The 72,089-nt window shown below is 35.9% G+C and overlaps 3 protein-coding genes across 3 annotated transcripts; all 3 read right to left on the bottom strand.

Annotated features, from left to right (window-relative positions):
• Positions 1-703: 703 nt before the first annotated feature.
• Positions 704-2,999, bottom strand: LOC133335047 (endonuclease G, mitochondrial-like). Its single transcript, XM_061543348.1, has 2 exons — positions 2,846-2,999; positions 704-1,516 (listed from the first exon to the last, which is right to left on the bottom strand). The coding sequence occupies exons 1-2, from the start codon at positions 2,978-2,980 to the stop codon at positions 704-706; spliced, it is 948 nt and encodes a 315-aa protein (XP_061399332.1). The 5' UTR covers positions 2,981-2,999.
• A 2,397-nt stretch (positions 3,000-5,396) lies between these two features.
• On the bottom strand, positions 5,397-6,083 carry LOC133335048 (protein twisted gastrulation-like). Its single transcript, XM_061543350.1, has one exon. It carries the CDS (start codon positions 6,081-6,083, stop codon positions 5,397-5,399), a length of 687 nt encoding a protein of 228 aa, XP_061399334.1.
• An 8,979-nt stretch (positions 6,084-15,062) lies between these two features.
• Positions 15,063-57,878, bottom strand: LOC133335046 (uncharacterized). Its single transcript, XM_061543347.1, has 11 exons — positions 57,712-57,878; positions 56,239-57,641; positions 56,110-56,169; positions 18,158-19,111; positions 17,819-18,127; positions 17,406-17,753; positions 17,007-17,324; positions 16,351-16,501; positions 16,061-16,266; positions 15,800-15,983; positions 15,063-15,378 (listed from the first exon to the last, which is right to left on the bottom strand). Exons 1-11 carry the CDS (start codon positions 57,876-57,878, stop codon positions 15,063-15,065), a joined length of 4,416 nt encoding a protein of 1,471 aa, XP_061399331.1.
• Positions 57,879-72,089: the final 14,211 nt, after the last annotated feature.

Below are 72,089 nucleotides of genomic sequence, written 5' to 3'. Positions count from 1 at the left end.
CATCTCATTCTCCCACTCCCTGTAATCCAGAATAACTAACTGGAATAACTTTATAACTAAAATAACTTTTTCCCCAAAGCGGATTTTTCATCATTCAGAATAATGCGAAAGCGAGCATGCGAAAGAAATTCACTCTGAAATGTTGTTCAGAATAAGTCGAAGGGAAACAGCCAGTAAATTCACCTGAATAAGGCTGTGTATATTTTATTGTTAGACGTCGTCAATAGAATCTTGCATGACAAATTTGGCGTATTCAAGATCTATTAACAAGGTCACCCTTTGTGGGGGAGGTACCACTAAGGGTTAGTAAAGATAATACGTTGTGCAAACTTTGGAACAAATCGAACATTCCATCTGCCTGATATTGGATTTATAAATATTTACAGTTTATACCATTAGTGGGGGAGATAACAGAAGGATTAAATGGCTTTCTTTGTATTGAATGTAAATAAATTGAAATTGAAAATTGATTGGACCAATGGGTCCCATCTTCGGACTTGATCTAGGCTTGGTATTCCATGATACCCCCTTTTTTTTATTTTTAAAGAAAAAAATTTACTCTATAGTTTTCTAAAATATCTTTGTTTTTATTCTTAATATAAATATACAAGGGGATTTAAAATAACAACAAAAAATAAAATCCAATAACACTATCATATACATAATAATTCTAACAAAATTGGCCTTTCTCAATTCCCACATTTCATACTTTTTTACCATTAATCTTTGTCAATTGTTTCTTATTAATTTTATCGAAAAACAATAGTCCTGCAGCCCGTTCAATTGACTCTGGCGGTACTTGGAACACAGATAAGGGTGTATCATCACTAATCACTTGATTGGGCATAACATAGGCTTCCATTTCCAAATGATTATCGGCCGTTTCGCCGACAATAATCTTATAGAAATGTGTTGGAACGGCGACATTGTTATTACCAATTACTTGATATTTAACATATTTCTTGCCATCATCTTCCATTTTGGGTAAATACAGGGGGCCCGTGCAAATATAAACATTGGGATAGATTTTTGTCAGCGATCGTGTATGACTTTCGAGACGTTCCCATGAATCCCGATTAAATCCCTGACCAACTTGTGGTGCCATATTGGTAAGATGAAATGTGTCATCGCAATGTTTTTGATGACGTCTGTGATTGGCGGCCGCGGCCATATGTCCACGATCGAAACCCGAACGACGGTAATCAGAATTTTGTGATTGGAAGTAGGGATGTATACTTTCGTCGGTTTTAAATTCACATTTCGAACGATCGACATTTTCATTTTTGGCAATGGATTCGGCAGTTATGTGTTCAAATACCCAGGATGGAACACGATTACGACGATCATAGCTGAGTACAAAATCCGAATAGGAACGCACTGAATCTAAACTGGGGAAACCATATTTCATAATTTCTCCGACTCTTTGTGGTGTGGCGGTTAGACTCACATCGGTTGTGGTGGCAGGTACGGCAGCTGAGACAGTGGCAAACAATGGAAATCCAGGTTTTTGAGAATGCTAAATTGTACAACAATAGAAAGAAATGATTGTTAGCGAAGAAGACATCGATATAATAACCTACATAACTTTGGTTTTTATATCCTACACCACTCTGGGGTATTATGTCTATGGTCTTTCTGTGTATGTAACATGCAGAAGAAAACAAGATTAGTTACAAAACGATATGCGAGGTGGCCCTCTCGTATCGATTACAACGGTATACTTTTTCCTCCAAAGTTCCGTTGGGATTTTTGATATTTACCAAGGCCACATGGTTATCAATTTAAAGTGTTTGAAGTCCTGTTCCGGCTACGACCAAATCTCTTTTAATTTCAATAGTATTTGTGTAATCTGGATATCCACTGGATACCAATTGATACCCATATTGCCTTAGTAAATTTAAAAAATCATGAGAAAAGGACGAACGATTAGTTACAAAACGATACGCGAGGTGGGCCTCTCGTATCGATTACAACCGGTATACTTTTTCCTCCAAAGTTCCGTTGGGATTTTTGATATTTACTAAGGCCACATGGGTATCAATTTAATGTGTTTGAAGTCCTGCTCCGGCTAAAACCAAATCTCTTTTAATTTTCAATAGTATTTGTGTAATTTGGATACCAATTGATACCCATATTGCCTTAGTAAATTTTAAAAATCATGAGAAAAGGACGAACCATATTGGAATAGGAAATAATCTGTTCCGATACATGTCCAATATATAATTTAATTTGATCAAAGTCACTTATAACGACAAAATTCAAAAATCTCGAAAAATCAGTTCTTTTTTACAATTGCTTATAGCAACCTATTCCACGATACCTTGACTGTATTTTTCAGCGATTTCAACTGTAAATGGCAAGACTATTCGACACCACGTTTGTTTGAATATAGATTGCCGTGTGTCAAGTTTACTTTAAATCGGTTCGTACTTAAATACAGTTCCGCTTGTCTAATTTTATGTATATTGGTTGAGTTTTGTTAAAAGCGGTTCAGATATATAGTCCCCATATATATATATATATTCGAGATTTCACTTTGGTCTGCTCGGATCACTTTAAACTAAAATGCTACCGATATTGTTTGAAGAAACACTTCCTCGAAGTTTCTAGATCCTAATCTGGGGAGGTATATAGTTCCCTCATGCAAAATGGAAGTACATACTGTAAATATTCATATGTGATCCAAGCTGATCCTCCGAAATAGTCTTGTCATTGTAACCACTGTTTCCTTTTAAATGTTCCATACTAATACACATCCCTATATAACACTGTAGAGTGGTGCAGACTAGTTTAGCACAGTTTATGTTAAATTAATAATAAAAAACGAAAATCTCCTCCCATTCACCTTATGCAAGAGTTCGGCTTGTTGCAGCGGCAATAGTTGACTTATTTTCTTGCGTTCTTGATAGCCACCATAATAATAGGAACCCAAAGCGGCCGAGGTCACAGCAAATAGTGTTCCAGCAACACGTTTATTCATGATGTCCTAGTTTTTATTTAAAAAACAATTACAAATTGTGGTAAATATTGCACGTGAGGTAACAGTTGATTTATTTTTTTGCCGGAACAAAAAATGAACTATGAAGCATTCAATGAAATGAACTAGCAAAACTAGTTCCGTATCGCAGCAACGCAAACAGGTGATTCACACACACACACATACATGTCAAAAAGTAAACACAGGCTATGTTCGTGTAACATTTTGCGGTAGAATTATGGCGCGTTTAGACTATAAAATATACTCGATTTCAAATGTCAATTTAATACGTCACGTCAATCGTGTTCACAAATCCAGTGGATTATATTTGACGTATACGTTATGAAATTGACATTTGAAATCGAGTGGATTTCGTAAATCAAAACGTAGTCTTAGTTATGACATAAACATAAAGCTATATAAATCAGCGGATCGAAGCAAACCTATGGAAATCAAATCAATGTATTCGACTCCTATGTCATTATTAGTCGAATACATTGATTTCCATAGGTTTCGTTCGATCAGCTGATTGATATGGCTATGTCATAACTAATTATACCCTCAGCCTTATGACTAATGAGGGTATACATATACACTTTTGTACGTCAAATATGTGCCTCATAGAAATATTGGTTTTAGATCCCTTGTTTCTTTGGTTCAAACCCGATTCAGACAGTTTGGAGTGGATTTACAAATGTCAGTTCGTCTGTTTTTCTGGTCGGCAGGTGCACACCATGACTCTCGAAAGGAGTAACCGATTTCATTCAAACTTTCGTAATATTTCTTTCAAACTCAGTTCATGTTCTAAGATGGGGAATATCGGTCCACTACTTCTGGTACCTCCCCCACAAAATGGTCAAAATTGTGCAAAATATTAATTTTATAAGGTCAATCCGATTTGAACCAAACTTTGTAAAACCTATTAATTTTACCTAGCCCATATCAAGTCCGAAGATGGGACATATACTGCACTCCTTCTGGTACCTCCATCACAAATGGTCAAAAGTTTCAGAATTTATAAATCCAATATCAAGCGAATGCCTGATTTTAACCAAAACTTTATATAACATATTATCCTCACCAAGGCTATTGCAAGTCCGAAGATGGGACGCATTGGTCTAGTTCTTCTGGTACCATCCCTACAAATGGCCACATTTTCAATATTTATAAATCCAATATTAGGCGAATGTAATGTCCGATTTGAACCAAACTTTGTACAAACTATTATATTTACAAAGTCTAGATCAAGTCCGAAGATGGGACCCATTGGTCCACTCCTTCTGGGTATCTTCCCCACAAATAGTCACAAGTTTCAATACTTCCAATATCAGGAGAATGGGATGTCCGATTTTAACCAAACTTAGCACAACCTACTATCTTTACAAAGCCTAGATCAAGTCCGAAGATGGGACCCATTGGTCCACTCCTTCTGGGTATCTTTCCCACAAATGGTCACAAGTTTCAATATTTATAAATCCAATATCAGGAGAATGGAGTGTCCGATTTTAACCAAACTTAGCATAACCTTTTACCTTTACAAAGCCTAGATCAAGTCCGAAGATGGGATGGGAATTTGAAGCGAATTGAATAACCGACAACATTGAATTCGAACATTAAATTCGAATATAAAATATAAACAAATAATAAATCCTTTGTGCAATTCAGAAGACCTCTGCAACCTCGAATGACACTTTTTCACTTGTCCATCATGTGCATATCAGCTGTTAACAAGTTTAATAGGACCTCAACCCTTCTCGATTTCCACAAAAATAATGTTTTCATTTCATTTGGGCCTACAGTAAAAGGACATATACATTAGATTTTTATACTGGGTTAACCTACTTTATGATGATCTATTTGGGATATATTCAAAGGAATTGACAATTTAAACCCACTGGGTTAAACGAAATCCAGTACAATGTAAACGTACTATAATACAAGAATGTTTCTATTAAATTTCCAGAGAAAAGCTCAACAGCTCCAAAAGGTTGAGGTCGTGTTCAAGGTCCATTAAACAGGTCGTGAACGAAGCGAATAATATCGGCAATTTTAGTTAAAAAATCAGCATTCTGTCAAATTTTTTTTTACTTTTTCATACGCTTAACTAATTATTAACTAATTTCAATAAAAAATTAAATACCAAGGTCTATTAATAAGGGCATCAAGGGAGACCAGCTGGACATCAGCTGTCTCTCATGATTTATTGCCCCTTTTTAAAAAATAACTCGATTTAGAAATGATAATTCATTTTTCCATTTTTAAAAGTTTTGTTACAAAAAATTTCAATGACATAAAATCATATTTTGTAATCGGCAAAGTTTTGTAAAATGTGTTTCTGGATTTATTGTTTCCATTTAATAAAATTCTAATAACTCTTATTCTATTCTAAAATTTTGATTCTTAATCAATAGTTTTAAAACTAAATATTATTATCGACTAAATTACCGTCGTAATCTCCAAAATCATATTCTTCAAAGTCATCATCATCAAATTCATCACCTTTTTCGGGACAATGTCGGCATCGGCTTTCGTTTACACCATAATTTATGCACGTCGAACCCACGCATTCACAACAGCCATCATGAAACCATCTATAACTGCTAGCACCGGTACTCCGGCATGTTTGGCGACATTTATTCCATGACACACAATTGTCTAAGTAGACAACGGTGCAGTTTACATGTGAGCCCTGGTGTTGCTGCGAAGGCTTCTTCTTCTTCCGATTTGTCTGGGTATTTTCAAAATCAACTTCAAATGTGAATATATTCCAGTTGTACTCCAATTCATCTGTCGGGGATGATACTAGTACATCGAATAGCTCCGGCACCCCTTCAAAATCTTCAACGTGTGATTTTTGGGACAATGAGACTTTGGTGTTATTTGGACAGAGGCCGACACATCCACAGCATTCTTCGAAGTATTTTTTGCCCATGCACATAACACATGTTCGATAACAGGCTGTATCCTTTACATCGCACTTACAACTTTGTGTTAAAATACATTTGGAGACGACTGATCCGCAGATGTCTTCGTTACAGTTTTCCGCACTGATGCACAGGGAAATTTGCAAAATAGTTACCAACAAAACCCAAGGAATTACCAACATTTTATTGAGACTCGTATTTTCCAATGCACCACTGTTCGCTGCAATCCGTTCGTAACTGAGGGCTTATGCGACAATTGTACATCTTTTATAGTGACATATTATTTCTTTAGTTACCTAGATTAAAATGCATTACTTGTACCTACTAAAAATATAGAAAACATTGTTCTAATTATATTTTCTTGGGATTTTTTTATTATTAGACTGAATGGTTTACTAGTTTTAGGTAGTCGGGACTGTTATTAGTGATGATAGTCATATAACAAGGACACAACGCATATTTTATATTGCCAAAAACAGGTACGCGGTTTCCAAAGATTAAATTTTAGAACTACCTAAATTAACCTTTCCTAAAATTTACTGCATCATATATTTCTTTAAATCCAGATACATATTTCTACATAATATCTCGACTTGATCGAAATCCTAAATCTAAACAGAGATGCTTTCAAATACAACTCTACTTTTGCCATAAAAATACATCACTACTCCTAACTCAGCTAATCAGCTGATTCATATATCCTTATGACTTTATGGGTATGTCCATGATGCCAAAATAAGGTGATGTATCAAAACATTTGTTTTTGTCTCGACCATCTGTCAAATTTTTCCATATAATATTTCACACGGTTGGCAACATTGCACATCGAATTCAAGTAGAAATTACGCACTTTGACAGTTAATCAAGACATCAGCTGAGCTAAATGGACTAACTATTTACTGTGCCATGAACATAAACATACTATAAGGTTTATCAATCAGCTGATCGAACCAAACCTATGAAATCAATGTATTCGACCAAATGAAGAGCAATTCCTATTACAATTTTAAAAATATTAATTGATGGAAAAAATGGCACAGAAATTATAAAAGCAGTGAAATGTGCATGTATACGTAAACAAATAACAGCTGAACATTAATTCAATTAAACTTATCGTATTTTTGTTACGCAAATATGATTATTTTGATGTATTTTAATGGGTAAAACTCCTTGTACATTAGAACTTTTTTCCGGGTTAACCTATTTTATGAGGATTTATTTGACATATATGCAAAGGAAATGACAATTGAAACCCACTGGGTTAACGAAATCCGGTTAAATGTAAACGTACTGTAAAGAGTTGTAATTTTGGTACTCTATGGATAAGTGTATTTGTTTCGATTTGGAGCAGATCGAGATACTGAGCGCATTTAATTTTGTATGGTAAATCGAAGTAACTTGAATTCGATTTAGCAAATCAATCGAGTTTATACACATTATCACGATGTTATAGTCTAAACGCTCCTATAGTACATTATGTAATAATAGGTATGTTCGTTTTCTTAAAAATTTGTACAAAAATGTTTTTCGTATACGCAAAAGTCCAATGAAAGAGACAGAATTTTGGAAGAATATTTGAGAGATGTGTTACTAAATATCTCCAAATTTTGATTTTTTTGGCAATACATACAGTGGCGAGCAGAAACGAGTACATGTTTGCATTTTGGACACTTTTTACGTCATAAAAATAAAACTAAAAAAGCAAATTCAAAAATGTTGGTTGCATTTTATTGGGTATTTTGTACTTAACAAAACAACCTAAATTTAAAAATCTAAATTTTAAAAATTACTATGAAAAAATAAAGAAAACTAAATCAACCCCAATGTACTCACTTTTGCACGTCTGCATTTTTTTAATAATGTGCAGAAAAGGAATGCAAAATCACATTTTTTAAAATCTTTTTTTGGTTGTCATTAGTTTTTTTATGAAAATATATAAGTTTTACATCATTTAAGTCCCATTTACTAAAAATTGTACAAAGTTTTGAACAAAAATCAAATAAATAATTAATAATAATTCAAGAAAAAAATATATATAATAACCACTGAAGAAGACATTCGGAAAAAATCTGTTCTACCCTGGAAATTGCAAAGGGATTTAAATTGTGTCAATTATTGGTCATATGGGTACAAAAACGATGTTCCGTTTTCCCAATCCTTAAATTAGAGGTCGTACACCGCTTATAAGTTATGTGGACCCACGTCTAATGATAAGGGAAATGTAATTTGATAAGTTTTAACACCAAAATATGCTTCGTAAGTACTCGTCAAACCTGTTAGTCATTGAACAGCGTGAAAAGCCCTTCCCGACATTGGATATAGCAGCATTAAAAAAAGACTAAAAACCTGTATTATAGGAAAAAACTGTAAAATAAGGTTAAAGACTTTTCAACTAGACCAAAGGTTGAACTGTGGTCGACTGGAAACGTGTGATCGGGTCCGACGAATCCAAATTCCACCGTTTTCAATCCGATTTGAATTAACAATTTCAAATGAATTAACAATAACAAATTCAATCAATTTTGAATTAACACAGTGGTCAGCACAAAGTTTCGACATCAATCCGATCGATAATTTGGGGCCAACCGCAAAGAGAGAGGTGGGACAGTAGCAATCAGCCCCTAATAATATAGACGAACTTTGGTAGTGGATCTGAAGTGATTGGAAGAATAATGAAATTGTACTAAAATTGGTCGAAAATATGTCAAATTTCATAAATCATACATTAAAAATATAAAACTACGGTATAATTAATAAAAATATTCAAATTCTGCAAATTTGTTCAAAAGTGAGTACATTGGAGTTGATTTACTTTTCTCTGTTTTTTTCTTAGAAATTAAAGAGTTAAATTGTTTAACTTTAGGTTGATGTGTTAGGTACCAAATACGTTATAAAATACAACCAAAATTTTGGAATTTGCTTTTATATTTTTATTTTTATGACGTAAAAAGTGTCCAATGTACAAACATGTACTCATTTCTGCTCGTCACTGTATATTCAATTTTTTTAATCAATTTGCTTGTTTTTGTAAATTATGTTTGATATTTTTGAAATTTGTCTATGCGGCTACCTTACTGAGTATACTATGGACCAAAATTTTTCTCAAGTCTAACGTCAAAAATGTGGACGATGCTTACGTTTTCATAATGGAAGTCAATTCACAATAGCGGATTTTGACAGTTAACTTGTGAAACAGCTGGTCCCCCTGTCAAATTTTATCTAGTAATATTTGTCATGATTGGCAACATTGCACGTCAAATTTATGTAGAAACTATGCAGTTTAACAGTTAATCGAATAGTCAGCTGCGCTAAATGGACTAACTCAAGGCCAATTAATAAGGTCATCCAGGGAGGCCTGTTGGATATCAGCTGATTCTCAAGTTTGCTATCAAAATCCATTGTTGTGAATTGACCATTAATTTTTGACATTAGACTTGTTGTTTATAGGTTACTAGCAAAGTGCCCGCTACTTCGTATGCGGAAAGGGAATACAAAAAATATTTCATATGGAATCGTGAATACTGTAAATTTGTTGTATATTGTTAGCGATTTAGTACTCTTCGTACACATAAGCACTATTTTCCGAAATCTCTCTTACTTTTATTTAAGATATTAAAACCAGTTAGGAAAGTAGTAAAGTACCCCATGCAAAATTTCGTGCAAGTCGAAAGATATATAGGGTCTTTGGTACACTATTTACATTAAATCGGGCGAAGTTATATATGGGAGCTATATCTAAATCGGAACCGATTTTCACAATGTTTAAAACACATCGTTCCAGACTTTAATTTAGTATAAGTCGAAGGATATATAAAGATTTTGGTGCACTATTTACCTTAAATCGGACTATATCTAAATCTGAACCGATTTTCCCAATTTCAATAGGGTTCGTCCTTGGGACAAATAAGTGACGTATGCCAAATTTCATCCAATTCGGATGATAAATGCGACCTGTACTTTGTTTACAATTAAACATGGACAGACAGACAGACGGACATGCATAAATCGACATAGTGCATTTGCTATTCTATTTACTATTCGTACACATCAATTCGAGTTTCCAAAGTTATCTCCATAGCTAAATACTACACTTCAACAGTAATCTAAATTCCAAATCTCAGGAATCAACCAAATCCAAATTGTTCCAAATTTAGTACGATCATACTCATAAATAAGAATTTCTAAAACTACATCAACCTTACTCTCCAACAGTAATCTTAATTCCACCAAAGTCCAAATTTAGTACTTTTCGTACTCATAAGTACGAATTTCCAAACATACCTCAATCCTGATTTCAAATCGTAATCGTAAGTCAAAATTTAAGAATTCCAGCTCTGTCTGTTAATCAAAAACCAAATTGTACCAGATTTGGTACCATTCTGTACTTTTCGTACCCATATTCCAAACTATATTAAATCTAGACTCCCACAGTAACCTAAGTTGCCACATTCCGGATTCGAATTCTACCCGTTCACCAAAGTCCAAATTGTACCAAATTTTATGCTTTTCGTACCCATAAGTACGAATTTCCAAAACTACCCCAGTCATGTGCTCCAACAGTTCTCCCACAGTAACCTAATTTGCAACTTTCTGGATTCGAATTCTACCCGTTCACCAAAGTCCAAATTGCACCAAATTTTGTGCTTTTCGTACCCATAAGTACTACCCCAGTCATGTTTCCCAATAATAATCTTTAGTCCACATTTAATGATTCCAGCTCTATCCGTTCACCAATAACCAAATTTAGTACCATTTTTTACTTTTCGTAGAGGTAAATACGATTTTATAAAACTTACTCAATTCCACACTCCAACAGTAATTTTAATCGTAAATTTGAGGATCCCAGCCCTATCCGTTCACATAAAATCAAACTATAGCATATTTGGTACCATTTAGTACTTTTCGTACTTTAAGTTTGAATATTCAATACTGTCTCAATCCTGTACTCTAACAATAATTTTATTTTTAAATATAAGTTTTCTATTTCTATCTCTATCCTTTCTTAGTACCATTTAGTACACATAATCATGCACTTTCAAAACTACCCCCATATCTCAATCTTAAACTCCACCCTTAATTTTGATTCCAAATTTTAGGATTCCCGCTCACACAAAACGAATTGTACCCTATTTAGTGCCATTTAGTACTTCTCGTATCCAAAAGTACGAAACTCCAATACTACCTTAATGTGATTGTGATTTGCATTCCAAAATTAAATTTTCCATCTCTATCCATTCACTCTGATCTAAACTGTACCAAATTTAGTACCATTTAGTGCACGTAATGACAAATTTTCAAAACTACCGATATATTTCAATCCTGCACTCCAACAGTAATATTAATTCAAAATTTTAGGATCTCAACCCTATCCATTGGTACCATTTAGTACTTTTTGTTTCTATAATTAAGAATTTCCTAAACTACGTCAATCCTACACATCAAAAGTAATTTTAATTTTCAAAATTCTGGAGTCCAACTCTATCCATTCTACTTAATCAAATTGTACCAAATATAGTACCATTTGTACACATAAGTACTATTCTTCCATATCTTAATTCTATATTCTAAAAGCAGCCATTTTTCCAAATTTTAGGTTTCCAGCTCTCTCCGTTCACCCAAATCCAAATTGTACCACATCTAGTGCCGTTTAGCACTTTCCGTACACGCAAATACGAATTTCCAAAGATGTCTCTATAGCTCAATCTTCAACAGTAATCAGAATTCTAAATTTCAGGGTTTAAGCTCATCCGTTTAAGCAAAATCCAAATTGTACTATATTTAGTACCATTTAGTACTTTTCGTACCAATAAGTACGAATTTCCAAAACTACATAAATTCTACACTGCAACAGTCATTTTAGTTCCCAATTTCAAGACTCCAGCTCTATCTGCGAACCGAAATCCAACATGCACCAAATTTAGTACCATTAAGTACTTTTCATACACATAAGTTCGATTTTTTAAAGCTACCTCAATCCTGTTCTACAACAGTAGTGCTAATTCCGATTTTTAGGATTCCATCTCTATACACTCAACTAAATGCAAATAGTACCAAATTTAGTACCATTTTGTACTTTTTATAAACATAAGTACGAAATTCTTAAACCATTTCCATACATCAACACCACTTCCCAACCTGTATTCCATATACAATTTCAAGATTTGAGCTATATATGTTCAATATATATATATATATACAATTAGAACTAAATTTAGTACTTTTAGTACACTTATAGGTCGAATTTCCTAAAACCCTTTTGTACAGCTTTCTAACTTCCCATCAGTGACCCACATTCCAAATTTCAGAATTCTAGCTCTTCCCGTTCGCCTAATACAAAGGGTACCATATTTGGTTCATTTTAGTACATTTCGTACGCTTCTACTTCGAATTTCCAAAAACCCAGCCTTATCTCACGCCTACACACCAACAACAACCCACACACAAAATTTCAAGCTTCTAGCTTCAGCCGTTTCGTCTGGGCGATGATCTGTCAGTCAGTCACTCTCTCACTTAACACTAAGCTCTTTTATATATGGGCAATATTGCCAATTTTTTAATATTCCATTTTCAAAAAATCAGCTTTTTCGTTTTTGTGGCACATCAATGATTTTTGGTACACATATAGAGAAAAATGTTCTGACTCCGAAACCGTTCGCAATCAAATTTTTGGTTGATGCGCGCAAAAGTTATCGAGGTTTTAATTTTGGGCATAAGAAAAAAATCTTAAAATTACGCCGTTTATTATATTGACCAAAAAGTTTGATATAGATCTTCCTCCGTAAAATAAGAATATGAATATATTATAATAATCGCGATAAAGTTGCACATCTTCGCGAAATATGAGAAAAATAAAAAAATGAAGTAGATTACATCAATATTTTTATTATATTAATGACATACACACACCTAAAAATTAATTTAAAAATATCTACATAATCCAAACATCATGATGAATCAAATGATATCAAAAGCACACAAGTCCGTGTAGCGGTTTGTAAATCACAGCGACAACAAAACAAGATATTGAGGAAAAATATTTGTTTTTGGTTCCAAAAAATAATGTCATCATATTTATTTTTTTAATTTTATACAAGAAATTTCAGAAAAAATGTTGGGGTTATTCTGCTATTTTACCCGAATTTCGCCGAAAAATTGACATATAGAATAATAATCACTTTTGGTGTATAAGTATACGCCTTGCGGATTATATCAAGACCCTTCCGATAAATTTTGTGGCTCTATAAATAGGAATAAATCTTAAAATAAAATATTATTATGAAATATCAATTTTAAATTGCGTCTAAATCGCGTAATTCTCAAAATCATTTGATGCGCATGCGGTTTCCAGGAAGTCCTGAAGTTTATCTTCCAATCCATATATATGTGCCACACGTTGCATTGAAGTACCCAAAAAATCGTAAAGCGCAAATAATTTCCAAAAACTCCATATGCCATTAACGCGCATCCGATTTCGGTGTACACCGAAACCCTAAAAAAATACATCGATCTATACCGATTTCAATGTTGTCCATTAAGAACCATGGATGTGCCAGCTCACATTATTTTTGAGATAAATTGGGTACATCTCTCCTTAGGCTGAAATTTCTAAAGTTCTCTTTTCGAAAAAGATCAAAATCCGTATGAGGTCATTTATTGAAGCGTTAATGGTCCACAGAAAAGGCAAATAAAACCGCGATATTTTCAAAAACATTTATTGCCAAATTTCGTGTTTTTGGAAGGCCAGTTCCCGCCGTTCTAGTAGATGGATTTGCACGAAGAAGATTTTATATCATCCGAAACGTAAAAAAACCTTATTGATCGCGGGTACCCATATCATTCAGTTGACAGATCTAAATATTTGGCCCGAAAAATAGGTTTTTTTAGAAATTTGATCGCACAAAATGTTCACCATCGGATGAGTATTACTCTGAAGCTGTGCATATTACATACACAAAATACATATCAAATTACTCAGATTCGCGACTACAATAATCATATAATCGATTTTTTGAAATTCCTGTTTTCGTATTAAAGCTAGAAGTAAAATTAAAAAAACACTCAAAATCGAGCTTCAAAATGTCAGCATCATTTAAAGGTAGATGCAGTTAAAATTTTGAAAAATGATACATAAGTGGCGTAGTCCCCATTTTGTTGGCTTCTAGTTTTTCTTTGACACGAAGACCGTGAAATGAGTGGCTTAGTCACAAATCGATAGAGAACATAAAAAAACGGGTTCGCCTCAACCTGTTTTTACACATTTTTTTTCATTAAAGTAGACACAGCTTCCACCCAAATAAAGTTTGGAGGTCAATATCATGAACAGTTTGCACCGACACATCAATTAACCCAAAACTATTCACTTTTTTTCATACACTTAAGTAATTCCCGAGTTATAAAGGGGCGAACCTCCGCTTCAGCTATGTTAAAAAATTGGCAATATTGCCCATATATAGATGTGATATGAAAAATAAGCAGGTTTGAACGCTGCTAATTTTGACACACATAAGAAATTACATATGGATGAAATAAGGGACAGCACATGGGTAAAATACATATCGTGAAAAAGCACTATAAGTAAGTTCATTAATAGGCCTCACTCCGTTCTAACAAAAAATAAAACAAAAATAATTTATTTTATTTTTCACAATTCCATTATAAATCAAACTTTTATTTGTTTCATTATATTTTATAGCATTGTCCATTTGTTAAGCAATTAATAACCTAAATAATATAAAAAAAATTTACTTAGCTGCAAAATAAGAATAATTTTTAAAATTATAAAATAATAATAAAATACTTATTAAAAAACCCAAAATTTGTAAAAATATGTATTACAATTTTTTTCAAACTTATGCTATTTCCTTGTGGGGAAGCTATGGAAACCAAACCAATTTTTAAATCTCATGTTTTGTTTTTGTTATTAAATTTAAGAGAAATATTTAAGAATAGAAAAAATGAAAGATTGTAATAGAAAAAAGGTAATAATCACATATCTGTTTAAGCAAACTACAATTAAAACGTGGAAAATTATAAAAAAACTAAAATTAACTTTAAATGCTTAAAAACGTAAAAACTAAATATTTGTTAGGTTAGGTTTAAAATTAGGTTAGGTTACATTGCAATACGATCGGTATTTTTGTTCTGTTTTTAATGTTAAAATTTTAGCACGATTCCTTGTTACAATCCACGAAATTACTAAACTCGGTTGCATTCGGTGGTCCCTCACTGTAGAGATAGGTCACAGGCCAAAGACGGGCTGCTGTGAAGTCACTTAAATTCTGTAGGCCACCAGGTCTAGGTGGCTTCTGATATTCTTCGGATGTTGAGGCGGCCGATGAATAGCTATCGGAGGGTTTTCGTTTTTCATTTGGCTTCAGAGGTTTAACACTGAGGCCGGAATGTGTTAGGGTATGATTGCCGGGGAAATAACGATCGCTACATTTACGCCATTGATCGGGTTCATCGCCAACAAAGCACCTATGGTACGGGAATGAAAAGAGCGGTATTAAAAACCATAATGTGAATAGAACTGTCGTAGTATTGGTAAACAAATTCTAAGTCTGTTGCAAAGACTATTAATAAGGTCATCCAGGGAGTCCAGCTGTATATTAGCTGCATCTCAATATTGCTATCAAAATCCGCTATTGTGAATTGACTTCCGTTATGAAAACGTAAACAAAATCCACATTGTTGACATTAGACTTGAGAAAAACAGCTGATTCTCGCTTGCTGGGTGACCTTATTAATAGATCTTGGTCTGTTGTAATAAATCTAATTTCCGAAGGAATAGGGATAAAAATTAAAAGCAGGTAAAGTTCGAAGAGGGGCTATATAGATATACTATTATTTATTTCAAATGTGTATTAAAATTGATTGCCAGTATACTTGTTTTACTTACCATGGATAATCGAATCCCTTGGAATAGCCACATGGATGATCCATTTTACAACAATAATCCCATGAACCAATTTCACCACCCTCAATTTCACACGAATAGAAACCGGTTATTAGATTTTTCTCACATGGACTGCTGCGACGACAGGGTTTGCCCGATACCGAATAATGGCGCCAAGCCAAATCACCTAGAAAAGGACACAATAAATAACAACATTTAATACATAGACCATTCAGAATCACTATTTCCACCACCATCCATTACCTGGTTCCCTAAATATATCCATGCGACGATTATTATTAACCCTTGAACCACCTATCGTGTTAACCTTATCCCGACATGTATAATCGAATGGATTCCATGCGAATAACCAAAAATCTCTATCCTCCGTGTGTTTGTAATGGACATTTAATTTCAATTCGGTTTGATCCAAATCGGACATTTCACAATTGAAGGTGGCCTTGCGTGAGCTGTTCGGATGAGAGAGAGATGATGAAAAATGACAAATGAATCTTTAACGAAGTTCCAACTTGCCAGGGAAGCAATACACTTACCCATAACTAAAGGAATAACATTTAAATGCTGTTGTATCCCGGAACCGCATACATTCCTTTTTACACTCCATTTCGGAGGGCGTGGTTATAACTTTCTTTATGGCCGGTGGCATTAGCTTGGCAGCCGAACCATAACCCAAATAACAGAATGCTAAAATGTTCAGATACAGATATTTTAAATTTGAACTTTCAATACAGAAACAGTTTCAAAGTTCGAAATTTTCGAAAATCGAAAAATGTTTTTTTTCGAACTTTAAAAATAATATTTAAATTTCGAATATTTTTATAAATTATTTTTTTGTGATTTTTTTTTAATTTTAAACTATATAAATTTCTTCGAATTTTTCAAATTTTTTAATACGGAAAATTTTTTGATGTTCGAAATTTTCGAAAACCGAAAAATGATTTTTTTAACTTTAAAAATATTATTTAAATTTCGAATATTTTTATAAATTATTTTGTGTATTTTTTTAATATCGATATTCGAATTTCAAAATTATTAATTCACATTTTTAAAATTATTAATTCAAAAAATTTATAAATTTTTGGTTTTCACAATTTTATTTCGAAATTGAAATATAAAATTTTAGAATTTCATTTTTTTCAATTTCAAAAATATTCCGAAATTTTGTTTCATTCTGAAAAATGTTTCTTACATTTCTTGTGTTTCTCATCGACAATGGGTTGAATTTCACAGCCATGTCCATAACTGGCACGTTCGAAAATATCGAAAGCCTTATCCAAGACCAGATGACGTTCCTTGTCCATATCCCGAACGGGCCAATCGCTGAGCTGACAATTATCGATAACACTAGCATGGCGCATTTGACCATAGCGGAAGGCAAAGGCACGACAGGTGAATTTCGTTGATTTTATACATTCCATTTCACATTCACCCACCGAACGTACCGTCAACGAATCGCGAACAATGGACTTAAAGAATCGGGTGGCATCAATGGCACGGAAGAAGCATTCTGATCGAAAATAGAGAACGAGAGAGAGAAAAAACCATTTTAGTCCCCCACTTACATCTTCCCCACGCATTCAAAACTTACGAGCATTACGGGGATCTGCCAAGGCCGTGGTTGGTGGGCCTCCTCCTCCTCGTGGTCCATCACTGCGTGATGGTTTGCGGCAAACATTCATATCATCTGACATCGAGTAGATATCGTAATTACGATCCGGTTCAATATCCACATAGTAATCCAAACGATTTATGGGTCTGTCACACAACATACAATTGTCCCGACTACCAGACGAATAGCGATACGAGAAGGTGTGACAAATAAATGCATCCTGGCCATAACACAAACGTTCACATTCCGTTAGGCTGGGCGCGGAATAGATGTGTTTTACAATCTTCTTGTGTAAACGGAAACCTTCCGAAGTTTTTGCCGAACATTCTTTAAGGAATAAAATTAAAAATGTTTTAAAAATCTTTTTTTTTAAGGAATTTCCTGCTGCTCACCATCTGGTCCCGGCCGCCTTGTCCATTGATGACGATAATCAAAACGATCCGAAAAGCCATCGTGTTTATTATAGCCACCATAACTGGATCCGGGATAACTCAAAACCGAATTACTTTCATGTGGCGGCTCACCTTTGCGCGACGGTGGACCCAAATCGAAATAGTTAAAGTCAATGGGATCCCTCGGCTTGGTGCGATGATCTGTAAGACCCCAATAGGCAGTTTGTTTATTACGATAGCCACCATAATTGCCACCATAGGAACCCCATTCATTATCGGTACCAATTAGGTAGGGCACATATTTCCCACCTCCACCACCACCGCCACCACTGGGACTACCACCTTTTTTGTAGGACGACGGGGGACGATCACGATCTAAATAATTATAGGAAGGTGGTGGTGGACCAGGACGATATGAATCCGGTGCATGGGAACCTGAAGGGCGATATGGTGTGTACTCAGGACCAGGACGATAGGGGGGACGATAACGTTCTGAGGAATGCTTACCACCATCATAGCCACCACTGCCACTGCCGCTGGGCAAGGCTTCCCATTTCGAGGGATATGGCCTGTAACGATCACGATCCCGATCACCACCATGATGTATGTCATAACGATCGATGGGCTCCAAACCGGAACCACTGCTGCCATAGCCGCTGTGCGAAGAATGTTCGTAGTAACCCGAGCTATGCGAGGAGAACTCATGGGAACCGCTGTGATGTTCATAGGAATAGGGTGGACGACCATGTGACTCATATGAGGGACCCGATGGCCCAGAGGGGCCATAATGTTCTAATGATGAACTACTGCTACTGGGCGGAGGACGACTATAGTAGCCGCTGCTGCCTCCACTTGGCGGTGAGGGTAGATAATGATCATCCCTATAAGGTGGTTTGTCACTCCATGCCCCACTGGGCTTATTGTAATGCGATGAGGAGGGTGCCAAGGGCGGAGGTGGCAATTTACTGGTACAATCTCTACACACATTATAACGACAGCTGGGTGGGGCATTACGATCCCTTTCGTAATAATCATAATCTGGATGCCGCAACAAATTCGAATCTCGACGATTAGCGCTGGAGTACAAATCAATTTGGGCCAAGGGTATTTCGATTAGCTCACAATCACCCTGACCATGACCCGAAGGATCGAGGCGATAATTGAAACCCTCGCAGGTGAAACGTTTTTCACGGCCGCATTCACGCATACACTCTTCGACGCGTTCACATGCTATGGTCCGTCGCACCCAATGTGGGGCAACTCGCTTGCCGGCCAGCACACGTCTAAAGCAAGCTGCAGATCACAAAGACAGCGATAACAACAAAAAGAAGAAAACAAAGAGAATGGAATAAATTTACCAAAGGAAAACATATTTTGGCGAAGTTTAACGGCTAATAAAATTAATGGCTTCTTTAGTTTTTTGGCAAAACAGACATTAAATTAATTCAATCCCCTCTCTCCCCTGGTGCTAAAGGGTAACTTTTTTTATGGTGATTAATGTAAACATTGGCTATAGTAGTTTTCCACCTGCGATTTTTTCCTACCCAATTCATTTGTGAGAATTTTTATCGCCATTATCAACGGGCTGCCATCGCTTCTGCGATTTGTAAATTTATGCCACCGTTTGAAGGTCGGTAAAGCGCGACTTTACGCTTTGGAAGGGATTAGCTGCAGTTGATTTACGTTTTGTCACTTCACTAGAAACGGATGTGGCCAAAGCCATCTTTAATTGGCATTGAAAAACTTCAAACGGGTAATGGGGAAATAACAGATACAGTCAGCATTGTTTACATCGATGGGAAACATATAAAAATAATGGAGATTATCCATAGATGGCGTTGATAATCTATGAATAATTTGTTTCTTTGTTTTAGTATATTCCTTTTAACTTCAACATTGAATCATTTATTCGTGAAATATCGGCCGAAATATTGGAAAAAGTATGCTGAGATTGGATAGAGACACACTATTATGTCTTTGTGCATACGTTTGTAACAGACAAACATAATCGAGATATACCCATGGTTCCTTTTGAGAATATGCATAGAATCACCTTTCTGCGTCGATTTATTTCCGTCCGTCCGTCTGTCCATGTATTTTTGTTAACAAAGTACAGGTCGCATTTATGATCCGATTTGGATGAAATTTGGCACAGATCACTTAATTGGCCCAAGGACGAACCCTATTGAAATTGGGAAAAATCTGTTCAGATTTAGATATAGCTCTCATATATATATTCGTCCGATTTAAGGTAAACGGTGTACCATAGTCCCTAAATATCTTTCGATTTGCCCGAAATTTGGCATAGCGAAATGGATTAGGTCTAGAATGATGTGTGTTAAGTTTCCTGAAAATCGGTGCAGATTTAGATATAGGTCCCATATATATCATCGTCCGATTTAAGGTAAATAGTGTACCAAAGTCCCTACATATCTTTCGATTTGCATGAAATTTGGCATATCGTACTTAATTAAGTATAGAACAGTGCACGTTAGGTTTCGTGAAAATCGGTTTGGTTTTACATATAGCTCCTATATAAATTTTCGTCTGATTTAATGTAAATGGTGTACCAAATTCCCTATACATATTTCGATTTGCACAAAATTTGGCATAGTGTACTGAAATGAATCTGGAGAGATGTGTGTAAAGTTTCCTGAAAATCGGTTCCGATTCATATATACCTTCTATATATTTTTTCTTCCGATTTTATGTAAATTGTGCACTAAAGACCCAAAGTTTGTCCGATTGCCACACAATTTTGTTCAATAAACTGTTTTTTATCATTAAATATCTTTTGATTTGCCCGAAATTTGGAATTGCGAAATGGATTAGGTCTAGAATGATGTGTGTAAGGTTTCCTGAAAATCGGTTCAGATTTAGATATAGCTCCCATATATATTTTCGTCCGATTTAAGGTAAATGGTGCACCAAAGCCCCTAAATATCTTTCCATTTATACGAAATTTGGCACAGCGTACTGAATTAAGCCTAGAATGATGTGTGCTAAGTTTGGTGGAAATCGATTCAGTTTTATATATAGCCCCATATATATTTTCGTCCGATTTAAGGTTAATGGTGGACCAAAGGTTAAGGTTAATGGTGGACCAAAGTTCTTCTACATCAGTCTTATTTGCGCTCAGATTCGAGCACCTCGATATACATAAGGTCACCAGGATTTCTCCTGATCAAACAACGAGAAATCATGTTGTGATAGACGGAAGGCATTCATCCAGTGTTTTTGGAGCGAATAACAATTCGGACCACTACCTTGTAGCAGCCAAGGTTCGCACTCGCCTCAATGTAGCATCAAAGATGCGATCTAATGTAACACGAAACTCGACGTCGAAAAGCTGCAAACACAACAGATAGCAGAAGCCTACACCCAACTGCTAGACGAAATCACTCCTTGTCCCGATAATAATATAGAAGCACAATGGCAAATAATTGTCCACTCTCTACAAACTGCAGCAAAAATAACACTTGGGTACCAAAAACCACCATCAAGAAACCCATGGTACGACCAGGAGTGTCGTAATGCAGGGGCAAACCTGCAAACAGTAGCAACACGAAATGCGAGAGAGAATTATAGGGAGAAAATGAGAGAGAGGAGAAACGTATTTTCAGAAAAAAAGAAGAAAGAACAAGAAAAACGTGAGCGTGAGCAAATCGACATGCACAGGAGTCAGAATGAAGTCCGGAAATATTTACCAACGAGTAAAACACCAAACCGAAGGCTTTGGCGCAGGCACATCCTCCTGTAGAGATGAAGATGGAAACCTGGTGACAGATACAGACAGCGTGTTGAATATCTGGAAGGAGCATATTGAAAAGCTTCTGCTATCAAATATTGGTGGTGAAGAAGATACCCCAGAACCAATAAGAGATGACCTCATCTAGCCAATATGTGGTCAGAGTAGCAAGCAATCGGCTGAAGAATAAGACAAGACAAGTGATATGTGCCAACTATATAGGAATTAGTCTTCTTCCCATCGCATATAAAGTGCCATCCAGCGTGCTGTGCAGAGATGGCCTGTCAGAAACAGTGACGTAAATGACATACATTTCCGACGTATAATACATACGTCAGAAACGTCGGAAACCTACCCAAATCCATTAGGTTTTTGACAAAATAGCAATTTCCATTAATCAATCTGGATATTACGCATGCTTAACTCAAATTAATATTAAATTTCAAAATTTTCTTCTCAAAAAAATGTAGTAATTTTTACCAGTTCTGGCAAGGTATAGTGAGATATATGTAAAAATAATATGTATTCTTGAAAATAACTGTATATGCTGATAATATTGAAATAAATGACGTTTACTACATTTATTACATTTTATACAGGTATATGACGTTTTCGACGTTTACACCTTTTTGACAGTCGAAAACCAAAAAATTCGTCACACGGACCATCCCTGGTGCTGTGTGAACGACTGAAGCCAATGGTCAATGACATTATTGGACCATACCAATGCGGCTTCAGGGCTACAGATCCTGGAAAAGACCCACGAAGAACACATCGACACATTTCACCTGTTCGTCAACTATAAAGCCGCAGCCATATCCGTTCGGAGGTGTCATGTCTGCACAAGGTCAGCATTTGAACAAGGCTACTCGGAGTCCTTGAATGCCGAACGTGGATTCAGACAAGGTGACAGAACTAACTGCGGAACTTGACAGCTTCGAGGTAGTCAAAGATTTTATATACCTCGGTACCGCCATAAATAAAACTAATGACATCAGTTTTGAAATTCGTAGCGTTGGCCACCAGATGCTACTATGGTCTAAGTAAGCAATTTAGAAATAAGACCACCTCTCGCCAGACCAAGCTCACACTCTACATCAACGCCCAGACGAAACGGCTGAAGCTAGAGTCTTGAAATTTTGGGAGAGGGTCACTCTTGGTCCAAATGTGACAGAGAAGGCTGGGTTTTTGGAAATTCGTACTAGAACGGTACGAAAAGTACTAAAAAGTACTAAATACAAATGGTATCGTATTTGGCGAACCGGTGGAGCTAAAACACTGAACACATTTGGTTTGGTGGTCGCTGATGGAGTGTAGAATAGATGTACCAAAGGGTTTTTGGAAATTCGAACTACAACTATCCGAAAAGTACGAAAATGTACTAAATTTGGTATAATTCTGTAGCTTGTGAATGGATTAAGCTAAAAACTTGTAATTTGGAATCCAAATTAAGGTTGAGAAGTAGGGTCGATATGAGGAGAGTTGGGAAAGCGTGTACTCATGTGTAAAGAAAGTACTATATGGTACTATATTTGGTACAAATTAGATTTAGAGGTACAATTCGTGCTGGAATCCTGAAAATTGAAAGTAACATTACCGTCGGAGTGTAGGATTGGGATATGTACGTAGTTTTGGAATTTTTTGTCTTATGTGTACGAAAAGTACTAAATCGTACTATAATTGGTACAATTTGGATTTGGGTGAACCTATAGAGCTGCAGCAATGAAATTTGGAGTTAGGATCATTGTAGGGATGTGAGATTAGGATCAGGATTCAGTTTAACAAATTAATACTTATGGGTACTAAATGGTACTAAATTTGGTACAATTTGAATTTTAGGTGAACCAATAGAGCTAGAGTCATGAAATTTGGAGTCTAGATCACTGTGGATGTGTAAGATTGAAATATGTAGGATGTTTTAGAAATTTGTACTAATGTGTACTAAATTTAGTACAATTTAAATTGTGGGTGAAGCGATAGAGTTGAAATCATGAAATTTTGATTTGGGATCACTGTGAAGGTGTAGGATTGGGGTATGTAGGCAGTTTCGGAAATTCGTACTACTGTGTACTAAATTTGGTACAATTTGAATTGTGGGTGAACCAATAGAGTTGGAATCCTGAAATTTGAATTTGGAATCATTGTGGGGATGTAGGATTGGGGTATGCAGGAAGTTTTGTTAGATGGTTGAGGAGGGTACTTATGGAAATAATGTGTGCTAAATGGAAAATTTTATTAAATTTGGATTTGGGTGAACCTCAATTATATTTTTCTCTGACATATGCAGTTATCTCTAATAATAAAATAATATGTTAATACATTTTTAAATATTTCCTATATTCGCTAACGAAGTTGCGGGAATATGCTAGTATTCGATAAAATGGGGCTTTTTGTAGCGATTTTCAACCTAATTGACTTTTAAATTAATTTGTCATATTCTCATGTGTTATCAAACCTTCGGACCGAAAATTATCATTATTTATCCACATTTTAGGGTAGCCCTAATACAATGGTACTCCAATTATTCGAAATTTTTCTGATTATGAGGACCTTTTTAAAGGAATTGGCTGTAGTTTGGTTCTCATGGGATGTTAAGTCTTCCTAAAACACCCTCCATATACAGTGGATATCGGATATAAGAAACTCAAAAAAAACGTAGATTTCTTTCTTATATGCGTTTTTTTCTTATATGGAATTATCGGATATAAGAAAGTATAAGCTCGGTGGTTTTGATAATCTTTCTTATATGCGATTTTTTCTTATATGAGATGTGCTTATATCCGATATCTACTGTATAAGGTTTCATATATAAATTTTTCTATGATAACAGGGATTTTTGGTGGGGGTGTATATAGTTAGGCTAGCCGAAATTTTCAAAGTTTTTACTTATTTTTTACATCGAATTTAGCGAAAATTTCCAATAGAATTCCCTATTGGGTTGGAAATTTCATTGTAAAAAAATTGCGCCGAACTTCATCCCGTTTTTATTTGAAATTCCATAAATAGAATATTGTAAGGATGGTAGTCTTTTATTAAGCTTCGCAAAACTTTTTATTAAATACTTCCATATAAGGACCCTAAAATGATAGATCCTTTTTTTTTACCTTTAGCATCTTCGACAATAATTATGGTACTGCTAATTCCACCATGACCGGAATGTGATGAGATGGGTACGATGCCATAACCGGATCCACTGCCACCAGCATCAGCGGTGGCTATGCAAAAAATCAGAAGAACACAAGATCCGATTATTGAAACGTAATCCAGACACGACCGCATTGCAATAACAATAAAGCGAGACTATTTTTTTTTGTTTGTTCACGAGATCCAAAAATAATAATTGTGTAGTTATTTCGATGCTGTTGTTGTTGTTATTATTATTGTGACAAATCACTAAACTATGTCACTGACAAAATGTTATTAAAAAAAAGCAAAAAATAATATAATGACACTTAATTTGTTTTGCGTTTTATGTTGATGATGATGACGATGGAGGGATACAATGAAGTTGGAGTTGTCCCGCTCTTCCCCGTATTTGTGTCAATGAAGAATCTCCACAACACAACAACAAAAAATGTTAATTTGTTTAGTTTATTTGTACAATTACGTAATGCTCATGATCATTCATTCATGTGTTGTAGTTGTTGCTGCTGTTTGCTTATTTTTATTTTTGTTTCAAATGAAAATGAATTTTGAATTTGAATTTTCCACTGATGAATATGAAAAAAAAATATTCTTTTATGAAAAATTGGTTTTGTCTGAATGTCAAATGAATTAAACACTTGATGTCACACGCGGTCAATAGTGACGGTGATGTTTTTCAGTCACGCAAACTATGGGACAATCCAAATTGGCCACCCATCACTTTCAAATGCGAAAAAAAAACATCCATGCACACACACACATACAAAGAGAATATTTCGTTGGAACAGCCGGAGAAGGTGGGGAGTTTGGAGTTTGGTTATATTTTTATGGATTAGCTATTGTTTAAATATTTAAAATAATGGCCATTGCCCATGAGGGTTTCTGTGGAAATATTCAACACTCATCCGATGATCTGTTCATCATATTTGCATTAATTTTAAGCTTCAAGAATCGTCAAAACATCGGGTTATGGGAAAGGTCGTTGAATGTTTTTTTGCAAACACAAAAAAATTTTATTTTCAATTCGAACTTCCAACACTTCAATGTTTAAATTTTAACACTTTTTGTTTGTATTATTATTTTTTATTCCATTTTATGGCTCATTAGTTGCACCAACAAAAAAAAAAACACATTTGCATATTTTAGCCATCATTCAATTTGTATCCTTCACACAGAATATTAATTTTGTCATTCAATTTTTTTTTGTTTATTTTTCAATTTCAAATATTTTGCATTTAATTTTTTCAACTGCCGTTTCAAATATTCTTTACTACGGACATTCCAAAACGCCGAATGCTCTAATGATTCTAATTCGTTTCCCTATCGACGCGCTACTGAACGCCACAGCTTGGCCATAACATGGTTTTATATTTTCATGGCAAAATTGAAATGCTGGAAATTCAAAAAAAAAAAAAAAAAAAAAAGCTTTTATTTTCTGCGTTGCGTTGTGGGTGGGAAATCAGAATAATCATGATGATGATCATCATCACCAGCTACAGCAGCAACACCGAGCAGCATAGAAAAATCAACGCAAAATCTAAGCAAAATGAACGCGCCATAACGTCATTAACACCCTAATGAAACATGATCATAAAACAGAGTATTTAACTTCGCTTGTGATGGAAAAGCCCTGCAAAACAAACAGCTTCATTATTAACATTTTAATTTGACTGGGTTCTTCGTTTTTATCTTTGTGAATTCTTGGAAAATAAGCTTTACTCATCAAGGTTATTTGAATTCTTTAGGGGTTCTCATTTAATGGAAAAGCTCAAGGGTCCTTTGGAGGAATGATGAGCAAAGAAATGTAGATTTTTGGGTTTGTGTCTTAAGTCTTTTGTTTTCCTTCGGTAAGAGTGGGGTAAATTTCTTATTAACATGTTCGTTTTTTTTTGCATAGGATGTCCAAGGGATTAAAACAAATGTATCTGAATGTCGGAAAAGAAGGTAATAGGTACCATTTCGCGTTTATGTCTTAAATCTTTTGTTTTATTTACAAATAGAACTATTCATTTATGAGGTAAAAATTGATTTGTATAAACATTTTATTTTTAAAATTTTTAAAATAATAACCAGTAAGGAAGGTAGTAAATTCGGACGGGGCCGACTATATGATACCCTTCACTACTATGGGTATATTAAACAGAACAATTAACATGAAATTGGATGAACTAAAATATGTGATATTTATCTAAATGTGAATCAACTTAGATCGATCTATAAGCATGTCATTTGTTTGTTACAATGGGACAAATGTTGGGCCGTTGGGCTATGTCTGTACTTGTAGAAAACCTAACTAGGTTATTCTATGCTCAATTTTGTACGTTGTGCAAAATTTCATGTCAATTTGACAAACACCATTTGCACCGTTTACTTAAAACCGAAACTTGTCACAGGTTGGTTTATACTAATTTCAGTACGTTTTGTTCCTATCAACCATATATTGATTCCTTGGTGCGTCAATTACTTAAAATCAATGGATCTATGCAATATAAGAACTGTATGCTATACCAAATTTCGTGCTAATCGAAAGTTTTATAGGGACTTTGGTGAATCTTTAACATAAAATCGGACGAAACTATATATGGAAGCTATATCTAAATCTCTACCGATTTTCACGAAACTTGGCATAAAGCACTCTAGGCTCAATTCAGTACGTTATGCCAAATTTCGTGTAAATCGAAAGATATATAGGGACTTTGGTGCATCACTTACATAAAATCGGACGAAACTATATATGGGAGCTATATCTAAATCTGGACCGATTTTCACGAAACTTGGCAGACATCACTCTAGGCTCAGTTCAGTACCTTATGCCTAATTTCGTGCAAATCGAAAGATATATAGGGACTTTGGTGCACCATTTACATAAAATCGGACGAAATTATATATGGGAGGTATATCTAAATCTGAACCGATTTTCAGGAAGCTAAACACACATCATTCTAGACTTAATCCATCTCGCTATGCCAAATTTCGGGCAAATCAAAAGATATATAGGGACTTTGGTACACCATTTACCTTAAATCGGACGAAGATATATATGGGAGGTATATCTAAATCTGAACTGATTTTCAGGAAACTTAACACACATCATTCTAGACCTAATCCATCTCGCTATGTCAAATTTCGTGCAAATCAAAAGATATATAGGGACTTTGGAGATCCATTTACCTTAAATCGGACGAAAATATATATTGGAGCTATATCTAAATCTGAACCGATTTTCTCGAAACTTGCCACACATCATTCTAGACCTAATCCATCTCGCTATGCCAAATTTCGGGCAAATCAAAAGATATATAGGGACATTGGTACACCATTTACCTTAAATCGGACGAAGATATATATGGGAGCTATATCTAAATCTGAACCGATTTTTAGGAAACTTAACACACATCATTCTAGACCTAATTCATTACACTATACCAAAATTTCGTGCTAATCGAAAAATATATATAGGTACATTGGTACACCATTTACCTAAAATCGGACGAAAATTTATATAGGAGCTATATCTAAATCTGAAGCGATTTTTCCCAATTTCAATAGGGTTCGTCCTTGGGCCAATTAAGTGACCTGTGCCAAATGTCATCCAAATCGGATTAAAAATGCGACCAGTACTTTGTTAAGAAAAATACATGGACGGATGGACAGACCGACGGACGGACGGACATACATAAATCGACACAGAAAGTGATTCTATGCATATTCTCAAAAGGAACCACGGGTCTATGTCGTTTCCTTTTGCATGTTACAAACATATGCTCAAAGACATAATACCCTGTACCACAGTTTGGTGAAGGGTATAAAAAGGGGGTTATATGGGGACGAGCCCAAAAAGGAGGCGAATATTAAAAATTTTTGGTAGGGAGATTTGTTACCATATACGACTACAAAATACCAAATTGCAGCGAATTCGGTTTAAAAACGCGCTCAAGAACCCCAAAATAACGCAAATTAGGGGTAACCTTATATGGGGGCTATTCGAAAAACTGCACATATATCCATATTTTTTTGTGGAATGATTTGGTACCTAATAAGAATTTTAAATACTAAATTACAACTAATTCGGCGGAAAAATACAATCAAAACCCCCAAAATACTGAAAATTGAGAGGTACCCAGCAACGTACACAGGATTTTATTTCGGGGGGCCCGGTATTACAAAATGAAAAAAATTCGTTGTTGTAAGCGTAAATTTACTGTGAAAAAAATTTATTTCGTCCATGGAGGTACCGTTATATGGGGGCTACCAGAAAAAGTGATCCAATATTTATAATTTTTTGTGGAGACATTTAGTAGCCAATAAGAACTCAATGTACCAAATTTCAGCGTATTCGTTTGAAAAACGCGCTACTGTTATATGGGATCTATGCCTAAACGTGGACCGATATATCCCATCTTCGAACTTGACATGCCTGCAGGCAAAAGACAAATCTATGCAAAATTTCAGCACTCATCCTTCAGAAGATAGCGTGATTACAACAGACGGACGGACAGACGGACCGACAGTCGGACGGACGGACATGGCTAGATCGTCTTAGAATTTTACCCTGATCAAGAATATATATACTTTATAGGGTCGGAAATTAATATTTCGATGAGTTACCAACGGATTGACAAAATTAATATACCCTCCATACTATGGTGTAGGGTATAAAAAAACGTTTAATATGTATTTTACGAAGATATTATAGTAATATGATGTAATAACTAATAGATTAATTAACATTATTTAACATTAAGAAACTCTAAGTTCATTGGCCTTACAATTATTATAAACATTCATAAATTGTCGTTAGTGTTGTCATTAGGTCTGGAAATAATAAAGAAATGCCTACAATTCCGAACAATTAATAACATTTTATAGCATAAAAATAAGCCATCAAAAAATCACATAATTAAGACAATTTTTAGTAATCAGCAACAGTTGTGCAAAAAAATAAAAAAAAAATACTTCATTCAGGGTCTCTTTATCACTATAAACATTTATTTTATTTTGTATTTTTTTTTTCTCCCAAAATGATTATAGAATAATTGACCAATTTAGCAGAGGGCATAATTAAAATAACTATTTTTTTGCTTGTATTTGAAACATTTTAATTATGATTTTTTTTCGTATAATTAATATAGTTAAATAACGTCATAAACGTTTCATTTAGATTTTATATTTACAATTTTATAAGACAACATCATTTTTTTTTTTGATTTTTCACGCAAATAAACAATTCAAATTTTTTGAAGATTTCTGCGTTTTTTTAGAGATTAGTTATATTCAGAACGCTGATCCCCTCCGTACAGCCAGCCTCCTTCATACGTTTATTGTTTTTGTTGTTTGTTGTTGCATTGGAATATGCGCCAAGCCTCATTAACTGTTATAAATTTCCTGTCTTACGACGTAGATAAACGAATACAACAACAGACAACTACGTAAGCTAATAATGTGAGGCTGTATTTAGTTACGACGTCTAGTCTCATTTTTGCAAACATATTGGCGTTTTGAAATAACTATTATATATTTTTTGTAAATATTAAAAAGAAGTAGCAAATAATAAAATAATGCTGCGAACATTTGTAAATATGGCCATGACATCCCTTCATCCGACTATATGTGGATTGTTTTTGGAATGTTAAGAGCTGCAACCTTGAAATCTTATAGTCAAAATAAGCATATTTTCTATTTCCCGAAATTTGTGCCCCTATTTATACCCTTCACCACACTGTGGTACAGGGTAATATGTCTCTGTGCATATGTTTGTAACAGGCAAAAATAATGGAGATAGTCCCATGGTTCCTTTTGAGAATATGCGTAGAATCACTTTCTGAGTCGATTTACGCATGTCCGTCTGTCTGTCCATGTATTTTTGTTAACAAAGTACAGGTCGCATTTATGATCCGATTTGGATGAAATTTGGCACAGTTCACTTATTTGGCCCAAGGACGAACCCTATTTAAATTGGAGAAAATCGGTTCAGATTTACATATAGCTCCTATATAAATTTTCGTCCGATTTAATGTAAATGGTGTACCAAAGTCCCTATACATATTTCGATTTGCACGACATTTGGCATTGCGTACTGGAATGAGTCTAGAATGATGTGTGTCAAATTTCATGAAAATCGGTTCAGATTTAGATATAGCTCCCATATATAGTTTCGTCCGATTTCATGTAAATGGTGCCCAAAGTCCCTATATATCTTTCGATTTACACGAAATTTGGCCCAACGTACTGAATTGAGCCTAGAATGATGTCTGCCAAGTTTCGAGAAAATCGGTCCACATTTAGATATAGCTCCCATATATAGTTTCGTCCGATTTCATGTAAATGGTGCACCAAAGTCCTTATATATCTTTCGATTTGCACGAAATTTGGCATAACGTACTGAATTAAGCCTAGAGTGATGTCTGCCGAGTTTCGAGAAAATCGGTCCAGATTTAGATATAGCTCCCATATATAGTTTCGTCCGATTTCATATATAAATGGTGCACCAAAGTCTCTATATATCCTTCGATTTGCACGAAATTTAGCATAACGTACTGAAATGAGCCTAGAGAGATGTCTGCCAAGTTTCGAGAAAATCGGTCCAGATTTCTATATAGCTCCCGTATATAGTTTCGTCCGATTTCATGTAAATGGTGCACCAAAGTCGCTATATATCTTTCGATTTGCACGAAATTTGGCATAACGTACTGAATTAAGCCTAGAGTGATGTCTGCCAAGTTTCGAGAAAATCGGTCCAGATTTCTATATAGCTCCCGTATATAGTTTCGTCCGATTTCATGTAAATGGTGCACCAAAGTCGCTATATATCTTTCGATTTGCACGAAATTTGACATAACGTACTGAATTGAGCCTAGATTGATGTCTGCTTTTTTTCGTGAAAATCGGTCCAGATTTAGATATAGCTCCCTTTTATTATAGATTGATTTTAAGTAACGCACCAAGGATTTTAAGTGACGCACCAAGGAACCAATAGGCTGATAGGAACAAAACGTTCTGAAATTACTCTAACCTAACCTGTGACATGTTTGTTTTAAATCGCTTAATATTTGGGTAGAGCTTCCATATATATTTTCGCCCGATTTCAAGTAAATTGGGCATCAAACTCCTCATGTAGTCAGATTGACATCAAATTTTGCACAGTATTTGTTTGAAGTCGATTTACATACTTTATGGATAGATCTAGGTAGATTCACATTCAGATAAATATCACATATTTTATTGCATCCAATTTCATGTTAATAGTCCTGTTCAATATACCCATAGTGGTGAAGGGTATCATATAGTCAGCCCCGTCCGACTTTACTACTTTTCTTACTGTTTTTATACCCTTCACCACACCGTGGTACAGGGTATTATGTCTTTGTGCATATGTTTGTAACAGGCAAAAATAATCGAGATAGACACATGGTTCCTTTTGAGAATATGCATAGAATCACTTTCTAAGTCGATTTATGCATGTCCGTCCGTCCGTCCGTCCGTCTGTCCGTCTGTCCGTCTGTCTGTCCATGTTAAATTGTAAACAAAGTACAGGCCGCATTTATTATCCGAATTGGATGAAAATTGGTATAGGTCACTTATTCGGCCCAAGGACGAACCCTATTGAAATTGGGAAAAATCGGTTCAGATTTAGATATAGCTCCCATATATATATTTAACCGATTTAATGTAAACGATCCCTATATATCTTTCGATTTGCACGATATTTGGTACAGCCTAATCATTTAGGTCTAGAATGATGTCTGCCAATTTTCGTGAAAATCGGTCCAGATTTAGATATAGCTCCCATATATAGTTTCGTCCGATTTCATGTAAATGGTACACCAAAGTCCCTATATATCCTTCGATTTGCACCAAATTTGGCATAACGTACTGAATTGAGCCTAGAATTATGTCTGCCAAGTTTCGTGAAAATCGGTCCAGATTTATATATAGCTCCCATATATAGTTTCGTCCGATTTCATGTAACTGGTGCACCAAAGTCGCTATATACCTTTCGATTTGCACGAAATTTGGCATAACGTACTGAGTTGAGCCTAGAGTCATGTCTGCCAAGTTTTGAGAAAATCGGTTCAGATTTAGATATACCTCCCATATATAGTTTCGTCCGATTTAATGTAAATGGTGCCCCAAAGTCCCTATATATTTTTCGATTTGCACGAAATTTGGCATAACCTACTGAATTAAGCCTAGAGTGATATCTGCCAAGTTTCGAGAAAATCGGCCCAGATTTAGATATAGCTCCCATATATAGTTTCGTCCGATTTCATGTAAATGGTGCACCAAAGTCCCTATATATCCTTCGATTTGCAAGAGATTTGGCATAACGTACTGAAATGAGCCTAGAGTGATATCTGCCAAGTTTCGAGAAAATCGGTCCAGATTTCTATATAGCTCCCATATATAGTTTCGTCCGATTTCATGTAACTGGTGCACCAAAGTCGCTATATACCTTTCGATTTGCACGAAATTTGGCATAACGTACTGAGTTGAGCCTAGAGTCATGTCTGCTAAGTTTTGAGAAAATCGGTTCAGATTTAGATATACCTCCCATATATAGTTTCGTCCGATTTAATGTAAATGGTGCACCAAAGTCCCTATATATCCTTCGATATGCAAGAGATTTGGCGTAACGTACTGAATTAAGCATAGAGTGATGTCTGCCAAGTTTCAAGAAAATCGGTCCAGATTTATATATAGCTCCCATATATAGTTTCGTCCGATTTCATGTAAATGGTGCACCAAAGTCCCAATATATCCTTCGATTTGCAAGAGATTTGGCATAACGTACTGAAATGAGCCTAGAGTGATATCTGCCAAGTTTCGAGAAAATCGGTCCAGATTTCTATATAGCTCCCATATATAGTTTCGTCCGATTTCATGTAAATGGTGCACCAAAGTCGCTATATACCTTTCGATTTGCACGAAATGTGGCATAACGTACTGAATTGAGCCTAGAGTTATGTCTGCTTTTTTCGTGAAAATCGGTCCAGATTTAGATATAGCTCCCTTTTATTATAGATTGATTTTATGTAATTGACGCACCAAGGAACCAATAGGCTGATAGGAACAAAACTTTCTGAAATTAGAACAACCTAACCTGTGACAAGTTTGTTTCTAATCGCTTAATATTTGGATAGAGCTTCCATATATATTTTCCCCCGGTTTCAAGTAAATTGGGCATCAAACTCCTCATGTTAGTCAGATTGACATCAAATTTTGCACAACTTACAAAATTTAGCATAGAATTACGTAGTTGCGTTTTCTAGAAGTACAGACATAGCCCAACGGATGACCTATTTATATTTCTTTGAAGTCGATTTACTTACTTTATGGATATATCTAGGTAGATTCACATTTAAATAAATATCAACTATTTTAGTTCATCCAATTTCATTTTAATGGTCCTGTTAAATACACCCAAAGTGGTGAAGGGTATCATAAAGTCGGCCCCGTCCGACTTTACTACTTTCCTTACTGGTTTTTTTATAGAAAAAGTCTTGGAATCGGGGATTTATAAAAAATCAAAAAAATCAGAAGAAGAAGGTTAATAAAATGGAGAATTCCATTTATTTGGTTAAATCTACATTATTTTGATGATTAATATTTAAAACAAGTGAAAAAGCGTTAAGTTCGGCCGGGCCGAACTTTGGATACCCTCCATCACAAGTATACTGACAGATATTTGAAATGAAAAAGTGGACCGATATTTATAATTTTTAGTAGAGATATTTGGTACCCAATAAGAACCCAATGTACCAAATTTGAGAGAATTCGGTTGAAAATCGCGCTTAAGAACCTCAAAATACCGAAAATTTGGGGTGCCCTTATATGGGGGCTACCAGAAAAAGTGGGCCGATATTTATAATTTTTCGTAGAAATTTTTGGTACCCAATATGAACCCAATGTATGAAATTTCAGCGAATTCGGTTGAAAAGCGCGCTCAAGAACCTCAAAATACCGAAAATTGGGGGGTACCCTTATATGGGGGATATCCGAAAAAATTGATCTATATTTATAATTTCTTGTGGAGAAATTTTGAACCCATTAAGAACTCAAAATACTAAATAACAACCAATTCGGTGGAAAAATACGATAAAAACCCCCGAAATACTGAAAATAAGGAGGTGCCGTTATATGGGGGCTACAAGAAAAAGTGGACCTATATTTATAATTTTTTGTGGAGACATTTAGTAGCCAATAAGAACCCAATTTCAGCGTATTCAGTTGAAAACGCAAAGTTTCAGCACCCTATCTCAATTTCTTCAAAATATAGCGTGATTACAACAGACGGACGGACGGACATGGCTAGATCGTCTTAGAATTTTACCCTGATCAAGAATGCATATACTTTATAGAGTCGGAAATGAATATTTCGATGAGTTACAAACGGAATGACAAAATTAATATACCCTCCATACTATGGTGGTGGGTATAAAAAGAAGAAAATTTATATTTGGAATGGTATCAAATCTGGTAAAAATTGAAAATTGGTTTTGGTGAACAGAGCTGGAATTTTTAAATTTGGACTTACGAATTCTATTTGAATGCAGCATTGAGGTACATTTAGAAATTCGTCCTTATGAGTACGAAAAGTACCAAATTTGGTACAATTTTTGGACTTTAAGATTACTGTTAGAGTGTAGGACTGAAGTAGGTTTATTAACCCTACACAACTATGTTGTCAGGGAATTATGGCTTTGTGCAGCCCCAAAAGTTTGTAACGCCGCGAAATATTGGCCCTAGACCCACCTTTAAGTATACCGATCGTCAAACCTCGACTAGGTGAGTCGATCTAGACATGTGTGTCCGTCCGTCCGTCTTTCCATTATAATTTGTAAACACGATACAGGCCACAGTTATGGACCAATCTTCACGAAATTTTGCATATAGGATGGGTTCTAGCCAATGAAGACCCCTATTGTTTTTGTTAAAGATTGGTTAATATTTAGGGGATGAAATGATCGGGCCAAGGAATAAACATGCCCGTTTTGATAAAGATCGGTCAATAATTAGCGGGTCAAATTGACCCTGACTTCTGTGTGAAAAATTACAAAATTTGCATTCTATGGCGTATATATTTACTCCTGGAGAATATAGACCCGATAAGTTGATAGTATATTCAAGGGGAGTAGCTGACCTTTAAATTATACTCGGATGTGGGAGTTACACTTAATTATTTACAGGTGCTTACGTATTCAGATATTTTTTAATAAACAATTACCACACTAGAGGGCGGAAATATAGCACTGATCGCTTTGAAATTTTCAATGAGAATCATGGTGTGGTCAAGGACATTAGGATGATGTGGACCGGAAACTTAATTTTTGTGTTTTTTCGAGTCGATCTATAGACCACAATTGAAAGCCGAACATCACAACACAATCCACGGTGAAGGGAATCTGGACAAGTAATTAGAAGGACTGTACTGAATATTAGTAATATTTTTTGACCTCTAGACGGTCAAGAGGTATCGCGAAATATTGCCCAAGCTCAGAATATAGAACCACACAAAGTTAAATTTTCGTGAAAGTTGTGTAGGGTATCATATGGTCGGCCCCGTTCGATTATACTGCTCCGCTCACTGGTTAATTCTTATTTATAAGTATGAAAATTACTAAATGGTACTCGGAGAGTTATAAAGAAGTACCGAAGGGTTTTTGGTACTAACTGGTACTAAATTTAGTGATGGTATAGAGGTAGTCTTGAAAATGTGTACTTATGTGTGTCGTCAAGTGCTGAATGGAACTAAATGTGGAGCCTATAGGAATTCTGATCAGTGATTTTGTGTATGAAGAGTACTTAATGGTACTACACTTGATATTAGATGTATGAGTACAGGTGGAATTCAGAATTATAGTACAAGAAATTATATAGTATTTACGATTTCTATATATAAATACCTGTAGCTCTTCCACAGAAAAAATAATACCTGCAGCTCTTCCTCAGGAAGAAGAACACCTGCAGTTCTACTATAGGAGGAAGAATACCTCTTTCAAAGAATACAGAATATCTGCAGCTCTTTCAAAGGAAGATGAATACCTGCAGCTCTTTCATAGGAAGAAGAATACCTGCAGCGCTTTCGCAGGAAGAAGTATACCTGCAACGCTTCCGCAGGAAGAAGAATTCCTACAGTTTTCATATATGAAGAATAATACCTCCAGCTTTCCTATAGGATGAAAATTACATGGAGGGACAAAGATCACCTCCAGGTCTTCCATAGGAAACAGAATAGATGCTGCTCTTCCACAGAAAGAGGAATACCTCCAAATTTCTTAAAGAAGTGAATTGTAATAATTGTTTTTTTATCACAAAAAAAAAAAACCTTCAGCTCTATCATAGAAAATTTGTCGTCATTCTTCAACGTAACACTAAATTTCGAAATTGACAAACTCTATTTAAAAATATATAATTTATCATTATACCCATTTGACCTTAAATATCTGCCGCTGTTGCTACATTTTCCTATCATAAAATAAACCTTCAGTGATTAAAACCTTCTACTAACCGCCGATGTTGAAATATATCCGCATCAATAAACTAAAATTTGCATCATTCAACACAGATTAGACGGGTCGAATACATCAAAAATGTTGAATGTTGTATTTCAAACGATGTTGCATTCAAAACAGACAACAACAACAACTGCCAACATAGACAGTTTTGATTTGTTTTTTTTTCTTTGCTTCCCAACAACAAAACAACATTGAGATTGTGCAACATTCTTGATGAGAGCATTAACTGACCACTGAACGATCTACCGACAGGTGATGGCTATGAAGAAGAAGAGACTGTGAAAAAAACCAACTATTTTTGATTTATAAACAATTAAAATATGGTTTAAAGGAGCTTTAGAATTTTTCATCTGCCTACCAATCGACCAAACAGTAGACAGATAAAGAATCTTTGACGAAAAAAAAACAAAAATATTCAAGTAGAAAAACCCCGACATCTGTACAACAATAATGAAAATGGCCTTTGTTGGCCATGTTAGTACCGAAATGGCAACAACCATTTTGCTACTAACATCGTTACCAGCATGGCTCTTAACATAGCCAAGTAATACAACACTGTATGGTTCACTTCCGTTTTAGAACAAACAAACAAACACACCAACACTCTCACATCACAACAACTTTTTCGAACATCTTGTAAGACAAGCGGAAATCAAAACATTTAACGTTCATGTAAAGGTTATGTTTGGTTTTCAAGTAACGACCGACCGACCGACCGACAGAACGACCGCACCATCATCATCGTCATTACAAACGATGGCTTCTTCGGTGGCATCTAATGATGGCTTTGGCCGTTACCAAGCCGTTACTGCTAGCAAAACGAAATAATCATCATCATCATCTCCAAAGTGAGAATGACAGAAAAAAAACAAGAGAAGAAGACATCAAAATAAAAACATCGAAACAAATTTACATACAATGGCCATCACTTGCCACCAAAGCAGGCAACGCAAAATAAACATTTTTGTTGTTTTTTTTTTTTTTTTTTTTTTGCCGAACATGGTCATATTGTTGCGTAAACCAAGAATTATTAAAAGTGGCGTTTCAAAGTTATTTCGGCATTTAATCACATTCAACACTGGTGGTTAATATTAAAAATCCACACATAAAGATCCAGACAAAAGGTCTTTCGGAAAAAAACTCCTGTACAGATTCAGGCCTGAAGACTATGTTAACATTTATTCAGAAATCCACGGTTTAATTTGTTTGACAAATATTTTGATTTTATACCCTCCAGTAGGTGATGTGCATTGAAAAGTCTTTGTTTTTCCTCTGAGAAAATTAAATACCAACGTTGTCGTTCGGTCCGAACTTCTTTATGCGCTCTACCACGAGGTTTACACTCCAACTTATTGCATTATGTGGTAGTAAATGGTTCCCGCTTTGAAAAAATAATGTTCCAAATTACAGGCCTTCAGGTTGAAACTTCAACATTTAAGAAATTTAAATATCTTCTAAAAATGTGTTTTTTAATTACTACGAAGTTAAAAAATTGAAGCTTGAAAGTGTGTTGGATTTTATTTTTATACCCTCGGCCTTATGGCTAATGTGAGTATATACACTTTGGTTAGATGAAAATGTGCCTCATCGAAATACTGGTTCAGAAAATTTTTATTCGATTTACAAATGTTCCATTGGCATCCATTGGTCCACTCCTTCTGGTACTCCCCCACAAAGAGTCAACATTTTCAATATTTATAAATCCAAAATTATGCAAACGGACTATACGATTTGAACCAAACTTCGTACAACATATTATCTTTACCAAGCCTAGATCAAGTTTGAATATGAAACCCACTCCTTCTGGTACCTCCACCTCAAAGGGTCAATATTTATAGATCCAATATCAGGCGAATGGAATGTCCGATTTGAATCATACTGTGGACAAGCTATATCTTTCCTATGCCTAGATAAAGTCCGACATTGGGACCCGTCTACCCTCTCCTCTCGTACCTCATCCAAATCTTGTAAATTTTTTTTTGAAAATCCAATTTTATCAATATTAAAAGTAAAAACATAAAACATAAAAACATATACATTTTATAATACGAATTATAAAACCTGTGTGTAACTCCGAAGACATTCTCCGCAAACCATGGGGTTAGGATATATATATTTGTCGGCAACACGGACTGAGACGTTTTTACTTGTTTTCAGTACAACTGGATACATATTTTTTTAAATCCACATTTGAAGGTTGGGTGGACATTTTTTTATATATATATATACGAGCAATGTGCCCGCTACTTTGCACCCAGGAAGTTAATACAAAATAAATAATATTTTACATGGAAACCATGAATACTGTATAATTTGTTACACTATAATTCCGAATTCCACCTCTATTCCTACATCTCATATCAAGTGCATTGCCAATAAGAACTCCTCATATAAACACAAATTTTCAGAAGAGATCAGAATTCCCATTATATATTTTAGCAAATTCCTACAGGTTCCACATCTTCAAGACTATCTACACATAGCAATCGTAGTTCTAATCTCGCTAAATTAGTACCAGTTAGGACTTTTTATACTCATAATTAAGAATTTCTTAAACTACGTCAATCTTACACTCGAAAAGTAATCTTAATTCCACTAACGTCTAAATTGTACCAAATTTATTACTTTTGTACTCATAAGTACGAATTCTAAAACTACCTCAATCCTGCTTTGGAATAGTAATCATAATTCCAATTTTAAGAATTCCAGCTATATCTGTTCACGAAAATTTAAATTGTACCAGATTTTGAACAATTAGGTACTTTTCGTACCCATATCTCAATCATACATTCCGACAGTAATATTATATGCAAGTTTCAAGATTCCACTTATACCCATTCACCAAATCTCTAATTGTACCAAATTTAGTACCATAAGTATAAATTTCCAAAACTATCTCAGTTATGCACTCCAATAATATACTTAAGTCCACATTACCGGAGCCCAGCTCTATCCGCTAACATATCCAAATTGTACCCTATTCAGGACTTTTCGTACTTATAAGTTCAAATTATCAATCAATCCTGCACTCCAACAGTTATTTTAACCATTCAGCGCTTTCGGTACCCAAAGGTACGAATTAATCCTACTATCCAACAGTAATTTTAATTTCAGGATTTCAGCCTGACCGTTTACACCGAAACAAATTGTATCAAAGTTAGTACACTTTAGTACAGATTTCCAAAACTACCTTAATCCTACCCTCTAACAGTAATCTAAATTACGAACTCTATCCAATCGCCCAAATGTAAATTATACCAAATTTAATACCAAGTAGAACCTTACGTATCCTATAAGTACGAATTTTCAAAATTACCTCAACTTTGGAAAACTTTCAAATCCGAGCTCTAACTTTCAAAAAAATTCAACATGTACCATATTTAGTACTTTTCGTATCCATAAGTACGAATTTACAAAACTACTTCAAACTTACACTCTAACAGCAATTTTAATTCCAAATTTCAGGATCTCAGCTCTATCTGTTCGCACAAATCCAAATTGTACCATATTTGGTACCATTTAGTACTTTTTGTTTCCATAATTAAGAATTGTCTAAACTACCTTAATCCTACAGTCCAACAGTATTTTTAATTCCAAAATTCACACAAAATCAAATTGTACCAAATTTAGTACCATTTAGTACACGTAAGTCTGATGCTTCCATATCTCAATTTAACAAATTTTAGTTTCCCAGGTTTCTACAGCTCTAAATCCAATTTGTACCAAATTTAGTACAATTTATTACTTTCGTACACATAAGTAAAATTCTAATTTCTATTTTTCTGGATTCCATCTCTATACGCTCAATTAAATGCAAGTGGTACCAAATTTAGTACCATTTAGTATTTTTCATACCAATAAGTACGAATTTCTAATACCATTTCCATACATTAACGCCCAACCTGTATTCCATATACCATTTCAAGATTCTAGAATTATGGCTGTTCCCGTTTGCCTAATACAATGGGTACCATATTTAGTACATTTTAGTACTTTTCGTAGCCTTCTAATTTGAATTTCCAAAACCCATCCTTATCTCGCGCCTACACACAAACAATAGCCCACAATAAAAATTTCAAGTTTCTAGCTTCAGCCGTTTTGACTGGGTGATGATGATCTGTCAGTCACCCACCCACCCACTCACTCACTTATCACCAGTGTTGCCAATTCAGTGCCAAACTCGTTTAGCACCAATAAAAGTGATCTAGCTCCTTTTTCAGCATTTTTATTTTTTGTATAGGAGCGATGAAAAGATCATGAACCTAAATGGGAATCTTTTTGGAAAGGATTTTTTTATCACCGGGAATCCGGAATGCCAGATTACCAAAAAAAATGGGTCGCAGCCCACTTTATAATGGGGCAAACATATTTTTAAATTACAGTCACTTCGCGGGAAAAAGGTTCTAATCCTTAAAATACCCAAATAGGATATATGAGGAATATGTCCAAACATTGACCTATGTAGAAAATTTTCCGCATAAATATATCCAACCCTAGAAGAAGACAGAGAATGCGTCTAAAACGGATTATGTATACAAATTTCAAAATTTTAATGGATAATTATACCCTCAGTCTTATGGCTAATGAGGGTGTTTACACTTTAACACGATGAAAATGTGCCTCATCGAAATATTGGTTCTAGACTCCATGTTTCTTTAAACCAAATCCGTTTCAGAAAATTTAGATTTCATCTAAACTTTGCCCATCTTATTATTTCTTAATTTAAATTCGAAGATGGGGAATATCGGTCCACTCCTTCTGGAACCTTCACATAGGGGCTAGGCCTCAATGCGGCCCAAAGCGCGCCCAAGAACCCCAAAATACCGAAAAATGGGGGTACACTTATATGGGGGCTATCCGAAAAATGGACCTATATTTATCATTTTTAGTAGGGAGATTTGCTACCCAATAAAAACTCAAAGTGCCAAATTTTAGCGAATTCGGTCGAAAAATGCCATCAAAACCCCAAAAATTCCGCAAAATTGGTGGTACCCTTATATGGGGGCTATCCGAAAAAATGGACCATATTTAAAATTTTAAGTGGTATGATTTTCTACCCAATAATATCTCAAAGTACCAAATTTCAGCGAATTCGGTTGAAAATGCGCTCAAGAACCCCAAAATACGAAAAATTGGGGGGTACCCTTATATGGGAGCTATGCCTAAACGTTTAACGATAAAGCCCATCTTCGAACTTGACCTGCCTGCAGACAAAAGACGACTCTTTGGAAAATTTTGGTGATCTCTCTCGACTCGTCTAGACGCTAGAGTGATTACAACAGATGGACAGACGGACATGCTTAGATCGTCTTGGAATTTTACGCTGATCAAGAATATATATACTTTATAGGGTCGGAAATGATTATTTCGATGAGTTACAAACGGAAAAACAAAACTAATAAACCCTCCATACTATGGTGGAGGGTATAAAAATAATGAAGATCTTGACCTTGACCTAGCTATACCCTCACAGAGAAACGTGCCACAATTTGGAATCGATCGGATTATAAGTTTTTGAGTTATGGTGCCCGCCATTCGCTGTTTGGAGAATAATGCGTTTAAAGTTTGAGAAGCCCTTTTGTCGTCACTTGATGCTGACACAATAAATCGGCTATATTTTGAAGAGTTGTTGCGATTTTACTTGAAATTTCATAGGGACATTCTTGAATTAGTGTAGATTCGAATTAAATCAAAATATAAAATTAATTTTTTATAACGGATAATGGGTGGGGTCCTCTTAAACAAAAACTAGCAACAAAGTTTTGGCAACACTGCTTATGACTAAGCTCTTTTACATATTAAGATATATGCCTTCTCATTTTCTATACTGTCCTATAGGAGAATAAGAAGATCTTTTATGAGAGAAGATAGTCTGCTCTTCTGCAGAAGTCTAAATTGTATACCTTTTGCTGTTCTATAGACCCTCTGTTACATCAGAGAAAAATTATATTATTTTTTTATAGAAGAATATCTTGTGCTCTTTCATAGGAAGGCAATAATAATTTAATCTATTATAAAACCACAATAAGATCTTGTGTTCCTCTAACCAAATTTTATTTGAAATGAAATGCAAACTTGTAGAACAATTTAATTAGAAGACCAACAAACTCCACTAAACAGGTGATGATGTGATATTTATGGTTTGAAACGAACAATTTCACGAACCTTAACGCAATTAACAAAAACAACAACTATAACCAACAAGAATAATAATTTGTTTTATAGCAAATTGTTGGTATTATTAAAACAAGTGCAACAATCATTTATCAAAGAGTCACAAACTGCTGTCAGTCACAGCTTGTGTTCTGGAAGTTGGCGATGAGGAAGCACTGAAGTCATGTGTAACAACACACACCACAGAACATGTGGGACCACCCTCTAGAAAAAAAATGAATAAAGACACCCAAAACATAATAACAAAGTGGAAAAAGTGACATAATCACATGTCAATTAAAACACACACACACAAAACAATAATTAGAATAGTGGCAACATTCTTATTATGGTCTCGCTGTGGAGTTCTAATTCTAGTTTGCCGACAATAACAATAATAATGGCATGTCATACTCAAACGCATTCCAAGTCCAGCATAAAACTGAAAAAAACATCAAACATCAAAGAAGGCAGCAAAGAGAAGGTCTATTAAAATCTCATCAGTCGGAAGAGATTGTTTTGACAATGTTGATGTCTTCAAATTAGTTCCAGTAATCCAAATCCACGATGACTCGAATGGCTTGTGCCCATCAAATGTGTTGCGAGTCGATGGGCGTTGAAAAAGTCACACGCACCACATAAACAATTGTTTGTTTCCGTTTCCTCAACAATGGAGATGGTTGTTGTGGGTGGGAGAGAAAAGGTTATTGTTCTTTAGAACTCGAAAAAAAATCTTCTATATTCTTGGATATACTTTTATAGTTTGTTTTTGCAATTATTTTGTCCACAAATGTCATTTGATTTATTGCCTTTGAAGATTTGAGGTATAGCTAAAAGGAAGCGGAAGATTTTTTTTACACTTTTAGTTGTGACCAAAAGTGTAAATTTTAATTATTTAATTTTCTGAGAATAATTGCTTTACTGACCTTGTTTAGAAAGAATTAATTAAGAAACTTTGTTCCCAGGTAATAATTTATGTCAGCTCACTTTTAAAGTCGGCCATTATTTCCCAACGTCCGAAATTACTTTATTTGAAATTTGGGACTAAAGCGACCATAACTGTTTTAAACCATTTCCAATTGACCAAGAACGGACAGAATTGGCCAACAGGAGAGGTTCCACCAAGACAACGCTAGGCCACACTTATCTACAATGACTTCGGGAGTTTGGTTAGGAAGTTAATTAAGAATTAATTAAGAAACTTTGTTCCCAGGTAACAATTTATGTCAGCTCACTTTTAAAGCCGGCCTTTATTTCCCAACGTCCGAAATTACCTTATTTAAAAATTGGGACTATTGGTGAGAAATTTTCCAATCGAAAGTGTTGCCATTTGATATTTCGAGTTCTTGATGAAACGTTTTTGAGAATTTAGTCCCATATAAAGGTCCAGAATTTCTAAGGTTTTAGTCGCATAATTTGGCATTCCGACTTCTTGATGTGTGAAAAAGTCTTAGTAGAAAATTTTCTATGAAATTGCTAGACCAAGATCGTGAACTGGACATAATTGACATTCCAAATTTTTGATAAATAGAAAAAACTTCTTTCCACATGAAGGTACTACCTTATTTTTGGTATTTTCAATTTAATATGCCAATTTCTAATTGTATTGGCTGTAATATGTGATTTTTTTTTCAAAAAAAAAAAAAAAAAATTCTTGTCAGAGAATTAACAGTAAATAGTTTTTAAGGGTCCCAACTGATTTTAGACATATATTTTTAAATATTCCTACATATGAGTCTCATCCGATGTAAGATGTATATTTTCATATAGGCGTATATAAGAGTATAGACGGAACATAGGTGTTTTGAATGTACACTTCATGATGGAGGGTATACAAAGTTCGGCCTGTACGTCAAATCACAATAGAGCTTTCAAAATTTAATTTAGAACTTTGAATATTTTTGTGAACATATAAACGGAAAAGTGTCAAGTTTTATCATTTCTACGAAGAACCGTATAACCTATGAACAAATGAGACATTTGTCATAGAAATCGATGAACATACGTATAGCTGTAATTACAATCGATGAGTACTAATTATACCCTTCACAACACTGTGGTATGTCTTTGTGCATATGTTTGTAACAGGTAAAAGAAACTTTTGAGCATATGCATAGAATCGATTTATGCATGTCCGTCCATCTTTCCGTCTGTCCATGTTAAATTGTAAACAAAGTACAGGTCGCATTTATAAGCCGATTTGGATGAAATTTGGTACAGCTCATTTGGCCCAAGGACGAATCCTATTGAACATGGGAAAATCGGTTCAGATTTACATATAGCTCCCATATATATTTTCGTCCGATTTAACGTAAATGGTGCACCAAAATCCCTATATATATATATATGTATATCTCGTGAAAATAGGTTCAGATTTAAATATAGCTCCTATGGTGCACCAACGTCCATGTAAATCTTTCGATTTACACGAATTTTGGTATAGCGTAATAAATTAAGTCTGAAATGATGTGTGCTAAGTTTAGTGAAAATTGATTCAGATTTAAATATAGCTCCCATATATTTTCGTCCGATTTAATGTCCCTATATAGATTTCGATTTGCACGAATTTTGGCATAGCGTACTCAATTAAGTCAAGAATGATGTGTATTAAGTTTCGTGAAAATCGGTTCAGATTTAGATATAGCTCCCATATATCTTCTTCCGGTTTTATGTTAATGTAGATTGTCTGATTGAGATTAAATTTTAAACAATTCAGCATACCAAATAGCGTGTGTCATGTTTGCTTTAAATCGATTTACAATATTTAGCATAGGTTGCAGAATGACATGTGGAGGGATTGATGTTAGTCGATTTACATGTAGATCAATATCACATATTTAAGTTCGTTCAATTTCACGTCAATATTCTTCGAAAAGGCAACATCTGTTAGCATTACTGTTTTTTCATTTACTGTTTTTTCGAGATATCCTACAAAGGACGTATGATTATAACAGATGAATAAATCGACTAAATCGTCTTAAAATTCCTGACTATGGAGGGTATACACCCACAATTTCGAGTACAAATTATCCCCCAAACTATGGTGGAATATATTTATATGGAGGCAACTCAAAAACGCGGAACAAATCAGTTAACTATTTCAATATAAAAGGGGGTTTTTGGTAGGGAGATTTGTTAGCATATACGAGTACAAAAAACCAAATTACAGCGAATTCGGTGGAAAAACGCGCCCAAGAACCCCAAAATAAAGAAAATGAGGGGGCTACCTAAAAAAATGGATTTATAATTTGTGGAGAGATTTGCTACCCAATAAAAACTCTTAAAATACGAAAATTGGGGTAACTCTTACATAGGGGCTACCAGAAAAAAGGTTTATAATGTTTAGAGGAGAGATTTGCAGCCCAATAAGAAAATACTAAAATACAGGCAATTCGGTCGAAAAATGCGATCACAACCCAGAAAATGCGTAAATCGAATATTTCGAGGTGTTACAAACGGAATGACAAATTTAATATACACTCCACCTTATGAAGGAGGTTATAAAAATATATGAGGCTTGAAAACAAAAAATGTTCAAGTTACTCTTGTCCTATTTCGGAACAAGTCATTAGGGCAAAGCTAGCAAGATTTCTGGAAGGCAGGCGTAGCAAAAAAAAAAAACATTGATTTAATGTAGGAACTCTTTGACATGACCTAAGTAAATAGGTTGAGAACAGGGGGAGGACAATTGAAGCTACTGTATCTATACTTAGCAGCCCCGCGATACCAGATTGCTCTGGAAGTATGTAAGACTCATCCGACAGTAGTAGTAGCATCAACGATATTCCAGCAGATTTCAGCTGAGAACATTGAAATCCCAACTTCATGTCAGTCAGAAATCTACAGGGGTATCTACAAGCAAGCTGCTAGGTTGAATACTCGTTTTATTTGGATAATTGGAGCATTAATGTTTACTGCAATTATCTTAAGAGCTTGGAATATCGGGGCATGGTCCTCAAAAATTAATCTAGAGAAATTACGTTGAAATTTGGTAAAATTCCAACCATCGCAGAAGGTCTTCTGAATGTGTTGGATGAATTCAACCTCTGGGGATTAAATACAGGCGCTGTAGTTCGTCTGCACTAAATGTTCGAAGAGAAAGGTTATTCCGCACACAAGTACATCATTTGCCAGCAAAATGTTGTCGATTTCGTTCTTTGCGCTGTCAAGGATGAGGTGTTGCAGTATCCGTGGTGCAGGACACCCCCACACTCTCACAAAATGGTCAAAATTGTGCTAAAAAATAATTTTCTAATAACATGCAAACGGACCATCCGATTTGAACAAAAGTTTGCACAATCTATTATCTTTAATAAGCCTAGATAAATTCCGAAGATGGGACTCATTGGTCCACTACTACTTTGCACAACCTATTATCTTAACCAAGCCTTGATCATGTCCAAAGGTGAGACCCGTCGGCCCTCTCCTCTTCCTACACAAATGGTCAATATTTTATAAACTTGTAAATTTGATTTGATGCTAATTGAATAACCAATTGATCAACATTAAATCCGAAACCGTTTTGATAAAAACATATACACTATATATCAAAGCGAATAATAAAACTTGTGTGTAATTCCACTTTTTATACCCTTCACCACACTATGGTACAGGGTATTAAGTCTTTGTACATATGTTTGTAACAGGCAAAAGGAAACGAGATAGACACATGGTTCCTTTTGAGAATATGCATAGAATCACTTTTTAAATCGATTTATGCATGCCCGTTCGTCTGTCTGTCCATGTTAAATTGTAAACAAAGTACAGGCCGCATTTTTGATTCGAATTGGATGAAATCTAGCACAGCTCATTTATTTGGCCCAAGGACGAACGCTATTGAAATTGGGAAAAATCGGTTCAGATTTAGATATAGCTCACATATATATTTTCGTCCGATTTTATGTAAATGGTGCACCAAAGTCCTTATATATCCTTCTATTTGCACGCAATTTGGTACAGCGCACTGAATTAAGTGTAGAAAGATGAGTGTAAAATTTGGTAAAAATCGGTTCAGATTTAGATATAGCTCCAATAAATATTTTCGTCTGATTTTATAAAAATGGTGCACCAAAGTCCTTATATATCCTTCGATTTGCACGGAATTTGGCACAGCGTATTGAATTAGGTCTAGAACGATGTGTGTTAAATTTCGTGAAAATCGGTTGAGATTTAGATATAGCTCCCATATATATTTTCGTCCGGTTTTATGTAAATGGTACACCAAAGTCCCTATATATCCTTCGATTTGCACGAAATTTGGCATAGCGTACTGAATAAAGTCTTGAATGATGTGTGCTAAGTTTCGTGGAAATCGGTTCAAATTTAGATATAGCTCCCATGTATATTTTCGTCCGATCTAATGTAAATGGTGCACCAAAGTCCCAATATATCCTTCGATTTCCACGAAATTTGGATTTATAAGTAAATGAAGAACTCAAAAGTAAAACAATAAGTCATATGAATATCCAAAAATTAACAATAAAATTTATTTGCACCCGAAATGTTGCAGAATTTTTTTATAACCTTATGGTGTTCTTTGGGATTTGCGTGTGTATATATATTGGAATTTAAACATATGGATGCAACAGGAATTATTTACATATACATATTCCAAATCTAAATAACTATAGTTTAACATATTTAACCTACAAAATAATAAAAAGGCAACAAAGCTTCTATACAATTAAAAAAAAAAAAAATTTTAATTACAGTAATCATTATTTGTTTAAATTTTTTTAGTTACTAGTTTTTTTTTGGAAATATGGTATATACTATTCCCAGATAAATAATTATTTTTTGCACAAATACTCGAAACATAACATTTTTGGATGATCCATATTTATAGAAAAATATGTGGTAACAATACACTTTTTTTAGTTTGTGGTTGTTTTTGGTACTATTCTAAATTGAAATAAATCCATAAGCATAACCAAATGACTATCTCTTTCCATCGAATGAACATCAAAAACCACAAAATAACTCCCAACAACAAGAACATCAACAACACCAACCGAAATAATAGTAATAAATAACCACAGTAAATAAATCTCGGTGGTGGCAATAAAAATGACAATAACAAATGTCTAGTCCATCTATTTTTCGCGATAAACTTCGTTAAATTCGCGCTCTATTTGCACTGTCGGGGCATGCGAATTTTTGTGTGTTCTACTTTTATTTTGTGTGTGTCGATTTGTATTTTGGAATTTGATTGTTGTATGTGTGTGCGTATACACCTTCCATTGCCATTCTTCATTCCGTGAGTGAGTTAGGAGGTGCAAATGTGGAGTGTGATGACAATGCTCATTGGAAGTTATTAAAAAGCCCAATGATCATTGTAATTTTTGCGAATCGTCGACCGGTTAAATGTTTTGAATTGGAATTTGGTACATTTTAAATTGTTTTGAATTGTTGTGGGTGTTTATTGTGTGTTTAAATTTAAATCGAAATGAAATAATACTAAATGCTGTGATTACTGGGGTAGGTCATATCAAATACAGCTAGCCAATTACGAAGATAAATATAATGAGGTATTTAGTTTGTTGATAGTAATGGCCAAATTATTTGAATATTACTCGGATTTTTGTTATATGCTGATGGTGAGAGGTATCATGTTCAATTTATATACAGTCAATATCTGATAGTCGTTATAAAAGAAATCAAAAAAAGCCAAAGCTTTTTTTGGGACTTCACGATATTAGACTTGAAATTAACACCAAGAAAACTAAGGCCATGAAAATTACCAACATCAGCAAAAAACCCAGCAAAGTAAGCAGAAAAGGCGGGCGGGGTCGACTATATGCTACCATTCACCATATGGTATATGCATGACATGGTCCTAACATTTTTATACCCTCCACCATAGTATAGAGGGTATATTAATTTTGTCATTCCGTTTGTAACACATCGAAATATTAATTTTCGACCCTATAAAGTATATATATTCTTGATCAGGGTAAAATTCTAAGACGATCTAGCCATGTTCGTCCTTCCGTCTGTTGTAATCACGCTATCTTCTGAAGGAATTGAGATAGGGTGCTGAAATTTTGCATAGGGATGTCTTCTGTCTGCAGGCAGGTCAATTTCGAAGACGGTCCACGTTTAGGCATAGCTCCCATATAAAGGTACCCCCAAATTTTCGGTATTTTGGGGAATTCGCTGAAATTTTGCACGTTGGGTTCTTATTGGCTACAAAATGTCTCCACAAAAAATTATGAGTATAGGTCCACTTTTTCTGGTAGCCCCCATATAACGGCACCTCCTAATTTTCAGTATTTTGGGGTTTTTTTCGTATTTTCCCACCGAATTGGCTGTAATTTAGTATTTTGAGTTCTTAATAGGTACCGAATTTCTCAACAAAAAATTATGAATAAAGGTCCATTTTTTCGGGTAGCCTCCATATAAGGGTACCCCTAAATTTTCGGTATTTTGGGGTTGTTGAGCGCGTTTTTCAACCGAATTCGCTGCAATTTGATATTTTGTAGTCGTATATGGTAACAAATCTCCCTACCAAAAATTATTTATATTCGCCCCCTTTTTGGCGTAGTCCCCATATAACCCCCTTTTTATATTAAAATAGTTATCTAATTTGTTCCGTTTCCGTTTTGGGTTTGGTTCTAAGAGTCTGTCGTAATCATTTAACCTGCGGAGGATATCGAGATAAAGCTAGAACGTAAGGTTCGATAATGAACCATACATGAACTATAACCCGCATTTAGACCTAGGCCCTGTGTGGGAGGTATCAGAAGGAGTTGACCGATAGTCCACATCTTCGAACCTGATCTAAGTTTGGAAGAAATAATAAGATAGGCACAGGTTGGATGAAATCAAAATTTTCTGGAACATGATTCACATTATGGTTTACATAATCGCGTTGTAGAAATGTCGGTATAGGTCCACTTTTTGGTATTTGACACAGGTTCAGTATGTTGCACCATATTGGTTATTTGGTGCACAATTTCCATGAAATCGTTCAATAATATATATTAGTGTAATATAATCATCGCCACCAGTTTCATCGAAACTCAATGAAGTCATTTTATGCTCAAATTTTCAAAATTTTGTGTAAATTGTGAGTCTTTGGTAAGCCAAAACAAACTTAGGATCTTTATATTTAAATATGAAACGATTTATTTGGTACGTTGTGCAAAATATTGGGTTAGGCAAACTTTGGTGATCTATTGTGGTATCGGACTAAATTGGAATCGATATACAGTCGAATTGGGATAAGCAAACGCCGGTTTATCGAAAAAATCGGTTAATTGAAACTAAAAAATTAAAGTAGTAAGTAGAAAACTCGGACTGGGCCGACTATATGATACCCTTCACCACTTTGGGTATATTGTACATATGTATTCTTACAATTACATGAAATTGTTCCCTCGAAAGATCATACTCATGTCTTTCTGCAATCTATGATAAATTTAATTTTATTCGGCCAGATTTAGTATCGTCTGCGAACCATGGGACAAATTTATGGAAAACGATTTATAGCAAAATTGATGTTAAAAATTTAATTTTCATCAGAATTCGAAATACATATTGAAGCTATGGCTGCATATGCACCAATTTCAATGCAACGCAATAAACATTGGTAGTTTGGTCTACCATTTATGTAAAATCGGACGAATATATACGTATATGTGAATCGTTTTTTCGAAGGATATATAGGGACTTTGGTGCAACATTTACATACAATTGGACGAAAATACATATGGAAGCTATATCGAAATCTGAACCGATTTTCCCGAAACTCATTCTAGACTTAGTTCAGTACACTATGCCAAATTTCGAGCACATCGAAGGATATATAGCAACTTTGCTGCAGTATTTACCTAAAATCGGACGAAAATATATATGGGAGCTATATCTAAATCTGAAACGGTTTTCACGAAATTTAACACATATCGTTCTAGACGTAAATCCTTAAGTTATGCTATATTTCGTGCAAATCGAAGGATATAAAGGGACTTTTTGCACCATTTACATAAAATCGGACGAAAATATATATGGGAGCTATATCTATATCTGAATCGATTTTCACGAAACTTAGGACGCATCATTCTGGGCCTAATTCAGTACCCTATGCCAAATTTTGAGCAAATTGAAATATATATAAGGACCCCATTTACCTTAAAACGGATGAAAATATGTATGTGAGCTATATCTAAATCTGACCCGATTTGACACACGCCATCCTAGACTCAATTCAGTACACTATGCTAAATTTCGTACAAATCAAAAGATATATAGGGACTTTGGTGCACCATTTACATAAAATCGGACGAAAATATATATGGGAGCTATATCTATATCTGAACCGATTTTCACGAAACTTAGGACGCATCATTCTGGACCTAATTCAGTGCCCTATGCCAAATTTCGAGCAAATTGAAAGATATATATGGACTTCGGTGCCCCATTTACCTTAAATCGGACGAAAATATGTATGGGAGCAATATCTAAACCTGACCCGATTTCTTCGAAACTTGACACACGTCATTCTAGACTCAATTCAGTACACTATGCTAAATTTCGTGCAAATCGAATGATATATAGGGACTTTGGTGCACCATTTACATAAAATCGGACGAAAATATATGGGAGCTATATATATATCTGAACCGATTTTCACGGATCTTTGGACGCATCATTCTGACTTAATTCAGTACCCTATGCCAAATTTCGAGCAAATCGAAAGATATATAGGGACTTTGGTGCCCCATTTACCTTAAATCGGACGAAAATATGTATTGGACCTTATCTAAATCTGACCCGAAACTTGACACACGTGATTCTAGACTCAATTCAGTACACTAAGCCAAAATTCGTGCAAATCGAATGATTTTCAGGGAGTTTGGTGCACCATTTACATAAAATCGGACGAAAATATATATGGGAGCTATATCTAAATCTGAACCGATTTTCACGAAACTTAACACACATCATTCTAGACCTAATTCATTACGCTATGCCAAATTTCGTGCAAATTGGTAGATATATAGGAACTTTGGTACACCATTTACATTAAATCGGACGAAAATATATATGGGAGCTATATTTAAATCTGAACCGATTTTTCCCAATTTCAATAGGGTTCGTCCTTAGGCCAAATAAGTGTCCTATGCCAAATGTCATCCAATTTGGATCATAAATTCGACCTGTACTTTGTTTACTATTTAACATGGACAGACAGACGGACGGACGGACATGCATAAATCGACTATGCATATTCTCAAAAGGAACCATGTGTCTATCTCGTTTCCTTTTGCCTGTTACAAACATATGCACAAAGACATAATACCCTGTACCACAGTGTGGTGAAGGGTATAAAAATGCATGTTATGAATGAAATGTTCACTAAATTCGGAAAATATGCCAGAGTACGAAAGAGGAACTTTTGATGTATCAAGAGGATGTAATCATCGCAAAATATTGCCCATGCTCGGTATATAGATCATCAGAATGTTAGAGTTCCGTGGTAGTTGTATATGGTAGCATATGGTCGGCTCCGTCCGACTACAGCAACGTACATAGGATTTCATTTCGGGAGGGGGGCCCGGCAGTACAAAATGAAAAAATTCGCTGTTGCAAACATAAATTTACTGTGAAAAAAATTAATTTCGGGGGGGGTGGGGGGTTGTCTGTGCCCCCCGGGCCGCCGCCCTGCGTACGTCCCTGCTCCGCTCTATGGTATATATATACTTACTTTTACGATTAACTGTGTGTAAGAGAGTTAATGTGTAAAAATCTGATATTGTAAGTTTCTTCCACAACATAATATTCGATGGAGAACAGATTCCGAGTAACCCAGGCAGTACTAAGCCTACAAGCTTATTTACACTAATAAACGTAACGTATAAATTATTATAGAGAACTATCGGACTCATCTACAACATTTACCTTTAATATATCTCACTATGCCATATAGTTTAAGAAGTTGTTCTGACCTTAGACTGACATAACTATCTTAAAAGCCGTAGGAGTTAGGAGGCTGACTGCACCAAAGGGGAAAATGGAAACAACAGCAATGCGAAGAAAGCGAGGTGGTACTACAGAGACGAGCAGTGATGTATGACAAGAGTCAACGTCCGACACCAAGGTGTAGAAGAAGAAGCCTATGCAATATCTTCATAGTCACCTATTTACATTTTGTGGTATGCCGTTATGTGGTATGCCGATGAGGGTGACGTAGGGGATGCTAGATACCAAGCAACGGCTCTGATTGGCTTAAACGTGGTTAAGTCCATGCTTATCTTTGTCAATTTTTCATCTCAATTGTGGACACTGACCTCCCCTTGGTGTAGCTACATTCATTATCCCTTGGAATATTGAGCTGACATGTGCCGCGACTTCACCCATAAGAACTATAACAAAAGGGTTAGTTGCCCATACTCGGGAGCCCCTTCCTACTACGAAAAAAAAAACAACGAAAAAGGAAACCACAACCCCCTAATGTTAACGACCCCGCAAGCGTATAAAGGACCGCAATCTGTGAATCTGCACTTGGAATGTGCGCGAGTTGTACACAACAGACGCAGTTTTCGCTCTGGCAGAAGTACCCAAGAAGTACAAAGCCGATATTATTGCCTTACAGAAAATGCAATGAATGGAAAGGGACTGGTGTAAGTAAATCAGATGATTACGCCCTTTATTATAACTGCCTCTTCTTCAGATCCGTATAAAAGCGAAGTTCTTCTACATCAGCGCCTAGAAACAGTATATGACCGCTGCCATGGCCTTGACATTAAAATTCTGCTAGGAGATTTTAATGTAATAATTAATTCAGCCGACAACGGCATGAGGTTGATTGACTTCGCGGCAGCAATAAACATGGTAGTTAGCACCACCAGATCCAAGAATCTCTATATACACAAGGCCACCAGAATTTCTCCCGATCAAGAAACGAGAAATCAAATTGCGAGTTTTAGACGTTAGATCGAATATCGATTCGGACCATTACATTGTAGCAGTCAAGGTTCGCACTCGCCTTAATGTAGCAGCAAAGTTGTGATCTAAGCAGGTAGCAGAAGCCTACTCGCTCAACATGCTAGTCGAAAGCACTCCGTGTCCCTATAAAAATATAGAAGCACAATGGCAAAGAATTGCTCAATCGGACAAATATTGGGAGTTTGGAGTATCATTCACAACAAATCGGACGAAATTATATATATGGAAGCTATATCTAAATCTGAACCGATTTTAACAAAATTTCGCGGACATCAGTCTGGACCTAAGTCAGTACTCTTTGCAGAATGTTGTCCCAATCGGACAAATATTGGGAGTTTCGTGCATCATTCACATAAAATCGGACAAAACTATATATGAGAGCTATATCTAAATCTGAACCGATTCCAACAAAACTTCGCATGCATATGTACCCAATTCAGTACTCTGTGCAAAATGTCAATGTAGAGGAATATTTAGATGAACGATTGTATCAAAATAAACTAGGTGAACGAGAGTAAAATCACCGAGCTTGGTCCAAACAAAGTGTACGAATGTAAGGCTGTTGCAGGCTTAGTTATATTGATAGCGAGGCCCAAATCGCGATCGCCACATTTAATATAATTATTACCATGATATCAAATGTTTCGGATCAATGCTATTTACAAAGCTTTGCCGATCAAAAAAGCTTCGTATAAATTTAATAATGAATTGCCAAAAATGAAAGCCATTAATTTACAGCCATATGGAGCCCTGATAAAAAGTACAAAAGTCCCAAAAAATCTTACCTTTCATTGGTGCACGATTGCTGTCAAAACGATCATTATCATCATAGGATCCAGGACGTTCTGAAAATAAAACAAAACAAAAAAATAATTATCAAAGCTTTCCAGCACTGGATTAATATTTGAACTCACTTTTATTACCCGGCAAGTAGTCATCCGGATTAAAATAGGTATTGATTTTCTTATCATCATGATAACCATTCGGCGGACGACTGGCAGCTGTGCCATTACGCCGGACATAGTTGTTGTCATAGCCATTACCACCATTACTGGGACCATAGGGGGCTGATGTAGAAGGTCTTGCAGATCCGTCTAATGGTGGATCAGGGCGATTTGTATAGTCCACAAAGCCATCCGGCTGTGGTGATGATGGCCGAGAGCCATAGGGCGAGGGAGAGGAATTATGGCCATTATTATTTTCAGGACGTGGAGCATAGCCGGGATGACGATCATTTTCTGGCCGTGGACTGTATTGTGATCCGCCAATGCGATCATTATCCGGTCTGGGACCATATGGTGGGCCACCATTGCGATCATTGTCTGGCCTGGGACCATATGGTGGTCCACCATTGCGATCATTGTTGGGCCTTGAACCATATTGTGAGCCCGAGCCATTATTCTCTCCATTTGTTGGTCTGGAACCGTAAGGTGACGTGGAAGATGTCGAATCACCATTTCCCGGCCTGGGACCATAGGGGGCTGTGGCCGAATTATGTTCATTATTCGAGGGTCTTGAATCGGAATAGTATCCCGGTGTGGTATTATCATAACCTGGCAAACGCATGGGATCACGGTGAGAAGTTTCATAGTTGGGTCTATTGGGTCTTGGTGAATTCGGAGAATAACCTGAATCTTCGGGCCGCATTGTGGAAGGATTATATGATTCTGGCAGGCCATAACTATAACCATTACCATAACCTAGACCAAATATTGGTTTTGGTGGACCATTGGGATGTTGTGGAACTGGTGGTGGCCTTGAGCCATCGTATGATGTAGGACGATCACCCACCTCCTGAGCATTGGAAGCATAGCCACCAGGTATATAGACATCTTGATTCGGGGCAGGATAATTGGGTTCATACAATGTGGGATATTTAAACAAAGGATAAACATCCTGAGAAAAATACAATCGATCTCCATTCGGTGAGGCAGGTGTGGTGGGTACCGTAGAATCCAATGTGGTTTGTTGACCCCGATTGTATAGCGTTGTCTCACTATATCCAGATGTGGGCGAGGGATATCTTGTGTTTTCATCTTCCACCGTGGTTATTACCGTGGGTGTGGGATCAACCACCAAGAGTGGTGTACCAGGTGAAGGCCTTGTGGACAAGAATACGGGAGTTGTGGGTGCCAAACTACTACCATACCCGCTCGTTTCAGCCAAATTCTCATTCGGATCATCCAAATCAAAACAATTTGTTTTACGCGCATACAAATCAAAGTCTGGATCAAATATCACCCCGTTTGGTCTTCCTCCCGAACCACCGAATTTTTCTTTCGACAATTGACAGGTACCATTTCCACGTCGATGAACACTGCAAAGAGGGAAAATTAAAATGTCTGTGATGTAATTTGTATGTTGTCGTTGCGAGATGTCAGACTTACCCAAATGAAATTGATTGACACTTGTCACCCTCCTGCAGACACTTCTCCTTGCAACTTCTCAACGAATTGGTATCTTCGGTGCGAAATGTCTTCTCAAATGGCATCATAGCCTCCAGAGCAATGCGTTCAAAGCAATCTGCAATGAAAATGAGGAAACAAAAATACATTACAAAATTGACAGGTACTTAGCGGAATGGCGTTGGAGTTTGTAATCGATTTGATGTTTTTCCATAGGCTTGTGAAATTTTATAGGGGAAATTGCTTAAGGTTTTGTTGAAACTGCCTATACAGAAATCTATAAAATCGTTTGTCAAGATAAAAACGAAACAAATTAGTTTATGGAACCAGGAAAATGTTCACAAATAGGTTTTCAACCAAATATGGCCATATAATCTATCCTCGGAATAGAAATGTAAATAAATTATTTATAACACTATGAGGCAAAATCGGAGCCATGGCCTGGGGGTGGAAAATTCCAATTGGGTATGAAAGAGCTCGGTGTGTATATGAAAACCCCAGAAGGAAAAATCATTAAAACGCTAGAAAGATACTTTATTGACTGCCGACCCTATTATATATAAAGCGATTGAGATTACATTTCAGCAGTAAAATAGACTGAGGAATTTGCTTGTAAAATGTTTCGTCCTTTTAACTCGAATCCTTGTAGGTAATTTTCGTCATTAGTTTATTGAACAAAACTCCAATTATCACAAGATGTGATTTTTCATCCTCGCAATGTTCTCTACAAAGCCATCGGTCAACACTGCTTCAGAGTTGGGGAACCACAGAGGAAGTGCAATCCCTGTAAGGATATCTCCAAACTCACAACCAGGAAGAAGCAGTTATCTGGGGCACAAAGGCGGAAGTTGGCCAAAATTAACGGCATGAACAAAAAGTTGGATAAGCATATAAAGGCTCAAAGGGATAAGCCTGACATTCCCTTCACTTCTGCTGAAGCGGCGAAGAGGATAAAGTCTCCGGATGAGCAGACGACTGTCAAATTTGCCAAAAAAAAGAGCTTCCCGTCGACCGATAGTAAGAGAAAAATGAGGCAACCAAAATCGAAGGACACTGTCACCAGAATACACTGACGATGTTAGACAAAGCTGGCTCTGATATCAGGAAAACTGAGTCGGAATCTTCCGCAAAGACCGGAATATAGTGCGTCCGCTAAGCTGAAAAAAGACCCATAAGGAAGTGTTGAATGTGGTCAAGAACAAGATCATGGAGCACCTACGTCAAGGAGGCGACTCCATTGACCTGATTAGCTGCGCTTTCAAAGGGCACTATTTAATGCTAGAATTTAAATCACCAAATAGCATAGAAGCCCCAAGGAAACTAGTGGTAAGCATTGGATCATTGATGGAACAATCAAACTCAATATGGTGAGGAAAAAAGTCTTCGTCTGAAGTTGGGGCTTGAGGTCTTCAGCCTGCAGAACAAGACACTGCTTGTGAAGAAATGGGAAGTCTTCCACAGTGATGAGAACGAGGATGGAACTCTCCTTGTTTTAGGCTTGGACAGGTCTTCAGCGGCAAGTCCCAAAAAAACCGGTGACTAGAGGACAACTGAAAGAAGTCATGCAGATTAAGCTTCATCGGAGCGAGACGGCAACCCTGGTGGAAAAAAAGGTGAAATACACATCGGACTGATCCAGGAACCCTGGACAATTAAAAATAAGGTCTCTGGGTTGAGCCATATAAATTACTAACTCTTCTATGCAAATACGGGTTCTCGGCCGAGAACCTGTATGATATGTCACGAAAATGTATGCTTCTCCCCAGAGTTGTCAACATCGGACGTCACTTTACTGAAGCAGGGGAGTGGTAACATTTACCTGGTATCAGTATATCTCCGTTCGACTCGCCGATACCACCACCAACGGCGGAGATGCAGCGACTGGTGATGAATGCAGAGAAAACGGCTAAGGAAGTACTAATTGGTAGTGATGCTAACTCACATCACATTGCGTGGGTAGTCTTAACACTAACAAAAAGGAGCCGGACCCCTCTAGATTATTTGAATACTAACGATCTAAAAACCCTTAACATAGGCAATAAACCTACCTTTGTTCACAGAATTAGAGAGGAGGTATTAAATATAACAATATGTTCAGCAAACTTAATAGATAAGGTCCAGAATTGTAGAGTCTCAGAAGAGTAATCCTTTTCTTACCACAAATATATTATGTTAAAAATCCTACGTCCACCGGTGAAACCCATATACTTCCGAAAAAAGTCTAAAACTAACTGGATTGGGCAACCCAATTATGAGTGCCTAGACACGACCTTTTTTAACCCGTATTGCTTAATATACCTGATAAATAAATATTTCTTCCAAACTTAGTTCAAGTTCGAAGATGGGTAATATCGGTCTACTCCTTTTGGTACCTCCCAAACAGGGGCTAGACCTAAATGCGGGTTATAGTTCATATATAGTTCATTATCGAACAGTACGTTCTAATTTTTTATCTCGACATCCTCCGCAGATGAAATGATTACAACCGAGTTTTAGAACATATAATTATTTTAATATAAATAAAAATGGGGTTATATGGGGACTACCCCTAAAAGGGGGTGAATATTAATAATTTTTAGTAAAGAGATTTTTTATCATATACTACTAGAAAATACCAAATTATATCGAATTCAGTCGAAAAACGGGCTAAAGAACCCCAAAAAAACCGAAAATTGGGGGTACTGTTATATGGGAGCTATGCCTAAACGTGGACCAATATATACCATTTTCGAACTTGACCTGCCTGCAAACAAAAGACAAACCTGTGCAAAATTTCAGTTCCCTATATCAATTTCTTCAGAAGATTACAACAGACGGACGGACATATATTTTTTAGGGTCGGAAATGAAAATTTCGATGAGTTACAAATGGAATGACTAAATTAATATACCCTCCATAATATGGTGGAGGCTATAAAAACAATAGGGGTCGTGAAGATTGTGGTCTGTATTGTGTTTACACATTATAATGGAACGACTGACTGACACACATGTCTAGATCGTCTCAGCTATTCAAGATATGATATGATCGGTGTCCTTTAAGGTGGGTCTAGGACCAACATTTCACGGCGTTGCAAACTCTTGGGGCTGCACAAAGCTATAATACCCTAACAACATAGTTGTGTAGGGTATTTTTAAATCTGAACCGGTGTCAAAAATTTTACGTGGACATGCAAAAATCTGCCCGGAAAGTGATTCTATGCATATTATCAAAAAAAAGAAAAAAAAAACAGTAAGGAAAGTAGTAAAGTCGGACTGGGCCGACTATATGGCACCCTTCACCACTTTGGGTACATATGTATCCGAAAAGACGTCGCCTTTTTGAAAGAATTTTGACATGAAATTGAACGAACTTAAATATGTGATTTTTATGTCTTTCTGGAACATATTCTAAATTTCATTTCATTTGGGCAAGTTTAGAGTCGTTTGCGCACAGTGGGACAGATTTGTGTAAATCGATTCAAAGCAAAATTGACACAAGCTATTCCGTATGCTGCACTATTTAACATTTAATCTCAATAAATAAGTCGAAATTATATATGGAAGCTACGAGATATCTATATATGAACCGATTTGAAGCAAACTTGGCAGAGATTAATTTATATTAATCTCTGGCAATACGTTGTGTCAATCGGCTTAACTGTAGATCTTTAGTGCACAATTTACCTTAATTCGGACGAAAATATATATAGGAGGTGTACACATCATTCCAGACTTAATTCAATACGTTATGCCAAAATTCGTGCAAATCGAATGATTTGTAGAGACTTTGGTGTACCATTTACCTAAAATCGGGCGAAACTATATACGGGAGCACACATCATTCTAGACCTAATTCAGTAGGCTATACCAAATTTCGTGCAAATCGAAAGATATATAGGGACTTTGGTAACCCATTTACATTAAATCGGACGAAACTATATATGGGAGCTATATCCAAAACTGAACCGATTTTCTCCAATTTCAATAGGGTTCGTCCTTGGGCCAAACAAGTGACATGTGCCAAATTTCATCCAAATCGGATCATAAATGCGACCTGTATTTTGTTCACAAAAATACATGGACGGACGGACGGACATGCATAAATCGACTCAGAAAGTGATTCTATGCATATTCTCAAAAGGAACCATGGGTCTATCTCGATTATTTTTGTTATCTCGATTATTTGCCATATACACAAAGACATAATACCCTGTACCACAGTGTGGTGTAGGGTATAAAAATGGAGTTACATGGGGACTACCCCAAAAAGGGGGGCGAATATTAATAATTTTTGGTGGAGAGATTTCTTACAATATACGACTACAAAATACCAAATTGCAGCGAATTCGGTAGAAAAACGCTCTCAATAACCCCAAAATACCAAAAATTGGGGGTACCTTATATGTGGACTATCCGAAAAAATTGACCTATACGCATAATTTACCTATTAAGAACTTAAAATACTAAATTACAGCCAATTCGGTGGAAAATACTATCAAAACCCCTAAAATACTGAAAATTAGGAGGTACCGTTATATGTGGGCTACCAGAACAAGTGGACCTATATTTATAATTTATTGTGGAGACATGACGATTTTGGGGTCGTGAAGATTGTGGCCTGTATCGTGTTTAAAATTATCATGGAACGTCTGACGGACACACATGTCTAGATCGACTCAGCTAGACGAGGACCAACATTTCACGGCGTTACAAACTCTTGGGGCTGCACAAAGCTATAATAATAAGGACTTTTTAAATCTGAACCGATGTAAAAAAACTTCCTCCTATTTTAATAGGGGTCGTCCTTGGGTCCAATAAATGAGCTGTACCAACTTTCATCCTGTTCCTATAAAAATTTTAAAGTGGACATTTTTTAGGTGGACATTTAACGGACATGCCTAAATCCGTCCGGAAAGTGATTCTATGCATATTCTCCAAAATAACTATAGGTCTATCCCGTTTCTTTTAGCATATTAAAAACATATGGACAAAGACAGTGTGGCGAATGGTATGAAAATGCCAAAATAGAGGGTGTTCACGATTCAAGATCAAATTACAGCACATCTAAAGGGATCTGTTAAAGTCAATTTTATGTGAAATGCGAAGATTAAGAAGTTTATTTATCCTTTGTGGTTTTCTTAAAAAACTTTTTAAATATAGATAATTTGCTAAAACATAATGATATCCGTTCATATTTTAATATTATGTTATTAATTTTACGTTTCAAATAATTCTAACAACATCTTTGAACCCCCATAAGTACTGATTATAACAATAAAAAAAAATTTCTATATAAATTCCAAAAAAAACTCATAATTATAACTCCATCGTTATTTACTCTATGATTTACTCTATGTGTGGCATAACTAGAAAGACACGCCGTTTTGCTAAATTACAAAAACCGCACAACAACAATGAAAAAGGAATTAATTCTAGCATAAAAATTCTAACAAAATGTCTATGAACTCCTTCTTACAAAAACAACAATGGGATGTTGTTGTTTTTGTTATTTTATATACAAATATTTAAATTCATATTAATTATGTAAATAAGCAGCAGGTTGTACTCTATGGAGATGAGCTGTTGTTGTGGTACCCACTTCATTCATTCATTCATATGTAAAATAGATTACCATCTGCAAATACAACAACATTTGGTATGACCTTCAAAAATTAAGTACATTTATGTTGTTGCTGTTGTGGATGGATGTTTTCATGAACCCAAAAACAATACCGAAAAATGTTAATTAAAATAAAAAGACTACCTGACTTCAGTGAACTTTTTTTTTTTGGCAACAATGTATCATTAAAAATAAAATGTTAATTAATTAAAAGGAAAAACATCTACCATCCGATCAACCATTCATCCGCTTGAAACCATCTGCTGGCAGTTAAAATTAAAACTAAAATGGCATCGTGATCTACCCTTCAGTGTTGAAGTACTAGATTTTATATTTTCTAATATTTATATTGTAATGGAACCAAGCTGCAAGGCTGAGCCGAATCGAAGTTTTTATAACTTCCACAATTAGGTATAAAAATACATTCGGTGCCCTTATATGGGGGTTATGCCGTGCTTATTTGATATTAGGAGTTTTACACCAATATACAGAATTAGGTTGGCTACAAAAAAAAAGGAACCATTGCATGGGGGATATCTTAAAACATGGACCTATATTGACAATATTCTGCAAAGAACTTGCTTAGCGACCATGAATCCAGGGCACTAAATTACAGCCACCTAAAAATGCCGGGGAAATTTTATATGTTTAAACATGTACCTATATTAAAAACCAGTAAGGAAAAATCGGACTGAGCCGACTATATGATACACTTCATCACTTTGGGTAAATTCTACATGTGCCCAAACAGACGTCGCATTTTCGAAGGAACATTGACATGAAATTGAACGAAATTAAATATCGAATCTTTATCTGTATGGAACCGACTAACATCAATCCATACACATACCTTTCTGCAACCTATGCAAAATTGCATTTCATTCGGGCAGATTTAGAGTCGTTTGCGTACAATGGGACAAATCCGAATCTTGACACGGTTGAATTTAATTCGTAGATGCAATTTCGCAACAATAGGCGACATAAATACAACTTATCAAGTAAAGACATTTCTAAGCCACATTGCCCAATGTGCCTGATGAGCCGCTTAACCAACGGCGAAACGCGTCGCATAGGGGTGGAAATGTAGTATCTCTCTGGCTTTCCTTTTCATTGCAACTCCGATCATGTAGCTCATCTCGAAAGATAAATTAATAAAAAAGGGACAAATTTATGTAAAAGGAATTAAGGCACTATACAAAATTTTATCTCAATTAGACACCCGTTCGATATATATGTGGGCTATATCTGTATCTGCACCAATTTCAACAAAACACAATAACGTCATTATAGTCTCAATACGTTGTGCAAAATTTCGTGTCAATCGGATAAACATCAGGAGTTTGGTGCACTACAGGGTTGCCCATATTCGACGGACCCATCTGGCAACGTCATAACTTTTGACAGAGATGTCACATCGCTTAATGACATACCGCGTTTGAAGCGTCAGTCCAAGCAGATTTTTACCTTGGACCAATACACGCCAAGCGAACGCTTTGAAATAGTTGAAAATTACATTCAACAGAAGAAGTCAATTGTGAAAACTCAACGGGCTTTAAAAACATTAAAAAAAGTGAGAAGTGCGCCTTCTGAAGCGTTTATACGAAAAATTTTCAACTGGTAAGGCTCTTTCTAATCCGAAGAGGCCATATAAAAGTCGACCAAGGCGATCGGCCGAGAATATCGCTGCCGTACGAGCCAATAACATCCCAAAAACGCCGTTCTCAGCAGTTGGGCATGGCTCGGTCCACTTTACAGCGGATTATTCGCATTGATTTGCATTTGTTCCCGTACAAAATTCAATTGACGCAAAGAATGTTGCCTGCGGACAAGCCTCGTCGATTGGAATGGGCCCAAAGAGTCATCGAAATGGCCGAAGATGACGAGCAATTTTGGAACAAAATTATCATGTCCGATGAAGCCCATTTCCCATTGAATGGGACCGTAAATAAACAAAATTGCCGTTTTTACGCCACTGAAAATCCTCAGGAGATTCAAGAAGTGCCTCTTCATGACGAAAAAGTCACAGTTTGGTGCGGCGTTAGTGCGAAAAGGGTCATTGGACCGTTTTTCTTCCAAAATGAAAATGGCCATGCTGTTACCATAAATCAGGAGCGTTATCGCGACATGATGACCAATTTTGTGATGCCAATTATTCGTCGAAAGCGTATGAGGCAGTTCTGGTTTCAACAAGACGGTGCTCCACCGCACACAAGTCGCATAACAATCGATTTTCTGAAGAATTTGTTTCCGGGCCGTTTGATGTCGAAAAGTGGTGATTTGGGCTGGCCACCTCGTTTGCCCGATTTGACGCCGCTTGACTTCTTCTTGTGGGGATATTTAAAGTCAAAGGTTTACGTTAACAAGGCAAGGACCGTAGAAGGGCTCAAGGACAACATTCGTGAAGAAATAGCCACTATTCCGGCCGAAATGTTGGCAAAAACGATGGAAAATGCAGCAAAAAGGGCACAATTCGTCATCAACGCCAGAGGCGGCCATTTGAGAGTTATCATATTCAAAAATTTATGTAAACAAATCTACTTGGAACAAATTAAATGATTAACATTGCCAACCGCCAAATTTTTATTTTTTTCTTTGATTAAAACAAAAAATAATGGGTCCGTCGAATATGGTCAACCCTGTATTTACATTAAATCGGATGAACATTTATATGGGAGCTATATTTAAATCTGAATATATTTTCACGAATCTCAGCAGACATAATTCTAGACTCAGTTCATGTGCTATGCCAAATTTCGTGCATATCGAAATATATATACATAGGGACTTTGGTGCTCCATTAACATAAAATCGGACATAAATATATATATAGGAGCTATATCGAAATCTGAACCGATTTTCACGAAACTTAACACATAACATTCCAGACTTTATTCAGTACGCTGTGCCAAATTTCATGCAAATCGAATGATATATAGGGACTTTGGTACACTATTTACCTTAAATCGGACGAAAATATATATGGAGCTATATCTAAATCTGAACCGATTTTCACGAAATTAAACACATATCGTTATAGACTCAATTCAGTACGCTATGCGAAATTTCGTGCAAATCTGAAGAAATATAGGGGCTTTGATATATCATTTACATAAAATCGGACGACAATATATATATATATATATATATATATAAAAGCTATATATAAATCTGAAACGATTTTCAGGAAACTTAACACACATCGTTCCAGACTTAATTCAGTATGCTGTGCCAAATTTCGTGCAAATCGAATGATATATAGGGACTTCGATGCACCATTTACATTAAATCGGATGAAAATTTATATGGGAGCTATATCAAATCTGGACCGATTTTTCCCAATTTTGATATAGCTTGTCCCCACACAAATAACTGAGCTTTACAAAATTTCATACCATTCGGATCATAAATGCGACCTGTACTTTGTTTACAATTGAACATGGGCAAATTGGCGAACGGACATGCATATATCGACTCAGAAAGTGATTCTATTCATATTCTCAAAAGTAACGATGGGTCTATTTTTATTCCCTCCACAATAGTATGGAGGGTATATTAATTTTGTTTTTCCGTTTGTAACACATCGAAATAATCATTTCCGACCCTATAAACTATATATAGTCTTCAGTGTAAAATTCTATGACGATATAGCCATGTCCGTCTGTCTGTTGTAATCACTCTAGCGTCTAAACGAATGGAGATAGATCGCCAAAATCGTCTTTTGTCTGCAGGCAGGTCAAGTTAGAAGATGGGCTTTATCGGTCCACGTTTAGGCATAGCTCCCATATAAAGGTACCCCCAATTTTCGGTATTTTGAGGTTCTTGAACTCGTTTTTCAACTGAACTCGCTGAAATTTGGTACATTGAGTTCTTATTGGGTAGCAAATCTCTCCACTAAAAATGATAAATATGGGTCCATATTTTCGGATAGCCCCCATATAAGGGTACCCCCAATTTTCCGGTATTTTGTTGGTTTGATCGCATTTTCGACCTAATTCGCTGAAATTCGGTTCTTTGAGTTCTTATCTTATCCTCTCCACAAAAAATTATAAATATAGGTCAATTTTTTCGGGTAGCCCCCATATAAGGGTACCCCCAATTTTCGATATTTTGAGGTTCTTGAGCGCGTTTTTTAACCGAATTCGCTGAAATTTGGCACTTTGTAGTGGTATATGGTAACAAATCTCCCCACCAAAAATTATTAATATTAACCCGTTTTTAGGGGTAGTCCCCATATAACTCCCTTTTTTATATTAAAATAGTTATCTGATTTGTTCCGTGTGTTGAGGTTGGGTAGTCGTTACGGGGAATAGTCAATTTTTACCCTACGAAGACTATTTAGCCATCTGATGTAAGCATTCCGCCTTCTAAAGATATTGTGATAAAAGAAAACTCAAACATGACGATAATGAAATATATCGGCAGAAATTTAGGCATCTCCTCAATATAGTAATACCTCCTGAAGGAAAGAATTGAGATAAATAATGAAAATATTGGGTTAAATATTGGCATATACCTGTCATTAATTAGGCACAGCTCTCATATATTGATATCCCCAAATATTCACTATTTCCTACACTATGTAACCAATATTGGTCCCCCTTTAGGCATAGCATCTTATAATTTTGTAATCTAAATTAGCCCGGTAGTACGAAATGAAAAAATGCGCTGTTGCAAACATTTACTGTGAAAAAAAATAATTTCGGGGGGGCCCGGGCCCCCAGGGCCGCCCCGGGCCCCCAGGGCCGCCCCCTGCGTACGTTCCTGTTCCCTATATTTTCATTGCATGTATCTGTCAGTATAACTATGGTGGAGGATATCCAAAGTTCGGCGCGGCCGAACTTAACGCTTTTTCACTTGTTTCTCCTTTTGCCTGATACAACATATGCACAAAGACAGGATAGCCTGTACCACAGTGTGGTGAAGGGTATAATTATCTGCGAAGAACGAGGAATATTAAATTACGGACACTGGGTTTGGAAATTGCACCTAAGAGCATCTATTTACGAACAAGTATAAACGTCGTCGGGCCAGACTGTTCTCCACCATGTGGTGTACATTTAAAATACATAAGATCGATAGGGATTATATATAGGAGTATGTCATAGTAAAGTTTGCGAATGAGATTTCACGGGCTACGAAATCTTCAAATATTAAATTATTGTCAATTTTGTTGAAAAACGTAACTAAAATCCCCGTGCCCAAACTCCACAAATATCGAAATTTTGGAGATGTCGGATGTACCCTAAAAACTGTACCAATGTTGATAATTTTCCGTATGGAGATTTTCTACTCTATGAAAATGCAAAATACCAAATTTACAGAAATTTCAGTGGTAGAGGGTATTAAAGTACCCACAAACAAGAAACATTGCTCAGCCGATTTTGACAGTAGTGACCTTTACAGAAGTTCAAATCAGTTAGATATTGAATTGTTATGTATTTCACTTGGTTTACTGAAAATTTTCAATTTATATCATTCATAATGCGATGAGTCTTCTTTAGTGACATTATGACACCCTCATTATTCATTGAACAAAATGAAACTACACATTTACATACATATATATTCAAATTATGACATAATCATCATAACAATTGTTATTCATGAAAAATTTACACACATACATACACGTTTAATTTTTACCTAGAGCATACATGTGTGTGTTTTTATGATTTTTTATTATAATGCTAATTAAGTTCAAGCTATGTGATTTATGGGCCACTGGAATGAAAGGATATACGGTTGGTTATACAGATGTGAGATTTTTAATTATGGAATTTATTCGCTGTATGCTATTTTTAATAGCAATAATTTCATTAAAATTAATTTAATAATATAATATATAAATACATATGGGAGGATGAAATTATTATTTAGGTTCCAGATTTCAAAAAATCGATTTTAATGGAAATGTTTTTAATTGCCTTACGGGTAATGAGAGCATATACACTTGGCACGAAAATGTGCCTCAGGGATATAAAAGTTTTAGATGTCAAGTAACTTTAGTTCCAGATACGTACGATAACCGTTTAGGTTCAAATTTTGCAGATATTAATATTATTGTAAACTTCTTCATGGTAATGTCCGACTAAAACAGTTTTCCGAAAAATAGCCCTAAAAGAGATAAAAATATTTTACAATATTTGCTTGCTATTGCGTTATTGTTTTTTGTGATTAAAGGGACATTCTGGAATTAGTGTAGGTTCGAATTAAATTAAATTAAAAAAACAAAATTCATACGCCATTACTTCAGACCGAATTTTGTTCCTTACTCGAAAAATGCTTAAGCATTTAGCAGCCCCTTCAAATTTGTATACAGTTCACCACACTGTGGTTCAGTGTATTATGTCTTTTGTGTGAATTTGAAGAAAATCGGTTTAGCTTAAAATATAGCTCCCATATAGAGTTTAGTCCGATTTTATATATATGTTGCACCAAACTCACAATATTTTTCCGCGTTTTTTTGGATTCTTATAGAGGATAATACAATCCTACAATTTCATTGTCAGTGTTTTAAATATTTAACTCGCATTTTTCCATTATAGATCGAAGTTTTGAATGACCGCTGCCCTGGCCATGACATTAAAATTCTGCTAGGAGATTTTAATGCAAAAATCAGAAGAGAAAATATTGGCCCCACCATCGGAAAATTCAGTCTTTATGAAGGTACTTGGCATCACCAGATTCAAGCATATCGATATACACAAGACCACCTGGATTTCTTCTGATCAATCAACGAGAAATCAAAATGATCATGTTGTGATAGACGGAAGGCATTCAGCCAGCAGTCAAGGTTCGCACTTGTCTTAATGTAGCCGCAAAAGTGCGATCTAACACAACACGGAAACTCGACGTCGAAAGCTGCAAACAAAAACACTCCTTGACTCGATAATAATATAGAAGCTCAATGGCAAAGAATTGCCCACTCCCTGCAAACTGCAGCGAAAGCAACAATTGGGTACCAAAGAACGCCATCAAGAAACCCATGGTGCGATTAGGAGTGTCGTAATGCTACTGCAGGGAAAAACGCAGCGTAGGGAAACACGCAACGCGAGAGAGAATTATCGTGAGAAAACGACAGAGGAGAAACGTATTTTCAAAAGAAGGAAGAAAGAACAAGAAAAAAGTTAACGTGAGCAAATCGACAGGAGTCAGAATGAATTCCGGAAATTTTACCAACGAGTAAAACACCAAACAGAAGGTATTGGTGCAGGCACATCAACCTGTAGATACGAAGAAGGAAACCTATTGACAGATACAGACAGTATGTTGAGAATTTGGAAGGTACATTTTGCAAAGCTTCTGGTATCAAATAGTGACAGTGAAAAAGATACCCCATAACCAATAAGAGATGACGGTATAGAGTGTATACAACCTAGCCAAAATGAGTTCAGAGTAGCAATTAATCGGCTGAAGAACAACAAAGCAGCAGGTACCGATGGATTCAAGAGCATGCGCCAGTTGATTAGTACAACTTTGGCTAGAGGAATGAATGCCCAATGATTGAAACCTCACCATCCTATGTCCCGTGCCCAAAAAAAAGAGACATGACGATATGTACCAACTATAGAGCTATAAGTCTACTTCCAATCGCATATGCTATCGCACATTCTATCCAGCGTACTGTGTGAACGACTAAAGCCAATGGCAAATCCATCATCGACCATATTTTCACTCTGCGCCAGATCCTGGAAAAGACCAACGAAACACATGGACACATTCCATTCGTCGACTATAAAGCTGAATTCGACAACACTATCGGTTCAGAGGTATTTAAAGCAATGTCTCGGCATACCTGCAAAATTCATACGACTATGTAGGATAATTTTAACTGGCACAAGGTCAGCACTTAAAGTCGGAAAGGACCTCTCGGAGCCCTTCAATACCGAACGGGGATTCCGATAAGGTGACAGTTTGTCGTGTGGCCTTTTAACATCCTGCTGGAAAGGGTCATACGGAATGCAAAGTTGAACAGAAATGGTACTCTGTACACCAAACAGCATATGCTACTCGCCTACCTGGATGACATCGACATAATGGGCGAACATTGTGAGCGGTAACAGCCACCTTTGAACGAATTGAGAAGGAGTTTGCCAGAGTGGGATTGACAGTAAATGGCAAGGAGACAAAGCTGATGGTATCGACGCGCAAAACGTCCAGTAGACTCGTACCAACTGTGAAACTTGAAAACTACACCTTCAAGGTAGTAAACGATTTTATATACCTCGGTACCGCCATAAACAAAACTAATAACAACTTTGAAATCCGGAGAAGGATAGTGTTGGCCAACAGATGCTACCATGGTCTGAGTAAGCAATTCAAAAATAATTCCACCTCTCGACAGACCAAACTCGCCTCTACAAGACGCTGATACTACCCGTGCTGTTATATGGATCTGAAGCATGGGTATTTGTGCAAGCAGATGAGGCAGCTCTTGGAGTGTTTGAGAGAAAACAAAAACTATGGCCGATCTGTGTCGACGGTGAATATCGCCCTTGAATGAATCATAAGTTGTACGATCTATTCTCGGACATCGACATAGTCAAACATATCGAGCTGCAGCGACTACGTTAGCTAGTTCATGTTGTGAATATGGATGAGGATGCTCCAGCACAAAATATATATAAAAGCGAGCCAACTGATGGCTCACGCAGAAGCAGAAGGCTACGAATCCACTGGAAAGATCAAGTGGAAGAGAACATTCGGAACATGGTCTTTAAAATTAGAAGAGCTGCTCACCAGGCCGACGCGCTTAGAAA

The sequence above is a fragment of the Musca vetustissima genome, unplaced genomic scaffold (assembly GCF_032173495.1).
Source record: "Musca vetustissima isolate MV318-11 ecotype Yass unplaced genomic scaffold, APGP_CSIRO_Mvet_v1 utg14962, whole genome shotgun sequence".
Taxonomy (NCBI): Eukaryota; Metazoa; Arthropoda; class Insecta; order Diptera; family Muscidae; genus Musca; species Musca vetustissima.
This window is presented reverse-complemented; position numbering and strand designations above follow the sequence as displayed.

Coding starts and splice junctions, on each gene's coding strand:
- LOC133335048 (XM_061543350.1), bottom strand. CDS start 6,083: ATGTTGGTAATTCCTTGGGTTTTGTTGGTAACTATTTTGCAAATTTCC.
- LOC133335046 (XM_061543347.1), bottom strand. CDS start 57,878: ATGTATTTTTGTTTCCTCATTTTCATTGCAGATTGCTTTGAACGCATT. Junction 17,754..17,818: donor AAGGCGGCCGGGACCAGATG/GTGAGCAGCAGG, acceptor TATTCCTTAAAG/AATGTTCGGCAAAAACTTCG. Junction 15,379..15,799: donor AAGGGATTCGATTATCCATG/GTAAGTAAAACA, acceptor CCCGTACCATAG/GTGCTTTGTTGGCGATGAAC.
- LOC133335047 (XM_061543348.1), bottom strand. CDS start 2,980: ATGAATAAACGTGTTGCTGGAACACTATTTGCTGTGACCTCGGCCGCT. Junction 1,517..2,845: donor AAGCCGAACTCTTGCATAAG/GTGAATGGGAGG, acceptor TGTACAATTTAG/CATTCTCAAAAACCTGGATT.